The 68,876-nt window shown below is 38.0% G+C and overlaps 9 protein-coding genes and 1 long non-coding RNA gene across 13 annotated transcripts; 5 read left to right on the top strand and 5 right to left on the bottom strand.

The window, feature by feature from the left end:
- The first annotated feature begins 4,074 nt into the window (after positions 1 to 4,074).
- LOC103947441 (protein MEI2-like 2) lies at positions 4,075 to 11,085 on the top strand. 2 transcript variants are annotated; one of them, XM_048578412.1, is made up of 13 exons: positions 4,075 to 4,551; positions 5,796 to 5,849; positions 5,986 to 6,078; positions 6,168 to 6,637; positions 7,157 to 7,315; positions 7,411 to 7,527; positions 7,650 to 7,801; positions 8,401 to 8,492; positions 8,619 to 9,561; positions 9,678 to 9,762; positions 9,852 to 9,920; positions 10,090 to 10,269; positions 10,403 to 11,085. In XM_048578412.1, the coding sequence occupies exons 2-13, from the start codon at positions 5,807 to 5,809 to the stop codon at positions 10,517 to 10,519; spliced, it is 2,520 nt and encodes an 839-aa protein (XP_048434369.1). In that variant the 5' UTR covers positions 4,075 to 4,551; positions 5,796 to 5,806; the 3' UTR covers positions 10,520 to 11,085. The 2 variants fall into 2 exon arrangements, with proteins under 2 accessions (XP_048434369.1, XP_048434370.1); XM_048578413.1 differs by lacking the exon at positions 4,075 to 4,551 and having other exon boundaries at positions 5,796 to 5,900.
- Positions 11,086 to 11,782: 697 nt separating this feature from the next.
- On the bottom strand, positions 11,783 to 14,521 carry LOC103947442 (ribose-phosphate pyrophosphokinase 4). The gene is made up of 7 exons (XM_009358349.3): positions 14,320 to 14,521; positions 13,472 to 13,787; positions 13,096 to 13,191; positions 12,888 to 12,956; positions 12,669 to 12,797; positions 12,232 to 12,328; positions 11,783 to 12,144 (listed from the first exon to the last, which is right to left on the bottom strand). The coding sequence occupies exons 1-7, from the start codon at positions 14,433 to 14,435 to the stop codon at positions 12,011 to 12,013; spliced, it is 957 nt and encodes a 318-aa protein (XP_009356624.1). The 5' UTR covers positions 14,436 to 14,521; the 3' UTR covers positions 11,783 to 12,010.
- Positions 14,522 to 23,968: 9,447 nt separating this feature from the next.
- Positions 23,969 to 26,382, top strand: LOC103947443 (glycerol-3-phosphate acyltransferase 1). The gene is made up of 2 exons (XM_009358350.3): positions 23,969 to 24,793; positions 25,299 to 26,382. Exons 1-2 carry the CDS (start codon positions 24,059 to 24,061, stop codon positions 26,187 to 26,189), a joined length of 1,626 nt encoding a protein of 541 aa, XP_009356625.2. The 5' UTR covers positions 23,969 to 24,058; the 3' UTR covers positions 26,190 to 26,382.
- Positions 26,383 to 29,881: 3,499 nt separating this feature from the next.
- Positions 29,882 to 31,163, bottom strand: LOC125474526. The gene is made up of 2 exons (XR_007256025.1): positions 31,057 to 31,163; positions 29,882 to 30,163 (listed from the first exon to the last, which is right to left on the bottom strand). It is a non-coding gene; the product is annotated as an uncharacterized LOC125474526 (long non-coding RNA).
- A 1,808-nt stretch (positions 31,164 to 32,971) lies between these two features.
- Positions 32,972 to 36,284, bottom strand: LOC103947440 (PLASMODESMATA CALLOSE-BINDING PROTEIN 1). The gene is made up of 5 exons (XM_048578411.1): positions 35,885 to 36,284; positions 35,706 to 35,830; positions 33,679 to 34,200; positions 33,470 to 33,500; positions 32,972 to 33,383 (listed from the first exon to the last, which is right to left on the bottom strand). The coding sequence occupies exons 2-5, from the start codon at positions 35,779 to 35,781 to the stop codon at positions 33,203 to 33,205; spliced, it is 810 nt and encodes a 269-aa protein (XP_048434368.1). The 5' UTR covers positions 35,782 to 35,830; positions 35,885 to 36,284; the 3' UTR covers positions 32,972 to 33,202.
- Positions 36,285 to 37,931: 1,647 nt separating this feature from the next.
- Positions 37,932 to 40,123, top strand: LOC103947439 (pentatricopeptide repeat-containing protein At2g42920, chloroplastic-like). The gene is made up of 2 exons (XM_009358346.3): positions 37,932 to 39,643; positions 39,982 to 40,123. Exons 1-2 carry the CDS (start codon positions 38,007 to 38,009, stop codon positions 40,010 to 40,012), a joined length of 1,668 nt encoding a protein of 555 aa, XP_009356621.2. The 5' UTR covers positions 37,932 to 38,006; the 3' UTR covers positions 40,013 to 40,123.
- On the bottom strand, positions 39,745 to 41,087 carry LOC103947438 (AT-hook motif nuclear-localized protein 16-like). 2 transcript variants are annotated; one of them, XM_048578410.1, is made up of 2 exons: positions 40,954 to 41,087; positions 39,745 to 40,732 (listed from the first exon to the last, which is right to left on the bottom strand). In XM_048578410.1, exon 2 carries the CDS (start codon positions 40,626 to 40,628, stop codon positions 39,948 to 39,950), a length of 681 nt encoding a protein of 226 aa, XP_048434367.1. In that variant the 5' UTR covers positions 40,629 to 40,732; positions 40,954 to 41,087; the 3' UTR covers positions 39,745 to 39,947. The 2 variants fall into 2 exon arrangements, with proteins under 2 accessions (XP_048434367.1, XP_009356620.2); XM_009358345.3 differs by lacking the exon at positions 40,954 to 41,087 and having other exon boundaries at positions 39,745 to 40,944.
- Positions 41,088 to 41,090: 3 nt separating this feature from the next.
- Positions 41,091 to 47,480, bottom strand: LOC103947437. 2 transcript variants are annotated; one of them, XM_048578409.1, is made up of 11 exons: positions 47,111 to 47,480; positions 46,251 to 46,294; positions 46,027 to 46,144; positions 45,808 to 45,913; positions 44,731 to 45,350; positions 43,544 to 43,859; positions 43,197 to 43,464; positions 42,389 to 42,517; positions 42,216 to 42,248; positions 41,808 to 42,110; positions 41,091 to 41,608 (listed from the first exon to the last, which is right to left on the bottom strand). In XM_048578409.1, the coding sequence occupies exons 1-11, from the start codon at positions 47,286 to 47,288 to the stop codon at positions 41,345 to 41,347; spliced, it is 2,379 nt and encodes a 792-aa protein (XP_048434366.1). In that variant the 5' UTR covers positions 47,289 to 47,480; the 3' UTR covers positions 41,091 to 41,344. The 2 variants fall into 2 exon arrangements, with proteins under 2 accessions (XP_048434366.1, XP_009356617.2); XM_009358342.3 differs by having other exon boundaries at positions 41,808 to 42,248; positions 47,111 to 47,478.
- A 10,288-nt stretch (positions 47,481 to 57,768) lies between these two features.
- On the top strand, positions 57,769 to 59,686 carry LOC103947436 (two-pore potassium channel 3). Its single transcript, XM_009358341.3, has 2 exons — positions 57,769 to 59,004; positions 59,317 to 59,686. Exons 1-2 carry the CDS (start codon positions 57,950 to 57,952, stop codon positions 59,462 to 59,464), a joined length of 1,203 nt encoding a protein of 400 aa, XP_009356616.2. The 5' UTR covers positions 57,769 to 57,949; the 3' UTR covers positions 59,465 to 59,686.
- A 2,551-nt stretch (positions 59,687 to 62,237) lies between these two features.
- LOC125474563 lies at positions 62,238 to 63,841 on the top strand. The gene is made up of 4 exons (XM_048578487.1): positions 62,238 to 62,674; positions 63,147 to 63,265; positions 63,349 to 63,467; positions 63,563 to 63,841. The coding sequence occupies exons 1-4, from the start codon at positions 62,238 to 62,240 to the stop codon at positions 63,839 to 63,841; spliced, it is 954 nt and encodes a 317-aa protein (XP_048434444.1).
- Positions 63,842 to 68,876: the final 5,035 nt, after the last annotated feature.

The following is a 68,876-nucleotide window of genomic DNA, read 5'->3' as shown; positions in this document are numbered from 1 at the left end:
GTTAGAGCTCATTTGGGTGGATGGTTTCGAATGATTGGTAAGGAACTAGTCCTGTGAGATGGTTCATTAATTCTAGGGAAATACTTACTACTTCGGGGATTTCTACTGACTGTAGGTATAACAACTTGTGCACATGTGCCTATGCTCATGGAAATGACGAGTTCAGCACCAACATAATTTCTAGAAATTGGTATTGGTTAGAATGTCCTAAAGTCGGAAAAAGGAATTTGCTAATAATTTACTTTAGAAGGGACTTAAACGGAAGTCGATCTTCCTCTTAAAGATCCGAAATGATTACTAGTGCGCTTGAAAAGATTAGTGCTATCGAGGACTAAAAGTGATTGTCCTTAGATGTTCTTCCGTTGAGTGCTACCACTTTAGCACCACATTGTCACTCGAGACATTTCTAGAAATCTCAACGAAAGTAAACTTCGTAGGAATTTTGATACATGGTATACTAATGGATACTACCAAGGAATCAAGGCTATTCTGGTTTTCTAACTTGAAAGGATTGGTAAAGATGACGAGATAATAGTAGTGGGATTGAAGAGTAAACTCTTCGATGGTACATAATTTTCGACACAATATCCCTGATTTAGGGTCACAAACTTGTCTCCAAATTGGGATTTTCCTTGGCAGTAAGGTTCTTTGTATAACGTCTAGAGGTAGTCGTTGAAATGTTCTTCGAGAACGTTGATAAGTCATTTAAAATGCCAAAAACTTTGGAAAAGTTAACACATTTTTTCGTATTCAACGAGGTGGCAAGATTCGACAATTAGGTTCAAGAACCAAGAATGCTTACATCATGCGTGTAATGAACGCAATACTGCCCAAACTTATGCTCTGATACCAAACTAACACACCCCGATCCGGAATGTCCACTAGGACTCCGAATCGAGCCGTGCTGGCCAACACCTGAAAGGTGACGAAGCCACAAAATGTAGTGTAGTGGAATATGTGAATAAATTTAAACATAAAAGTGCCAGAGTATAAGAGTGCGCTAGTGAGCGGAAATGAACCCATATCACACGTAATGTCAGAGCATAAGTAAACTACAGTAGAGTGTATTGAGAATTATATCATCGGAGGTAGTCTCCAATACCATATTTGCCAAGAATCCTCATCGATACGAAAGCTTAGCTACTAAACCTGGAGGGGCACAAAAACAAAGCTGAGTGGTCCTAAAAATAAAGCTTTGTAAAAACCTTTTCGAAAACATAATAACCCCTCGCCGTAAAACAAGTATAGTTTTCAAAATATACATACTAAGTATGGTAAGAAAATACTTACCGTAGCCTGCAGTATCTCGAAGATTCAATACGTCACAATATTTCGTAAATAAGCACATGACGTCCGTAATCAACATAATCTCGCATAAGCAAACATCTCATATCGAGTGCTAATTGACACATGCTGACACACGAGTTTATGCAGAGGTATTCTGACATGAACATGACTAAGTGTAACAATGATATGCGCTCTAGTACAACAATCATGTGAAGACTGGCGCTGTATGCAGCATATACGAGTCCTAAAATAGGGTGAATTGAATCTTAATTGTTAGTTGTTGTCGTGTATGATGATATTCCCTAGTGATGACTCAAGTTCCAAGCTAGTCCGAACTAGTCTTATTTTCATTAGTTCGTACTTGCACTAAGCTTGAGACTATTGTCTCCCTTAAGACAATCCCACCTAGTAACATGTAATGAACAGAGGCCTAAGAATTGTAAAAGATGACCGACCTACTCGGTGCGATCGAGTTGGTTTGGGAGGAAGGATTGTCAAACCTTGATCATAAATTGATTGACCTTGCTATTGAACCAATTTAGACACCCGTGTAACGGATTGTTGTTGAAGTCAACACAAATAGGAACAGAAAGCTGATAAGTAATAAATAGGGGTGTGCTATCCACATCATTTTTTACTTCTCACACACCTTTTTAATTTTCGGCCGTCGGATCGGATGAATTGAATAAGATCAAAGGACTTAAATTAATAAGAGGTGTGTAAGAAGTAAAAAATGGTGTGTGGATAGCACATCCCAATAAATATTTGCATAACTCGTTTTGCACGTGTGAATGAATTACATATTAAGAAATATTAAGAAGACTATTTGAAAAATGAGATTCTCTATAGACTTTCTGCTATATCATGTTTTTTGCACAGTGTTTTATAAAGTTAGCACGAGAATTGACATTAAACTGTGAGGTAACAGAAAGTCCATAAAGAGTTACACATTGCGAGAGTCTTCTTAGCATTTCTCTTACATATTTTCAGAAGATTCCAAGTAAAACATGGATTAGTTGTCAACACGTTTCCTTATTTGATGTTTCATGCAAAGATAATCTTAGGGAGACTAAATTTATAAACAAAATTTAGTAAATTAAATGATATGGAAGTTGATGATCAAAATATTATCTAGACATTGATAAACATGCTCATTCTTATTAGTGATACATTATTTAGTTTGTAAATTTTATATACAAACTTAATCTTTCTAGCCTGATCCATCATGCAAAGCCCCTTTTATCCTTATAGCTATTGTGGGCTAATTTTTGAACTGATTCTTATTTGAACTCTTTGCCCAATACCCACACCTATTAGACAAAGAAGATGGATAGGATTGAATCACCCTCCCTGCTATGCTATGTATCCATTCATGTTTCCAACACCCTTTTTTTTATCTTCCCTACTAAAGTTTTAAAGAGTATTTATCTTTGCACTTAAGGTTTAGAGTCAGATTGTTCCTTCTGGCTATTAAGTGGGTAAAAAAAGAAAGTTTTTAAATTTTGATCCTCTAATTTGTTTAATAGTAAGAAACCAATAACTACATAACCATCCTAGCCCACACGAACTTTGTTGTATATCGTTTGTTTTGCTGACACCACTTTGGCTCTCTTGACCCTTTCATTTCTCAATCATTACGAATAATAAGGTCATAGTTTATCAAAAAATTTATACAAGCGATATCATCAAGGAGAATTGAACTCAAGGTTTCAAGTACATCTGTCTATCTCGTATTTATATTCTTCCAATTAGAAAAATGTCTAATGAGTGTATATATGCAGTGTAACTCAAATGAACTAAAGCTACTTAAAGCCCAACCCCAATTTGTACACCGAAAAAAGGTCCAGCCCCTAACTGCAACTTGTTGGGCCCAAACCTAAAAGGCTCGGTCAAAGTCGGCCCACTACAAAAACACATGGCCCTTGTTTATTGGGTCGGTAAATTCCTCAAGTCATATCGTAGAAAAGTAGTGGAACCCAACCCTGTCGTCGACGTAGCAACGCGTTAGCTGCCCCACCACCATAAAGTAATACAATAATCTCCAGCACCCACTCCCAATGGAACCTCCCTCCAGTCCCCACCCAATCCCTTGCTTCATCGAATCAGAAGGTCCCACGTAGCAGGGAAAGTGAGGGAAGCATGGCAGTTGCGTAAATTTAGCAAGCACTGGGGTCAAAGACCCCCGTGAAATTATCTAAAATTTGTGTAGAGTTTGGACTGTGGTGTGTCACACGTATGCTTTGTGTCAACGAACGCCAAATGAGATTCAAATGCAGCCAAATTTCTAGCTCAAGAGAGAGAAAGAGGAGGATAACTTACTTGTAGTTATTAAAATATCGATATTAATGGAAGTATCGATATGTAAATTTGACGAATATATTCAGATATATCGAATATAGATATCAATTTAGGTTGCTTTGGATGAAAATAATGAAAATTTAAAACGAAATTTTAAGGATTGTCAAACATTAGTTTTGACGAAATTTAAGAGTTTATTCGATATCTAACTGATATGTCAGAAATATTGACGATACGTATCGATTTCAGCCTAAATATAAGAGTTTTTACGATATGAGGTGAAGTTTCACCTCCCATTTCTATAATTTTTTTTATTTTTTTAATATTTTTATTTATTATCGACTGTATTAAAGAAATTTTAAAGACTACATACATGTCACATGTAGACTGCTATACGGATGATAATAAAACAACGAAATATTAACAAAAATGTACAATATCGTTGCTATATAGATACGAAATGTTACTATAACAGTATATTCGTGCTGTATCAACGATTTCTTGAAAGAGGAGAGAGAGTTGAGAGAGCTTTCCCTGTTTTGTGAAGGGTTGTGAGTGAGTGTCTGAAAAAATAAAAAATAATATTTTTCGTAATACTGCTGATGCCACTGGTGCTTGCCTCCAATCATTTGACTCTATTTTTTAATTTTTTTTCCCCCAATTTTTAATGTTTTTATAGTTTCGGAGTTCCTGTTATTACAATTTTGGATTGTGCTGAGGAGCAATTTTCTTACATTTTCTCTCTGGTTTCTCGGCGAACGAGAAGGAAGTGGAGGAGTAGAAGAAACATATATCTCTGCTTGTACGAAACTCCCACGCGCACTTACACACATACTCGCTTTCTCCTCTCTAGAATTCCATGATGATCATGACAAAGAGCTCTGAAATCAGTATTGCCAGATAACCCAACTCCAATGGACTCTCTCTAACTGCTGTTTTTGTCTCTACTCTCTCTCTCTCTATAAGGTACTCTCTCTCTCTAGACTCCTTGTATTTCTCTACTCTTTCCCTCTCCTGAATTGGTTGAGGTAATTCAAATTTGGGGTTTTTTGTTTTTGGGGTTTTTTTTTTCCTTGCGATTTTTTTGAAGTTTTGGGATTTTTGATGTGATTGGTTGATGATATTGCATGTGGGTTTTTCTATTTTTGTCAAATTAATTTTGCTATTGAGGGATAGTTGGTTAATTTGAAGCTAATTTTGGGGTTCTGAAGTGGGTAGGTGTAGAAAAAATTTCAACATTTAAGTCCATCTGTTGAATTTGCATGCTAGATTTGAGTTTGGAACTTCGTTTACTTGTTACCCAGTTGAATTTTTGAGCTACTTTAGCAGTTTCTTCGTCTTAATTTGAAAACAATCTGATCATGTTTGACTTATCATTTTGTTTTTGGGGTAATCTGTCAAGCTGGTAATATTTTTACCCCATCAATTCGAAAACTTGCATGGTTTTTGATACACCCTTTTGATATTGGTGGAGAAATCTGTAGTTATATCAATCGATCCGATCGTCGGTAATTCTGGTGGATGTTTGATTTTAGTGCTGCTGGATACTTGGTCCTTTGATTATATTCTTCTCTGCATGCATCTTAAATTTGTCGGTATATTTTTTCGTAGATTGTTTATTCATCAATTTGTAAGTGTACTAAAGAGAGCAAATGTATTATTTACCTCTTCAAGTTTGATAGTTCTGACATATATGTGTTTATATTCTGATGCTCTTCTGGTTTTTCTTGGTTAAAATGAAGATTAATTATTGATGCTTTCCAATTTCTGTTGTGCTGAGTCACATTATGTTGCTTGCTTTGTTGATTCAACAAATAGAGAAACACTGTGGAACTTAGCTGAAGTCTTTGCTTTTGGAGTTGTGAAGTCAGCTATAAATTATGTTAAAATCCTAATGAACATACGGAGCACGTCAATGAAATATACGGAGCAACATGATTGGGATTCAGGACTACCTTTACCTTGTTTTAGTCACCAAAACGACTTTTTTAACCACGCACTTGAACTCAGGATAAACTTCACTGATTTCTTTGTTTTTTTTTTTTTTTTTTGCACCATATGGACTTCTGTATGTATTATTTGTTTGTTAATATTTTTGGATGCATGTGATGCATCTGCATGTACGCACACATGTTTTCTGAACTAGCAAAATACATTTTGAGAGTTTGTTGATAACTGAACGTTATATATTTACTCTCCTTGTTTTGCAGAAAGTGATTCAATGGAGAAACATTTAGGGGATATAATATTTGGTCGTTCTGAAGGTTCCCTCTCTTTTCTTTACTGATGGAAGCATTGCGCAGGCGCATAGCCACGTACATATGCTATATACATATTACATATATTTCCTTATGTATGCTTGATGTTTCTCTTGATAGTCATTTATGACCAATTGTGTAGGGGCCTTCAAGATTCCATCTGCTAATAATCATCATGCATCAAGTGATACTAGCTTGTTTTTGGGCTCATTACCTGTCCTTCCACATGGAAAGTGTACGTGCAAGTTATTTTTTTGATGAAAATGTTATCCCTATCTGTAGAATGGCTGTTGAGGGTTGAGTCTTGATTTTCTGAATATGCAGTGAAATTTCCTGTTTCGGAGCATTTTGGTCAATCTGTTGATGATAGTTTACCCAAATTAAACAATGTTGAACAAGAAAATGAGACTAAGGATCCACTTGAAAACGATGAATCAAAGGCATTCAGGGTCATGCTTCCTGATGATGAAGATGATCTCTTAGCAGGCATAACAGATGATTTTGATCTAATTCGATTGCCTAATCAGCTGGAGGAGATGGAAGAGTATGATCTGTTTGGAAGTGGAGGTGGAATGGAATTGGATTTTGAATCCCAGGATAGCCTCGGTATTGGCATGTCAAAACTAGGCATATCTGATGGGGTTGTTCCAAATGGGATTGGTCATTATGCTCTTCCAAATGGTGTTGGAGCTGTGGCTGGGGAGCACCCGTATGGAGAGCATCCATCTAGAACCTTGTTTGTTAGAAATATCAACAGTAACGTCGAGGACTCTGAATTGAGAGCTCTATTTGAGGTATGCTACTGTGGTAGTCAGTTTTCTATGGGATCTTTGCCTGGTATATTTTGTTTTATATCCTGGTTTTCTATGCGTTGGTTCAACATTGACTTGTTTTCTTTTGGGTGGTTGAGTTACGGGTTGCATTGGAGTTTCGTTTTGGCTCTCTTTGTCTAGTCTATATTGTTGTAACTTGCACTGAAAAAATCACTGACTAATATAGGTTTCGGGTTTAGTGATTAACAGCAATCTTGTTAATGTTAGTAACCTCATTCTCCTACAAATCGGAGTAATGTACTCCCATTCTTCGCTGCAGTCTTTTGTTAGATTATGAATTTGGTACACTGGTCATCCTGCCCTTGCAATCATTTATCTTTTTTCTTTCGGAGAGTTTGCTCTTGGTGTGTGGGAAACAGAAGGTCTCTAATTTGGTATTGGTAGTGTTTTTCTAATTTTTTTTGCCCTTTAAAATAAAAGTTCTTGTAAATGTATTTACAACTTTTCACTCATTCAAAGAACTCTCATTTTTTTCCCTAGCAATTTGGGGATATCAGAACTTTATACACTGCATGCAAGCACAGGGGCTTCGTGATGATATCTTACTACGACATCCGAGCCGCTCGCACTGCAATGCGTGCGTTACAGAACAAGCCCTTGAGACGGAGGAAACTCGACATTCATTTTTCTATTCCCAAGGTTTGAATAAATATCTTCTCTTATATTTGTTCAGGCACTAGTGATTCAATCATGATATTCATAATACATCAGTCCTTTTCCGTGCTGAAATTCAGGACAACCCTTCAGAAAAGGATATCAACCAAGGAACTCTTGTGGTGTTCAACTTGGATGCATCAGTGTCAAATGATGACCTTCGACAGATATTTGGGGCTTATGGGGAAGTCAAAGAGGTAAACTTTTGTGCGAAAATGTTGTCTTTTTCTTATCGTCCTTGAATTGCATGTGCAGTTGTGCACCTTTTCACTGTCTTCATTGGTTGTATAAATTCTGAATTTCCATGAGTAAAATGCAGATCCGGGAAACCCCACACAAGAGACACCATAAATTCATAGAGTTTTATGATGTTCGAGCTGCAGAAGCAGCTTTAAGGGCATTAAATAGGAGTGACATAGCTGGGAAACGCATAAAGCTTGAACCCAGCCGCCCTGGTGGAGCACGTAGAAAGTGAGTATGAATTTACTTGCTGTGGGTTCTGCAACAATTTGACAATTTGAGCTCAGGCATTTTGCATTGCCCTGAATTTATCATCTTAGTAATTACCTAAGAGTCGCAAATAGTGAGGTATAAGGGTTTTCTTGGATCAATTGTGATTAACTATTTGTATTTCCAAAGACAACATTATATCCAAGGGAATATATGTTTTCTTTGGTAGATGGCTGTTTACGTGTCTTCAAGTACTGTCAATCACTGTATGGAATCAGGTTCACTTTGAATACAAGTTTTGTGGTGAAATTTAATCCGAAGTGTTTATGAGAACTTCCTTACATCTAAGGGAATCATATCCAGGGATATACTGTCAAAGGTCTTTTCGATTACTTATTCGATACATAGGTCCTTTGCTATATGTAGCTTATTTATTGCATAGGTCTTGTGCTATATGTAGACTCTCTAGATGCGGCTTCTGTCTTTGGATATGTTTTGACTCCCATCGTGTTATACATTTAACCTTTCTGAATCCGTGCTACACATTTAATGTTGATGTTGTCGTTGAATTGTTAAGCTAGGTAAATAATTAATTCATTGCACTTTCTTTTTTTGTGAAGCTTGATGCAACAACTTACTCAAGAGCTTGAACAAGATGAAACTTGGAGTTTCCGACATCAAGTGGGTTCACCTGTGACCAACTCTCCTCCAGGTAGGTCTCTCAGATCTGAAGCTCAATTATGCTTGTGCTTGTGCTCATCGATTCCTGTATTGGTGGTTTGGTACTTATTGGGAATCAACATCCTGCTCTGAGCTAAAACATTGGCTACCATGACAGGTACCTGGGCGCATATTGGAAGCCCCATTGAGCATAACCAGTATGCTTTTAGTAAATCCCCGGGTCTGGGAAGCCTCAGTCCAGACAGCAACCATTTGCCTGGGTTAGCTTCAATTCTCCCAGCTCATTTGTCTAACTCTCCTAAGATTGCGCCTATTGGTAAGGACCAAGGAAGGGCAAACCATATAAATCCGATGTATAGCAACTCTCCATCAACACAAGGAGCAGCGTATCAGCATTCTCATTCCTATCCAGAGCAGAAATTAAGTGCAAGTCCAGGTCCCATCTCATTGGGCGAGTCAAATTCAACTTCATCAGGGATTGGAACATTGTCAGGTCCTCAGTTTCTCTGGGGCAGTCCATCTCCATCTCCTTATGCTGACCCTAGTTCTTCTGCCTGGCCAACCTTGTCTGCGGGGCATCCATTTTCATCTAGTGGACAGGGGCAAGGCTTTTCATCGACCAGCCGGCATGGCTCTTTTCTCAGTTCACACAACCATCATGTGGGATCTGCTCCATCCGGTGGTGTTCCTCTAGAGAGGCATTTTGGCTTTTTCCCAGAGTCACCAGAAACATCCTTCATGAATCCAGTGTTTGGGGGCATGGGTTTAAGTCGCAACAGTGGGAATTACATGATGAACATGGGTGGTCGTGCAACTTTGAGTGTTGGTGTTGGTCTTCCAGGAAACGTTACTGAAAATGGCTCACCTAGTTTCAGAATGATGTCAATGCCAAAGCATGGTCCTGTGTACCTTGGGAGTGGTTCATATACTGGACCGGCAGCAACCATCAGTGAGATGTTGGCTGATCATGGTAGAAGTCGGCGAATAGAGAATCCTGGGAATCAGATGGATAGTAAAAAGCAGTATCAACTTGATATAGATAAAATTATCAGTGGGGAGGATACTAGGACTACTTTAATGATAAAAAACATCCCGAATAAGTAAGAAAAAAGTTGTAATCAGCCTAGGAAGTAGATATGTGCAACTTTTATTTTTTGTTGGGTTGTGGTTTTGAATACCTTTATCATTCTGTTCTATGTTGTCTTTCTCATATTAGGTACACTTCCAAAATGCTGCTGGCTGCTATTGATGAAAACCACTGTGGTACATACGACTTTCTCTACCTGCCAATTGACTTTAAGGTAATTCTTTGCCCTAATACTGATGCGAGTGCTCTATAATTTTCGCAAGTTGATATGATGCTAATGGAACACGCTTCTCCTTTTTGCAGAATAAGTGCAATGTGGGTTATGCCTTCATCAATATGGTGTCTCCTACCCACATTATAGCCTTCTATGAGGTAGTTTGGTCATTTTAATCCGTTTGTTTGTTACTGGTCAATCCCAAGAACTTTATCCTAATATTTGACTGGCAATACGAGAATGCTTTATAAATTCATCAGTTAGAGTTAAAACGGTTTGGAACACATTTAATATTTATGAGTACTTATACCATTAAAATTGGTGCAGGCATTAAATGGGAAGAAGTGGGAGAAATTTAACAGTGAAAAAGTTGCTTCATTGGCATATGCACGAATCCAGGGCAAAGCTGCGCTTGTGACTCATTTTCAGAATTCAAGCCTAATGAATGAGGACAAGCGTTGCCGGCCAATTCTCTTCCACTCAGAGGGCCAAGAAACTACTGACCAGGTTATATGTTTGATTTATCTGTCTCTGTCGTGCGTTTATGATGCTACTGGCCTTTTCCTCCCCTAATTTTCATAATTCAATCTCAACGTTGACCTGTGCTAAGTCGATTTCTGTATGTTTGTCAATCCTACAGGAAAATTACCTTTCCAGAAATTTGAACATATGTATCCGGCAGCCAGATGGCTCTTACTCAGGCGACTCATTGGACAGCCCAAAGGGGGATCTGGATGAGAAGCCAGAGAACAGTTAACAGTTATTGTTATTTCTTACTCGCCTGAGCGGGGGGTAGGGCTGCTAACTTGTGCATAGTTAAGTGTACAGTGTAGAGAAGGAAGTCAAGCTGTGGGGCGTATAATAACTAAATTATGGCTAGTGTCCGCTTTCGAGTGCTGGATACCTCTGATATTTACTGAGGAACTTATTGAAGCGAAAGCGGCAGAGAGCATTTTGTTAATTTGTAGTTGTGGAAATTGTTATTCAACCAAGGAGTCTAATAAGGTGAAGCATGTCGCTGAATTGTGAAGTCGCTCTGCAGCCACATGCGTTACTCAACCGGTTTGTGCAGAATCTCTCCTTTCGGTTTTTGCCTCTGTTTTTTTGGGGTAATCTCCTGACTCTGTTAAATCCCATTTGCAAATATGATTTACGTGTTTATATGGTGAAATGCCTTGTTGGGTTTAGGGCTTCAGGAGCTGTGTAATTTGTATAGAGGGAGGTCAAACAGAATCATCTTGTTCATATGTGCTGGTCTTGTTACGTACCCGAAAATATTTGTATCGGATTAAATAAATTCATGGCTGTACAGATGTTTATATTATCTCTCATTTGCTTGTACAAATTTATGTGCCTGCACGAAAATTCTGGTGTACTTGGTTAATTTTATGCACCGAGATCTTGATCATTGGATTCTTGACTAAATATTTGACCGGAAACCCGTGCCGGGTGTGATTCTCATAGAGTGCTGGTGTAAGTAGGTGTAACTAAAGTCTGGTTTGGTACTGATGTGATTCTGAAAAAAGCTAGTATAAAAAAAAATTGGGAACTGTTTTTGTGTTTGGTAAACATTCAACTTCAACTTTTTTTTTCACAGTTTTGGATGAAAAAAAGTCAAAAACAAAAAGTTGCAAAACCCAGCTCTGAAAAACCGGCTTTTTTTTCACATCTGTTTTACATAAAAGTTTACCAAATACTATAATACTATTTTTTTTTTTCAAAAGCACTTTTACAAAAAAATTTACCAAACATTCTACTGCTTTATTTCACAGCTGCTTATTCTCATAGCACAGCAGAAGTAGTTTTTTTTCAAAACACAACAAAACCAAACCAGCCCTGACTCTGAGCACGATTCATTTGGAGCAGAAAATGCATGTTTTGTGGCCCGAGCACAATAATACATTTAAATCGAACAATGCATCATATTCGTGTGACATGACATGCTTAATGTGTCGTGCCAACACGAGGGAGACAAACTTAACTAGCTTCAATCCGAAGGCCAAAAATAAACACGGGCGTGTAGAGGGAGATAATTGGTGTGTTTGTGAACATATTTTAAAGCTGAATTACAACAGGAGAAGTTGTAATGTCATATCAGAAATCTCAGATACCAAACACTGAATGTAAGTCATGTGTCATGACTCATTAGCAGAATAAAAGGTTAAACTCGCCTTCTTATATCGCAGAGCTTGGCCGGTAGAACAATGCTGTCATAAATTATTCAAGTTGTCTAACTATTTTACTCTCTTCAAGTCTGTAGAGCATCAGCAATGGAACCTGCAAGACTTAACACCTCGAAGGGAGCTTTATTAGCAACGGCTTTGACGGTAAGCGGGCAGGAATCCGTGATCCAAAAGTACGCAAATGCCGTCTCCAAGCCATCTGAAAATCCAATCAAAATCGCAAATAAGGAATTGAGGACTGCGGAAATTACAAAGACGACATATACAACAGCATGGAGGTACTTACCATCCTTGTGAGTGAACCTCTCCCATGAGCATTTAGGAAATACACCATGGGTTACATAAGCGCTAACCTTGGCTGCACCATGAGCTGCCAAAACTTTCTGCCAGAATGCAGAAGGCGCAAAAGGAATGATTAAGGCAAATTTGAAGCTCCGAAAGCATTACATAAACGCTTGAAATGTTTCTGACGTACACATGACAATAACAGATACAAGGGTACGAGATGTGATCACAAATAATTTAGAAATAACAAAGCAATGTGCAAGATACACAATCTAGTTCAAGCTCGACAAAGTAAAGCTAGCCATATTCTGGTAACTGAGAATTGCAATGTGAAAGAACTTAAACTTGTCAAAATTCGGAAGCAACAGATTCAAAAGTACATAAAATGCAGGGAAGAAAAATGTTTATGAGTAGGGGTCACCCCTTGAAAAAAATTACCTGGCACTCAATTAGGGTGCTGCCAGATTGCACTAAGTCATCGACAATGACTACATGACAACCAGCAGGATTTCCCTCTTTTATCCGAACTATCCTCTTGTCACCTTCACGAACCTTATTGCACACCACCTGCAATTAAACATCATCTGATTCACAAAGGTGACATTTGAAATAAAATTATAGAAAATAATCTCACTTCAGAGAACAGCTCAGACTAACCATGGGAAAATGATCCAACTGCTTGTGGAATCGCTTCCATGCTCCATCATCGGGAAATGCAACAACTATCTGGAAGGGGACCATAATTAGAATGGAAAAAAATATATACAGCCAGGTAGCCAGAATTCCTAGACAACGCATGGAAACCAAAAAAAGTTACTGCAAGACACCATTGTGAGACACATGGAAGATTATGCAGCACACTCACCTTATCGGAGTCAGAAAGCTGGTGGAGACGCTGCTTTAACAGTGGAATTCCAGTCTCAAACAAAGGCAAAACATGATCACCAAAATAAAACCTTTCCTGCATAAAAGTTGAACTGAAGTAATTAACACAAATATTCAGCCGAAAAATTGATGACAAGCGATAATTTACAGTTCCACCTCACTACATTACACTTTAATGAAAAGGAGATTAGACTGACCATATGTACAAGTTATTAAATATATGTGTACAAAGTAACTTGATAGAAGAATTTATGCCAGAAATTTTTAAAAGAGTGACCAGTTTAATTATATTAAAAATTAAAAAGCTCGTGCATGAGGACAAGGGAAAAAGAAACAACCAGCATAACTAAACAAACCTGTAAAGCATGGATGTCATAGATGACTAAACTGGTTGGGCCACCCCTGGATATGGGAATATTTGACAACATTCTCGCCATAGTAAACGCAGTTGCTACGTCCCCTTCTTCTTCCATTCTTTCAAAGGAACCAGTAGGAAAGAAAGGCAATACTAATGTGAAGGACGCAACAAACAGCCGGGGCAGTGCATATATTACAGAAAGCTGCTCAAATATAACTCCTTGGGAGCTGAAGGATGCCAGAAAGGCAACATGTTGGCCTCGAAGATCTTGTGCATTGTTTATAAAAATGTTTGGAAATCCATCATCAAAATTCCTGGATCAATACGATCACAATCAGTATTCCCACTCATCTTACACAATTTATTTGTGTATTACACATGCCATCTGTACAAGCATAACTCAATCGGGTAGTTGAATTTCTGATAAATACTAAACGACATCCCAGATACAAATCTTTTTCTCCATCCCCCTAATTCTGGTTTCAAAGATTCTATATTTTCAATACCCTTCACCAACCAATTTACCCAGCATTCAAGTTATCCACTTTCCCAAACTCTTATATGCAGAAGCATTACAGAAGAACAAAAGCTTGGTTCTTTTGGTTTTATTCTGTTAACATTAATTGTACCACTACCTTCAGAAAACTAAACAGATGCAGAAGAAAATTATCCAACTTTTATTTTCATTAAATTAGCTGAAATAACGAGTACCCATCTCAAATTCATCATTAATAAACAAAATGAATCAGATTTAATAACATGGGTAGTCAAGCAAGCTATCAAGCAGAATAAATAAAGGGAAAAAATAGCATGAGAAAACATGTTAGAGAGAAAGAGAGAGAGGACCTCCATTTGATGGTCTGGAGGATGATGTGGTCGGACTGAGAAGCGACCTGGCGAGCAAGGTCTTCGCACTCGGCGCAGTAGAAGAGATAGAGCTGCTTCTGCTGTGACTTGTCCATGGCCGCCTATCTTCCAAAAGAAAAGAAGTTACAGAACCCAGACATAGACAGAGGGTTTTAGGGAGATTGTGAGAGTTGCAATGACTTGTTTGGCTACTCAAGGGTAATTTCCACCTTACTTCCTCCAGATTTTGCCAAAATTACATTTTTACTACACTCTTTTTTTCGTCTCACTTTATTTTTCTTTTTAACAAACAATATTGTCTAAACTAAAGGGGAAAGACGTGCACTTAGCCTCATAACAGACTAACAATAATATGGTTCAAATTCTTCTATGACGAGAATCGAATATAAGATCTCCTCACTTATAAGTGAAGAGGAATATCACTAGATATTTCATACTTAAAACTAGATATTTCATACTTAAAATTTGATTTTTCTTCCACTTTTATACTTCCGTTAGCCTAGCTGTTAACTTTTCTGTTAACTGATGATGTGACAAGATCTTTAGTCCATTAATTTGTTACTACTCTAAGTATCGTCAATTCATACTTGCTATCCTTAGATTTTTCGTCTCACCTTTATACTTAAAGTTACGTTTTGCTCCCAGATTTATATTTTCGTTAGCATGGGCGTCAGAGGAAAGCGTGACGTGGTGATTGCATGGACGATGACTGTGCAAAAATGTGGCATTGTAGGCCAATCGCAATGTCTCGCTTTGACCGGACGATGACTGCACTGAAGCGTAGTACTGTGAGCTCTGCAAGGTGTACAAGATGTTTCAAGGGAAGATTTTAAAATAAGTTTCTGCCAAATTAAACTTTCTCAAAAACTTGAGAGTTGCATATGCTGCCACATGGACAAAACCCAATTCTTGCAAAAATTTTTAATTGTTTCATATGTCCATGTGGGGCCACAGTGCCACGTTTTTGTACAATCATCGTTCAGTCAAGCATCACGTCACACTTTAATAGAGCCCCACATGCCCATACTAACAGAAATATGAATATGAGAGCAAAACGTAACTTGAGGTATGAAAGTGAGATAAAAAAAAAATAACTAAGGGTAACAAAGTGCGAATTTTATGATACTTAAGAGTAGTAAAGTGAGGATTAGTGGGCCTAGGTCCTGCCACATCATCTTCATCAGTTAACAGAAAAGTTAACGACTAGGGAAACAGAAGTATCAAATTGGCAGAAAAATCAAACTTTAAGTGTGAAAGTGAGAAGAAAGCAATTAAGTGTAGTAAAGTGCAATTTTGATAAAATTTGAGCGTAGAAAAGTAGAACTTGCCCTTTTTTTTTAATTTTATTTAATTTTTGGTCCAACTTTAAAAGCCAATTTTGCCAGTTTTTAATGCCCTATCTCCATCAATGATCAACCGCTATATCCCCACATTCCTTCCACCAAAGAAAAAGTTAATTACAAATTTTCAATATAAAGAAAAAGTTAATTACAATAATTAAAAACATATTTAATAGTTTTTTAAAAAAGAAATTTAATAATTTTTTATTAACACTTTAAAAAAATAATTTTGCACTCTAAATATTTTAATTAAAAAATACACTTATTAGGAGTACATAATAACTTTCTTGAAGTGCTAATAAGATCACATTTTTTTTTATAGCAAAATGTTCCACATTTTGTCTTACAATTCCACATATAGTTTTTTTTTTTTTTTTTTCCCCACAAGGTATCGTGATGTTTTTCTATGGGATCACGGGTCTTTTTATTAGCTCCTATTTGTGGTGCACAATTTCGTGGAATGTAGGTTACATATTTGCTAATTATGAGTTGGGCGCTTTAACTATTCAGCCATGGATGCTTAGTGAAGATCCTCGTACATGGTGAATAACCAAATTCCAATTGAAATGAAATCTTTATGATCTTTTTAGGTAAATTACATTTTACCTCCTCATGTTTCGATACAATTACAACCTCATACAATATTTTTTTAAACATTTCAATTTCATACATTTAGTATTATTTTATTTCAATTTCATACAACTGTTACAAAGTTTGTTAAATTAATCATTAAGTGATGACATAACAAATATGAGATCCTCATTTGTGATGATTGGCTGCCATATTTGTGTCACTTGACTAAACACTTAATAAAAAATTTAGAATATTAAAATAATTAATTAAAGAAAAGTAATAAAAAAAAAACCAAAAATCCCCTTCGTCTTCCCCACCCAAGCCCACCCCCTTCTCCCACCCCCACCCCCCCCCCAACCCCCGCCCCATCACCCACCCCTTCCCCCATTAATTCTACACCTCCATCCCAAAATTCCAAATTCCCCTTCATCTTCCCCACCCGAGCCCAACCCCTTCTCCCATCCCCCATTAATTTTGAACTCCTCAAACCCAAAATTTGCAACAAATTACTCACACAATGAAGACTTTCTTCAACTCACGCATGGGTTAGCAGCGGGTTCGGATCTAGGTGGAACCAGATTTGAGTTATTCGGCTTGTGAGTCGAGCTGGCAGGTCCAAATCAGGCAATGGTGACATCAAGGTTCTACTGTGATGTCGGTGCGAGACTTCAGCGCTCCAGCTCCATCAAATTCTTAAAGGTAGCCGAGAGTTTTGTGCACAGCGACGCTTTCGTCAGGGTTCTGGTTCGTTTGACCAGTGCACATTCATTCGTCTGGGTCTCGTCGGGGTCTTGGTTATTGTCGACAAGGGCGTCTATGAGAACCCTAGTGAGGAATTTGGAATTTTGGGTTAGATGGAAGTGCAGGATTAATGGGGGAAAGGGTGAGTGATGGGGGATGAGAGAAGGGGGTGGGCTCCGGTGGGGAAGACGAAATGGATTTTTGGTTTTTTTTTTTTCTTTAATTAATTATTGTAATATTCTAAATTTTTTATTAAGTGTTTAACCACGTGACACAAATGTGGCAGCCACGTCAACACAAATGAGGACCTCATATTTGCCATATCATCGCTTAACGGTTAATTTAACAAATTTTGTAATGGTTGTATGAAATTGAAATAAAATAATAGTAAATGTATGAAATTGAAATGTTTTAAAGATGTTGGATGAGGTTGCAATTGCACCAAAACCTGAGGGGGTAGAATGTAATTTACTTTTTTTTTTTATTATTAAAACAAACCTATATAATGTGTACATCAAAAACTTACCTAGCCTCAAGAGAAAAAACCAAAGCCTCAATCCTTATCCCTCTCATCGTTTCTAGTTTTTATTAAGGATACAACTTGGGTGGGGCCAACTTGAATCTCTCCATTCTCAACCAATTTTAAACTCAATAGGTTGAGTTAGAATGAACGGGACAACTTGAATCCGCCCATTCCGAACCGACTTTAAACCTAACCAGCTGAGTTAGAATGAACTAAGAACCCACCCCAACCCAATTCGATATTTTATTGGGTTGTGTTCAGGCAATACCTTGTCTGCCCATGTCAACCCAAACACAACGTGATTCTGGTCCGTATTCGCTAATGCATACAATACCAATCTCACTTCATTTTATTTTTGTGATGACTATACTTGACTTTGTTAATGGTTTTCATGTGGATAATGAATGATATTGTTTAGTATTTTAATTTCAACTTCGCATGGTTTAAAGTCTCCTCTCTATTTGGTTTAACTTTTGTGTGGAGGCCATGTGTAAAATGAAATTTTAACTAGTATTGACGTTATTTGTTACAAACTTTAAAAATCTTGCAAAATAAGATGTTACAAGATTGCATTCGACAGAGTTCGTCAAACCTGAATCCAATCCGAACAAGCTTGAACCCAATTAAAACTCGAACCCAACCCAAATCCGATTTGTAAAAGTTAAGTTAGGGTTGTGTTGATCATCCAACCCACCCGAGTTACACCCTTAGTTTTCATAGTAGCAAATAATAAGTCCATTGGGGTGGCATAAAACTGAGCTATGTTCAGCTTTCAGTACCCAATCACCTCTATTTTGCTCATCCTTCATTCCAATCCTTCCCCAATGCATTTTCTAAATTTTATGTTTTCTCTAAATTTATTTCTACTGCTGATTTGGATTTTTGTGTGATTTACCCATTTATTTTGGCCAATTTTGTTTTATGATGACTCCTAGTCACTATTTGTCACTCGTTTCCGGTATTATGTGCATTTGGATCATTGAAGATTGACTCTTCCTCAGATATTTTCTTTGTTCTACTAGTTCTTCATGGCTGGATAAGGTGGGTTCTATGGCAGTGCGACTTCGATTATTCTATTCGTGGTGATAGTTATATGATTTAGGGTTATTAATTCATTTACGGTTTTAGTTATTTTAGGTTATGTGAGCTCGGATGTGGGTTATGCTTGATTTTGGTGTTATAGATTTTTTTAGTTGTTAGTTTATCTTTTAAAATTGTTTTTATAATTATGTTAAAATTTGTATTTTATACGGTTTTGAAATTTATTAAATTTTTTTATATAAATGCCATTATTTCTTCCAAAAAAAACTATAAAAAATATGTATAGAAAATTTTCACCATCAGAACTTATGCAGAGGACAAACCAAACATAGTAATATGATATTGGCATCCATCCTATTCGATCTTGTATTCTTGTGGAACACTACTTCGCTCTTGCATACCAAGAGGTATTTCTTCTTTAACTGCAAATAACAATTTGACACACATAAACATATATATTAAAAACAATTTAAGGTTCATTTGAAAAGTGTTTTTAAATGATTAAAAGTATTTTTAGAGAAAATGTTTTTGGAACCAATCTTTAATAAAATGCAAGTTAATCCTGTGAAAGCACTTGAAGTGCTTCTTATAAGAAGCACACAACTGGTACTTGTTGCAGGAATCAATTTAATTCGGAAACCTAAAAATATTTTCTCTAAAAACGCTTTCGATTTTTCAAAAGCACTTTCCAAACATGTCCTTAGTGAGTGATTTTATGCCTCTCGACCATTATTAGAATTTCACGTGTAATTGATATTGGCATCATCCTTTTTGATCCTGTATGTATTTTTAACGGACAAAGCGTTTGTGGTGGATTTCAATCTACCATGAACATCCATCGTGGTAGATAAACTTTTGTCTTCTAATGAATGCTACTTGCTCTTCCATTTAAATACAATTTGACACATATGGACATATATCATTAAAACAAAATTTATTTATTTATTTAAACATGTGAAATTCTGATTTATCTGCAGTAGTTTATTGCATGTAAATGAGTCAGTACTTATTCAACGTTCTTGTGATGGATGGGTGTGTCAAAAACTCTCAAATTCCCAACATCAACAGAGAGTAAATGGTGTTGACTATCTAATTCCAGTGTGCATCAGTGCATGCCGCGTATAAGATCATCTCTGTACGTTGACATAAATCCATTTACAGACGTTGCTCAGATGCAGATGATCAGAATGTATGTGGTGTGCATGCACAGAGAATTTATTCCTACCCATCCCTAGTCCCTCAATTTATGTAAAAAGGTGCCTGGAATAATAGCATATATACATACATATAGTCAAACTTTGGTTCACATCCCCACCTTCTTGATGGCTTTAGTATAAAGTGCACCTCATTGATGTATGTAAAATTATTATAGGGAATTGTTTTTAGCATTTTAAAATTTTTATTTGGTATTTTAAATTTTTTATGATTAGAAAGAAAAATACATTTGTGAGGAGTGTAGAATGAGATTTTTGGAGTGCTAATAATAGTTTCTTTATTATCGGGCTAATTTCACATCGAACTTCAACGATTTGAATCGTTTATTTTTTAACTTGCATTTTATAGATCATTCGTGCAAAATATTAGCCAAATCGGAAATGTTTGAGACATCTAATTAAGTTCAAAGAAATCGATGAACACTATGTTCTAAAAAACATTGAAATTTCATCATGACAATCAAATGAGTAAATGGTTTCGAATTAAATTGATTTTTTGTAAGGATAATCTATGAATGAAGACTTGAAAAATAAACGGTTTGGATTGTTAAAGTTCGATGTATAGTGAGTTCCACAACTAGTCCCCATTTTTACTGAAAAATGGAGAGCCCCTCGTTGGATAAAGGTTCTATATATATCAATATTTGGGTGACAACCAAGTATGTGGAAAAGGTTAGGGTTAAGACCCACCATACCATTGTTGTGCGGCAATGACAGCGTTCAATCAAGCTTACCAAAATTCTTGATCCATACAGCTGACATAGTGCCGCGATCACTCACAGCATTCCCCACACGCATCTGTGAGTGGTGACCGCATTGTGTAGGAGAGAAATCTTTAGAGTGTTGAAGAAAGCACTTATTCGTAATCAGCTTAGAATGTCACCTTCACTCACATAAAGTGAGATGGGGGATGCAATCATGAACGGATCTCTGCCTCACTTTAATTATATGAGACGTATCGTATTGTGATTACCTTATTTCAAGAATTATTCAAACGTAGTGTGCAATCTAACAGATCAAAGTAGGGTTAGAGTTTGAGGGTATTTTATTAAATCGGGAGTGTTGCATGTCGTATGATTTCATATTTTATCGTGTTATGGATGAAGTGAATAAAAAAATGGATAGAAGCTCTTTTGACCTTTTATATATATATGATGCGAAGTCTTGTACCGTGGGCTTGTAACTAATTAAGTAGAGAATTGTATAGATAATTAAGTCAAGGAAGTGGAAGATTCATTATCACCTCAATGCTGAGGTCACATTAAAGCACTACCCGAACCCTCGGGTTAGTAGGGCACAATCTTCCCTCTAATAGGTGGATAGCAAACCGTAATTATTGCTCAAATATAATTAGATACGATGATGGTCAAGAAAGAAAAACACAATCACAAAGCTAAGTTTAGGCTGCATCTTTCTTACCTCTAATAAGAAATGAAAATCTGCATGCATCTCACCATTATCCATATACGGACATAATTAGATAAGACATATACTGCACTCTTAATCCATCTTCAAAATTTGGTAGTGCTTCGTTTTTAAGTGAGTGATTTTATGTAACATCTCATTAATTGGCAGGTATTGAAGATAGGATAAACTAACACGCCATTCCCAATTTGTTCCAACGAGAAAGAAAAGTTTATTAGAACAATGGATAGTACTTGTACAAAAGAGTAATGCTCGATCGTGATACCAAATAATTGTTTAAACTTAATTAATCGATATAAAATTACTTAAAGATTGTGAAGAAGAGAGTACAAATAATATTGCTGCTCTAGACTAAGGGGAAATGAAGCAGGGTTTAAACCTATCAAGAAAAGAATTGCAATAGCTAAATGATAATGTGCAAAATCAGTCAACCATAGACGTCTGACTTACGAAATATAATCCTCCACGAAATATAAGAGATTTTGTATATTTTGAAAATTCAAGGTGAAAAATGGGCTTGGTATCTTCACCAAAATTAGGATAAAATTGAGCCAAAAGACTCCGACTAAAGATGAATGCATGAGGAAGCGAAATTTCTTAAGAAAATACGCAACATTTAGGAATTGGTTAATTGGTAAAGATATATGTGCTTGATGCCTCACCCAAGAGAGAAGAACCAAGCCTTGTAGCACTACTAAATGGTGATTCAACTTCAACATGGATTATATTTATCAAGGCAATCCATTACGTGTACTCAAAGACTGTTTTGATCAAAGGAGATTTATGACTAGAAAAATTAATTAGAATTTATATCAAACGTTGAACTACAATACTAAAACATTTCATAATTCATGATATTTTTGTTAGATTGCCTTATTTTTTTGAATTTGAACTTCATTTACTTTTAAAAATTAAAAATTGTTAGATTCAAGATTAGGAAATTTCGTCACTTTTATAGGATTTCTTTTTTCTTTGGCAAAAGAACTAGGTGTCGAAATCACCTTGTTCCACAAAAGCTAATTTTTGTAGGTCAATAGTCATCATATTTAAGGTGGGTCACCTGTCATTGCTTTGAGCCAATTCACATCTCCATCTTGTTAGGTGTAGCTTAATAGGAATAGAAAACAGAAATCTAACTACTTGAAAAGCTTGTCGTCATTGTCGTGTGCTAGCTAGCTTCCAACACCCATACTGAATGATTCATATTTCATTAGTCAGCAAAAACATAGAAAAATAAATAAAGAGGAAAAAACAGTAAACTCACGTTTAGATGCTTCTGAATCTTCTATTGTTCCATCTTCCACGCAAACGATATGCATGGTTATCAAACATCCATATCAAATGATTAAGTGTTCACCAACCTTGCTAATCAGAACTGCATGATCTTAACTGCCATGCAAAAACAAACCAAAATAAAAGTAAAATCCGTGGAGAGTTTCATAGATTTTGTGCCCGAATCATGCATATTGAATCTCTGACTAGTATTTCATATAAATCTGTTTTTCTTTTTCGTTTTGGAAATTATTTTGTATGGCTAGCTAGCTTCAATATGCATGGCGGCCAGCTTCCCATGCCGATTTATTTAAATGAAAATTATTTTGTACATTGACATTGCATGTCGATTTTTAATCTTTTATTATTTTGTAAAGCTCACATTCAAGTTATAAATGGAAGGTTGACGAAAATTTTAATTTTAAGCTTAATTTGCAACAAACTTCATCATAAATACTATCTTTCAACTACTTTATCACAAAGTTGATCAAATGATACGATGCTTTGGGATTCCAAAGTTCCAATGCATGGTACTGTTGGTGTTTTGGGAAAACCAAATATTGGAAGCTGTTATTTACTATAGAAAGTCAAAGGACAATAGTAGTTGCAAATTACTGATTAATTACTTGACTATCTGCAAACACCTACATGATAAAATAAAAAAAAATAAAAAAAAGGTCAATAAATCGGATGGTATATGGGTGATCTAACTCATGGATTGGTCCATCTGGACTAAAATAGGTTTGAATGTAATTTCATAGCTGAAGCCATCTCCCTAGTTTTCTCTCCATGTCGTGGAGATAAAAAACTTTACGATACGTTTGAAATACGATGCAGTATATCATATCATTATACAATTGAAAATAATTTTTTTTTTAAATATCTCTTCAATTATATAATAACATAGAACATATCGTCCTTTGTTCTAGATAGACTGAAAAATTTCTCTTGATTACCAAAGAGTTCACCAATTTAGATGCGTAATATTGTACACGCATTCCAATGCCCTTGCAATAGTATATAGTCTAGAGTGAGAGATTGCAAATTAAGGCGGTCACCAACAATCCAACCTACTGTTTGTTGCCATCCAGAAAGCTAAAAAGGGGCGGCCTGGCACAGCATGTTGACGAGCTCAATTTGCATAAACGTTTAAGGAAGTTTTAATTAGAATATCGCTAGAGTGTAATTTAAGGGATTACAGTCATCTAAATTAAAATGCAAACAGTTTCATCTTTTATTATTAAGAAATATATTATAGATGACGAGTTTATGACACTCCACCTAAAATGTTCCCTTTTTAATGCCCTTGTAAAGATGACAAGAGGGAAAAAAAAAAATGAAAATAATAGGAGAAACACAAAATTTTGAGGTTTGAATTAATGCCAACGGTAGTGGCTATCCAAATGCTTTTGGTCAACCATCCTTCTCACTCTTTAATCGTGTTCCTATAAATACACAGCAAACCCTTCCTCTTCTCCACAACCTCCTCTGTTTCTGTATCTCTCTTCTCTCGTTCTATCTTTCTTTGTCATATCTATCAAAACTTGTCTTACCATCTCTGAAATAGGTCTAGGGTATATCAAGAAACCATGGTCCTCCCAATGGTTCTTCTCAAACTCACAGACTGGGTTTTGTACCAGCTGCTAGCAAACTCATGCCAAAGAGCTGCAAGAAAAGTGAGAAACTATGGTTCCCTCGTAGGCAATTCTCCTCCTCTCACATCACCGCAAAAACAACCCTTTTCATTTCCCAGTGTCACAAAGTGTAATTTAGAGGGCAGAGAGTATGACACAATTGCATGTGACATTTTTGGATCCCTTTTGAAATCCCCATCTGTCTTCCCTTACTTCATGCTTGTTGCCTTTGAAGGTGGCAGCATTTTAAGAGCCCTTCTCTTGCTTCTATCGTACCCGATTTTGCTGGTTTTCAACTACGAGCACAGCTTAAGGGTCATGATTTTCATAACTTTTTGTGGTCTCAGAAAAAAAGATATGGAGACTGTTGGAAGGGCTGTTTTGCCCAAGTTTTATCTGGAAAATCTCAACCTTCAGGTCTATGAGGTTTTGGGCTCAGCGGGATCTAGGGTTGTCCTCACAAGTGTCCCTAGAGTCATGGTTGAACATTTTCTCAAGGATTATTTGGAAGTTGGTGATGTTTTGGGGACTGAGTTGCACACCATCGGTCACTACTTCACTGGTTTGTTATCCAAGTCTGGTTTTCTTGTGAAGCACAAAGCTCTCAAGAAACATTTTGGAGACAAAAAACTAGATATTGGAATTGGTTCTTCAAGCCTCCAAGATCAACACTTTATATCCCTTTGCAAGGTATTCAATGCTACTTTCAAATTGTTTCCTATTTATCCATGCACTCTCAAGTTTGATTTCTCCTTGCACCTGAAGTGTCAGTTTGATCCTAATATTGCTTGTATAAAAGAAATTATTTCTAATAAAAATTGTCATGTATTTTGCCTTTTTAGGCATAATCTTACACCTAACCCATAATGCATTAGAAAATCATTTTCACAAATTACATCCTTTTCCCACTTTCCAATTTCCATCATGTAATTTTTATCTAAAATAACCCAAGAAGAATCCCCCTTTCATTCCTCTAATTAATGGGAGATGTTGCACAAATTAATTGAATTTCCTTGTTTGCAAGAATAATATTATTTTGGCCTAGATACCGTACATGTATGTATTACCATGCATTGGTATTTGAGTCTACTATGTACATTTATGAAAAGTTAATTAGAACATTATGAGAAGTTTTAAAATGTGATGGCATGATCACACCGCCATTTGGTGTTATTAACCCACATAATTGCAACAGGAAGCCTATGTAGTGAACAAGGAAGACAGCAAGAGTGGTGCAAAATCAGCAATGCCTAGGCACAAGCACCCAAAGCCAGTAATATTTCATGATGGAAGGCTAGCATTCTTGCCTACTCCATCTGCAACCCTAGCCATGTTTTTGTGGCTCCCTATTGGAATAATCCTATCCATATTCAGGATCTCAGTTGGCATCATCCTCCCCTACGAAATTGCCCTATTTTTGGCCTCCTGGACAGGTGTCAATCTCTCAGTCAAAGGCTGCATAAACTCCACTTCTTCAAACCCACAAAAAACGGGAGTCCTCTATGTTTGCACACACAGAACCCTACTGGACCCAGTTTTCCTCAGTACAGCTTTACGCAAGCCTTTAACTGCAGTCACATACAGCCTGAGCAAAATGTCCGAAATCTTAGCGCCCATCAAGACCGTCCGGTTAACAAGAGACCGAAAACAAGACGGTGAAACCATGGAGAGGCTACTTAGTGAAGGAGATTTGGTCGTTTGCCCTGAAGGAACAACGTGTCGAGAGCCATATTTGCTGAGATTCAGCTCATTGTTTGCAGAACTGGCTGATGAGATTGTGCCAGTGGCTATCAACACAAATGTGAGCATGTTTTATGGGACAACAGCCAGTGGATTAAAATGCTTGGACCCAATTTTCTTCCTGATGAACCCTAGGCCTGCATATTACGTTGAGGTTCTTGGGAAGCTCCCAAAAGAGCTTACTTGTGCTGGGGGGAAGTCTAGCAATGAAGTTGCTAATTACATCCAGAGGAAATTGGCTGATGCTTTGGGTTTTGAGTGCACCTCTCTTACAAGGAGGGATAAGTATTTGATGCTGGCTGGGAATGAAGGAATTGTCCCCGATAATAAGAGAAAGAAGCCTTAATTTTCATATAATTAAACTTTTTTTTCTTAAAATTCATGGACGGATTTGATTATATTTATTTAGTTTCTTCTTTGTTAAGGTGGTTAGGAAACCATTTGCTTTGATTTTGTATATGGTAATTTTTTGTTAGATACCACTATTACTGGCAGATTGTTATTTCTTTATTTGAATTCAATTTCTTCTTTTCTTATTACTGTTGTTTTAACCTAATGATATACATATTCCTATCTTTCACGTCCTTTTCTCGAGTAAAGATTATGTGAAATTAACTAATCAAGTATCGAAGTAATGGTAAAGAGAAATGTCATAAGATCTATCTATATTGACGGACTCTATCTCTATTATGACATAGAGATACATTTCAAAAAAAAGACACAAATTAATACAATTCATTTTGTTTTACATGGCCATGTACTTGATTAATGTACAAACAAAATACATTGGTATTGAGGAATGTTCTGTGCTTGCAATGAATGAGATGTAAACGTAACAGTCATAAAATTTCAGAGGGCTTATCATAGGAATCATTAATCTTGGGGACGAAGATCTAAAGAAAACAGATGGTACGCATGCACATTGGTCGACACAAGGTTCTCACACGTTTTCTTTTTGTAGTTGAATTAGGTTAGACTGGAAACGTTTGACAATTTGAGATGGTGACTTCGAGCTGCTATTTATGTTTTCGTAGTTGACGAACAATTGAACAACTTGAGCTACTCTTATCTGCACCATATTATCCTTCTTTTCTTTTATTGCATTACAACTTAGACAAGAAATGAAGGAGATGAGATAACAAAACAAAAAGTTTTTTTTTTCTTTTTTGAAAACAAAAAGTATCGAATTGAAATTGTTATTGGCACACAAAAAAAAATCATTTGCATTTTGAACTTTCTATAATTAGAAAAAAAATGCACTTGTGAGGAATGTATAATTAGATTTTTAAAATGCTAATAACAATTCTCTTGATTATATTACACTTTGAAGAAAACTATTTTAGTAACCGATGCAATAAATCTATTCTATGGAGTTCCCCCAAAAATATACTTATCTTATTATTAATCAAGAATTTCGTATTAAATTCGATACTTTAGAAAAACATCATGTTAAACTCTAGAATATGGGAAGGGCACCAAATGAATTTGATAAATAATAGTCAATTAGAAAATGACGAGCGAAATAATAAATAGTGATATGAAAGTCGTAGTTGGACTGGTCAAAGAACGTCAAAGCAATAACTCGGGCCAATGCCCAGGAAAGAAACAAAAGATGAACCCTGGTCGCCCCTCAAGGAAAAAATAAGGAGGTATACAGGGAAAAAAAATAGTATGGGAAGTCATTTCAATAAGAAAACTCCCCTAAATATATAACTAGCCATTCTAATTATAAAACATTAATCCTTATATACAAAGAGAGAAAAATTGTTTATCCAATTAGGTCCCAACTGGCCAAACCAAATTATGGACAAGCAATTGCCCACACAATGGGAGAGATGGAAACAAAGCAATTGCCCACACAATGGGAGAGATGGAAACAAAGGCGTCCACGTGATTCAATCTACTAATGTTTTGTCTGTTTGCATCGGCTTTAGGTCTGGTGTCTCTAAATTTTATGTCTCCTCAATATCTCTTCTCTGATTGCTTGACACGTGTCTTTCAACTTAATATGGTTAACTTTATTATTTATTTCATTAAAAGGAGAATTTCCAAAAATCCTCCGGGCACACCCACCGCAACCCCGCCGAGAAAACATCCCCTTCCTCTAGTCTCACAGCCGAAAAAACATCCTACCCCTCCAGTTTCACGGCCAAGAAAACATCATCCCCCTCCAATCTCTCTAGGCACACGAATCGACTCAATTTCAACCATCGTTTGCAGATCCGTCGAGGAAACATCCACTCGAATCCTCCGACCGTGAGCATCTGGCCTGATTAGAAACCAAACTATCCATCCCACAACAAGGCCACCACCAAGTCCCTCATTAGAATCCAACATCCTCCTTCTCCAGTTTCTTTCACTATCATTATAATGCAAAATCCCAGCCAAAACATCCTCCTCCTTTGATGGTTGAATCCATATGAAATCTTGGGGGAGAGAGAAAGAGAAAGGAGACTTGGTTGGCGTCTATGAATATACGGAGTTGTCGTCGGCGATGTGGGCTGGTCGTGGATTTGGGTGATTCAATGGCTATCGGTAAAACTAAAGAATTTGGCGTTTACTCTACCTTGGTATTTCTGGGTTTTTGGTTTTAATTTCCGATACAAAATAATCAAAATAATGAAGTTAACAACGTTAACCTTTTAGTAAGTTGGAAGACATGTCAAGTAATTAGAGAAGATACACTAAAGAGACACAAAATTTAGAGACACCAGACCTGTGGGCGTTTGCATCATGCATGGATCAATAATAATGTGACAGCTCAACTATAAATCATGCTACACTATATATTCAACAGGATCTTCTTCGCATCATTTTGGTGAGGATTCTAGGATTCGTAAATCGTATCCATTTATCGTACATCGTGCGATTAGTTTTTATCAGATACTGTTTCTATTTAATTTTAAATAAAAATATTTAAAATAATTTCTAATCGTACAATGTACGATAAACGGATATGATTTACGGATCTCTAGGATCCTCACAAAGAAGATCTGCCGAGGATCCGGATTCCACTATATATAACACCAAGAAGAATAGAAAACAAAACACCCACTGAAATTTAAATCCACCGACTCTCAAAAGCTGTAATTAGAAAATCTATATGATCCACAAAAATATTGCTAATGCATCAGCCACCATCTGATCGTGCCACTTGTCCTTCACAGCCCCGTTTAATCGTTGGATGACATTGCGCCACCGCTTCAGGGTCTTTGCCCTTCCACCAGAATTTGTCACACTCCGGTTGTTTGGTGCCAGTGACTGTGCCGTAACTTTGCATGTGACCAAATGAACGTCCAGCCACCATCCTTGTGTACTCCACCATGCCGTCTATAAGGTAGCGTTTGGTACGCAGACGGGACGGAACGGGACGGGACGGGACGGGACGGAACGGGACGGGACGGGACGGAACAGATGTTCTGTGTTATGTTTGGTACGCGCAGGACGGAATAAGACGGTTGTTCCGTCCTGCGTTTGGTAGCACATGGACGGAACGGAACCAAAAGATTAAAATGACTAAAATACCCATGTTCCGCTGTTGTTTGGTACAATTTTATGGGCGGAACGGGACATGACTCTTTTTTTTTTTTTTTTTTTAATTTTAATAAGTTGTTCAAATTTGAACACTATTATCCATTATTTGTTTTTCTTGGTCCAAATTTTAATAGGTATATGTTGTGTTTCACATGCAAACCCCTTTAAAATTTGTAATTTTTCCCGTTTTCTACACCTCCATTCGAATTTGTATTTGGGTTGCCTCCATGATAATTGGGAGGAACATGGTGAGCAGATTAAGGCCTTGATAGAGTGTATTAACAAATTGAAAGAAAGAGAAAAGAAGTTTTAACTAGGTCTCGAATCAAATGGATGCAGGTTGGGATTCTAACTCAAAGTTCTTTCACTAGACCACCATATAGAATAGATGATTTAATACAGTTGAAAAATTGCAAAACATAAAATATCACAACATTTTCTTCAATACACTTAAGTGGATGGAGAAATTCGCAATAAAAGAATGTGTAAAATTAATATAAGCATGCCTCAGCAAAAGCCGTGGGGCTGGATTCAATAACATCATCATCAATAGCCTCAACATCAATCGTATTAGGTGGTATGGGCTGAACTTGCAAAGTCGCTTGATTATTCTGAGGCACTGACTGAGTTGAAGTTCCCTCCTGTTCCCGACTGTCACCAGGTGGGGCACTATTGAGGTCCAAGTTCAACTCATTCTTTCTTCGCCGCCCTCTTGCATGTGGCGCCCTGGCCCCCCGAGTGCTCATGTTATATTAAATCTTGTATCCAAGTTGAAGATTTTAAAACCTACAGTTTTTTTAAGAAATGAAGTAATCTTATTCAAATACATGATTCACTTTGTCGGAAATCAAATGAAGAATTATAAAACAGAAGAAACAATAATAACATACTTCAGTATTTTCAAACCAAAGCAATAAAGGACATGACACTATGCTCTATCAGCCCATTTCCTTTCCTACAATTTTCATATCAAACAAGCCGACAATAAACTGTGCTGAACCATGCCAACGAATGATAAAACAAAAGTTTGATTATGATTCATTGTTTAACTTCGTTAACCTACCAAAAAGACTAGTGCTTCAGTTCCATGCCTCAAACCAGCACGACTAACCAAACTCTCACTACAATGTATTCAGTTCTAAAAGACCTCGGCCAAAGAATCTAGAATCGAAAACCCTAGTGGCAAAACACAGTATGGAAATTGACCGTAACCTGAATGAATTGGAAATCCTAATTGCAATCACACATTTCATCCAACTCTGTGACCAAAAAGTGATCACATTTTCACAACAAACAAAGGGCCTTCTACTAAAGCAGAAATCAAATCATAATCCATCAAGAAAATTGATCATTTGCAACTGAAATTTTCAATTTCCACTTAAAAGTCCCAATTTTTGGGCACCTAACGGCTCAAAAATTGCCGACCCAGGGCTAAAATTTCCGACTTCCATCAAAATCAATTTTTTTTCTAATCCCCAAACAACACGAGATAAGAACGATACAAGCATAAAAAACCATAAAATCGCAGTACAAATAAATAATAAATTCGCAGAAAGAAACCCTAGGAAATTAAGAGGCACACCAGAATCGAGATTCAACAACGAGAAATTGAGAATCTAACCTCCGACTTCTGGAAAGCAAACGGGTTCAATAATTCGAAATTAAAATGAAAATCGTACCTTCGATCAGAGATTTTTGAGAGGGGAGGGAGTTACCACCGTCTGCCCCGAGGCACCGGGTCTGCAACCCAAAATGCAAATCCTCCGTACAGAGGAAAGAGAGAGAGAGAGAGAGAGAGAGAGAGAGATACCTGAGGACCACCAAGTTCGCAGAGCTGCTACACGGAAGAGGACGAGGAGGAAGGTTGCGAAGGGGACGAGGAGGAAGGTTGTGAGGCTGTACAGAAGAAGATGAGCAGGAAGGTGTTGCGAAGGGGAAAGGGCTGTAGAGGCGAAGAGAAACGGCTGAGAAGAAGAGATTTTGTTTTTAGGGTTTGTAAACTGATTTTGAAGTTGTAAATTTTGAAAAAGACCAAGGGCATTTTTGTCTAAAAATATTGGAAATTTCTGTCCCACAGACGTGGAACAACCCGTTCCAGGGTGGGGGTGTGGAACAAAAAATCATCCAAAATCTGTTCCGTGGAACAGCGCGTTCCACTCATTTTAGGCGCACCAAACGCGGGACGGAACGCCTCGTCCCACTCTGTTCCGTCCCGTCCCGCGTACCAAACGCGACCTAAGCTCCAATGGAGCGCGGGCCTCGCCGTTCCATATCCAGACGCGTGTCATGCCACGTAGGATGACCAAGTCCAATGCATGTTTGGCATGTTCCATGATTGAAGGCCTTATTTGAAGGAAAAAATGGCCAACTTCTTTGTTGGGCTAGAAGTGGACAATGACTCCAATATCGGTGTACTTGTGCCATACAAAGTTGTTCACCAATGTTAGATGAAGCCGAGCTCATGCTAGAAAGCTTCAAAACGACTTGGTTTACGTGCTTCTTGGGATGATGATAATGATCGTCGTCAGAGTAAAAAATGTGTTCGACAAACTTGCTAGCGTCGAGGATAATGCGGGTGGCTTTGTCATTGAAGATGTAGAGGAGGTCGAAGCGTCGGCAGGCGATAGAGTCTTTGGCATCGTTTACAATGCTTATGTCAAACCCTTCGGATGCTTCGTGGTTTGCATAGATTGCGAGTAGTCCGATAAGAGAAAACGAATGAGGATACCACTATTCGACGCATAAATAGTATGGTCGTTTTCTAAAATAGGGTTTACTGGTTTTCCATGGATGAGGGGTTGGAAGAGGGATTGTTGGTCCTCCATTGTAGAGAGAAAATGTAAGAAAGGAAAGGAAAAAGGAAACAAAGTGATTGATGTATAAGAAACGAAGAACCAAGACAGAATAATGAGATGAAGCAAATATGAGTGGACATTGGTTTGTATATGTTTAGGGGTCCCCCCAATCCCATGTGCTCCACATACAATTATATTAAAAGTGGGCAAAGAAAAGAATTACGTATGTACCTAACCTATTTTTGTATCTGATGGAAAAGCAATGAAGGATATGTAGATTATTTGGTATTACGGATTTTTGTTTTTGACTCGAGCGAAATTGGGCGAGGAAGAATGAGAATACAGGACCTCAGGTGCATGGATGAATAGTTTTTAGAAAATAGTAATAATAAATGCATTTGTTGATCTTTTGTTAATTTTGTGTTTTAATTTTTTGATCAATATTGTGTTTTTTTTAATTTGTCAATATAATGATAGCACCATAGGAAGTACAAGATTCATGAGTCTATGACCACGCCCCAAAATTTATGTTGCAAAATGAAAAATGGTTTTGAGGAGTTTATTGAAGGTGGTTACTGGTGTAGACTCTAGATCAAAGCCCAAACCAGCGAAGGCCGTTAACCATACCATCATCCAAGGTCCAATCAAAATTTCTATTCCCCTTAATTACAAGTGAGTTTTAACGAAAAGTTTGCGGTACTATTTACTTTAACGAAAAACCATATTTTTTACACTAAAAATTTAATCCTGGTATTATTTATTTTACCCTTTATTTTGTCCTTATAGTTAAAACTCAAAGTTTTCAAATTCTTTTCATTAGCTTTCCTTAATTACAAATGGTACAAGATTGTTTCATTATGTATATATGTTGCTGCTCTCAAACTAAACAAAAACCCTTATGGCTGCAGCCCTACAAGAATTCATGAGACGCTCTGGACCCGAGGTCCGAGGCGTGACAATCCATCACATATGCTCTCTCTCTCTACCTAGGTCTCTCTCCTCAGTAAGAATGGCATATCTATTACAAGATTCATCTCAACTTAAAATTAGGCCGCAAAAACAGCATCAAACATGCCATGATGAACAAAATATTTTGCAGGCTGTGTGTGTTTGCATCTACTGTTGCTGCTGAGGTGGTAGGGCCTGAAGGGACCGCACCAAACACAGTTGAGCCACTAGTATTTGTTGTGTTCAAGACTGATGAACTTGTGCTGCAGACGCAATGTGAATATACAAATATTAATTTTTATCTTTCTAAATGAAAAAGGTGGTACCAAAACATGAGAGAGTAAATTACCTAGTAGACGGATATTGACAAGACCCTGTACCTGAGAACATTGTAGCAAAACCAGAGATCATTTAGAAGGAAAGAAGAAAAGCGTGACAATCTTTTTAATTGAAAACAGGATCTCGGGTGCAAAGATAGACGGTTTTAAAAACTTGAGCTACAAGTCCCTTGCAGTATGACATAGAGTTTACAAACGGTAGTATAAAATGGTGACTTACTTGGGTCAGTGCTAGTGATCATAGCAGTTCCACCAAAGTTGCAACTATTTGGAACTGGGTTCTTTTGATAATAGTTATTGAATGCGTAAGAAGCAAGATCCCGGATACTATTTGGGTTGTAACAGCTTCGTCCCGGCTGAATTTCTGAGCAATCAATGCCACCATGGCCACAAGCATAGTCCAAAGCAACTTGCAATGCCATTTGTGATGCACTTTGGCTAGCAACACACCAACTTGAACCAGTGGATGCTGGTGATGATGGTGGTGTTGTTGTAGTAAATGGGGTCATGCTAGGGGAGGATGTGACAGGGACAGTTGAATCAGCTGGATTGGAATTAGGGTTCAGAATTGGTGTTGATGAAGCGGGATTTGTGGGAGTTATAGTAGGAACTGTTGTTATTGGAGTAGTGATGTCTCTCTGGGTGGTGGAAATTAGGGTTTCAGGGAATTTCAGCCCTTTATTTTCTTGGTCTTTTTCTTTGACGTGTCCAATGTTCTTTTGCTTTTTTGTCACATTCAAACCTGTACTAGAAAAATCAAAACTACAGTAAGCTTTACTTTTTTTGTATTCTGCACTTTATGAGCATTGAAAGAACGGTGCCAAATCTGAATTGGGTTGTGGTTCCAGGTTCCAAAATAAAATCACAGCCCTATAAACCAATAGTTTCACAAGCCATCACAACTAGTTGAACAATTGATCCTTAAATTTGGAAATAGGGGTAAATAATAAAGTTTTCTGTTTGGACTTTAAAGAAGATGGTAAAAACTGAAAAGTTCAGTGACTTTACTGCAGTATAGGGTGTTACCGTCTTACCAAGATGAAAGACTGCTGTTTTCAAAATGTAATCATGTAAGGGATGTGATATCCATACACCTTATTTTACTTCTCACACACCTTTTTAATTTTCGACCGTCGGATCAGATGAATTGAAAAAAATCAACAGACATAAATTATCAAGAGATGTGTGAAAAGTAAAATGGTGTGTATGGATAGCACATCCCATCATGTAAATGCTCGAAGGAACTAAAGAAGTAAAAAGGTAGCAAAATGTTTATCTGAGTGAGATGACATCTCTTTCCACTGGGACAGGTTTGGAGACTATGATTGGATTAGATAATTCATCATATTCAAGGTATGTTGGAAAAAAAAAAAAAAAAAAAAGAATAAATTTTGTCCAATTTAAAGATAGAAGGTGGATGATTCGCAAAAAAAAAAAAAAAAAAAAAAAAACCTTTTTTCTTACTATCCTCACAAATTAGTAGGATCAATAGAAATAAGTTTCCTTTATATTTAATCTCTTATAATCCTTCCAAAATACAAAATTAATCACAATAACCTTCGTGCATACCTTAAATTACATGTGTTATCCTATCCAAGCACCCCAAGAAATTTAAAATAAATACAAAGTAAAAGCTATAAGAGGGAAAATTTAAATTGATCTTAGCCATCATGAAAATTTGAAAATTAGATAGTACTCTGACCCCTACTTTGACTGAGGAAACAAGCAAAAGAAAAAGGAGATAGCATCTTGAAAAAAAACTATATCTAGAAGGGTGAAAAATTAATGGACTTTTTCATCCACAAAAAGAATATGTCTAACTTAAAGAAAGAAAAATGATAAACAGAGTACAATTGATAAGCAGCATTATTTGTAAAGCAACAAATTATGAACAAAGAACAAGAGCCACATTTGAAATGATACAATTCTGAGCTAGGACATTACATATGTTCATAAAAATTTCATATCTCTCAATCCAAACTCCCAGAAAAAGATATTCGAATGCAGACATGGATGATTAGCGAGCCGAAAGTGGATGGGGAAGAGGGAAAGAATAAAAATTCACTTGTCAAAAGCAGAAAGAAACAAAGAAAAAAAAGAAAAAGAAGCAAATGGTATTATGACCAAATATATTAATTGACAAAACAGAATGATAGATGCTGCCATAGCAAATCATAAACAAGAAAAACCAAATATAAAATTGTAAAGGATGCAACTCAAAGTTCACATCAAGACAAAGGAAGTCACCTGAACAGAAGAAAATACCCAATAGGAGTAACAAGCAGGAGATTAGAGTTATAGGATAAATAAACCTTCCACCCATTTGGTGCCTTTGCTTACTTCTACTTTCTTCTACTTCTTCTTCTTCTTCTTGTTCTTCTTCTGCTTACTTCTCCTCTTCTTCTTCTTCTTCTTCTTCTTCTTCTCTTTGATGACTTGTTCTTCTTCTGCTTCTTCTGATCTAATCTAGTTCTACTTTGTTTGGTTGGTTGAAAGAAAGAAAGAACGAAAGAGGAGCAAATAATACTTAAACTAGAGAAGCATCAACGATGTTGTTGAAAAGAAGGTCTTTGTACCCTTTGTCTCAATTGTTATACACTTGAAAAATATTTTTACACACTCACACACATATATATGTATAAGAGAGAGGTGTAGGTGTAGGGAGGCGGAAGCGGGGGAGGGAGGGAGGGGTGGAAAAAGGAGGCAAATGGTAGGGCAGAGAAGAAGGTTGAGGAAAAAGGACAAGAGGTGAGAGGAATTGTTTGGAATTTAGTTTTGGGTTTGTGGCTGTTAAGTGATGATTGTAATGATGGTGGTTATGTGTGCATTTTGCCTTTCTCCTTTTTCTCTGCCTCTTCTTTTTGAAGTTTGACAACATTTTATCTGAGTAACCATCAACCAACCAACCAACATTGCAGCTTTGCAAGTGTGGTGTTGTAGAACATGTCTTCTAAGTTAATATAACTTGTTTACGGTAGGAGAGAGAGGGTAGTATTACAAATTCAGCTTTGAAAATAAACTCTTCAAATTAAAAAAAATAATAATAAGATTAACAAAAAACTTATACCTTAAGTGGATAAGCACCCGATTCATCCCTTAGTATCGATCAAATTAAAAGAAATAACCATCTAGTATGGATGTACCCAAATTACCAAAAGTGTCAATCAGGTTTTTTTTTTTTTGGTGGTTGGGATGATTTTTTTTTTTTTTTTTTTTAAAGCATTTTGGTTTGGGTTGCTACCAGAAAAACATCTTGAAGATAGCATAAAATTTCACATGTATAATTTTACGATTGATCGGATACAATATATGCTATTTATTTATATACTAAAACACACGATTAAAATTCGTTGGACTCATGTAAATACATCATCAAACTCACAAAAATAAAAACCTTTGTTCTTCTAAATAGTGTAGAGAAAATGTTAGCTTAAATAATGATCTAATTAGCCCTTATTTGCCGTTTCAGTTACAAAATATATGTGTGTGTGTATTATGGATCTTTATGTGGGGCACCATGTATGAACAAAGTGAGCTGGATTGGTGAAATAAGTCCTTAAAGTGGACGGTCTAAAATCCTCTCCTATGGCTTGCACTTTTGACCAATTGGATTCGAAATATACCTATGTGGATTAATTTATTAATCCAAAGTTTTTGCTTTATGCTTTGGTTCCAAATAAAGATTGTTACTACCATAATCCCCATTTGTAGATGAGTGGTGAGAATGTCTTTGATTGAGACTATTAAGTATAAAATTACAGGAGGCTAAGATCTTATTAGTCTTTAATCATGCTATAAGCAGCCTATGATAAGTATGTTTACCGACAAATCTTGTATTTGTGTGCCTAAATCTTTGACAATGATCCTAATACCTTGCACAAAGGTCAAGCTTTACCGTAGTGCTGGGTCATGTTAAGCAAAAGCCACACTTGCAAGGGACGTTTTCTGTTTACTTTGCCATAAACAAACTAGAAAGAAACCATCGGGGGTGGCAGATGAGTTTAGTAAGAGAGTAATAATCTTTTTTAGCTAGACTTAAAAATCCAGATAAATGTTTATGTTGTCATACTGTAATTTTAGATTAAATATTTTGTCAAAAATCAACTTAAGTCGATGCTTCAATATTACTAATCAACATCAATATCGCTCTTAATTTAACCACTTGTCGTCCAATAATTGTGGGTTTTCTTTGTACAAAAAGCTTTGGTAAAGTTAGTACTAAAATCATTCAATACAAATAAATTTAACTTCATAAGGTTTCTGATGTGAGAAATGCTTGAACAAATCAATGACTTGAACCCACGATATGACAATATATAAGCATTATGATATGAGTAGTTTCGAAATGTACATCATACGCTGCTGTGAATGGCCGATCGACCAACCCTAGCAAACAAAAAAGAAAGAAGATTGGCCCATAACTATAGTGTACCATCAAGTCCATGGAAGAAATTTGGGCTACGACCACAAGTACCAAGCCCTCAATGTTCAACTAGCATTTCTTACAAATTTTACTCTTTGCACATTATACTACCACAAGAGGATTAGATGCAGCTCAAAAAACAGAAGACAAGAGCCACAAGAAATATGACCCCATGCTGTTGCTCCTTCACTTCTTCTACCTCCATATCCAAATTCATCTCAGAAAATCCACACCTCTCCATGCTAGAAAATCAATGCACCTCCATGAAAGACCTCCAAAAGATCCACGCCCACCTCCTCAAAACTGGCCTAACCAAGGACACGGTCGTCGCCAGCCGGGTCCTGGCCTTCTCTGCCTGCCGAGCCGGAGACATCAACTATGCCTACATGGTTTTCCGACACATAAAAAAGCCAAACCCCTTCATTTGGAATACCATCATCAGAGGCTTCTCCGCAAGCCAAAACCCGAAAACTGCAATCTCTCTTTTCATTGAAATGCTGGTAGCTTCAGAAATTGAGCCACAGAGATTGACTTACCCTTCAGTTTTCAAGGCTTATTCTCAAGTTGGCCTTGCCGAAGACGGAGCTCAGCTTCATGGAAGAGTTATAAAATTGGGTCTCGAAGGCGATGAATTTACGCGAAACACGATTATACACATGTATGCAAATTGTGGGTTTCTGAGTGAAGCAAGAAAACTGTTTGATGAGGACTTGGAATGTGACAGTGTTGCATGGAATTCTATGATCATGGGCCTTTCCAAATGTGGTGAAGTGAGTGAATCCAAGAGGCTGTTTGATAAGATGCCTTCGAGGAATTCGATTTCTTGGAATTCAATGACTAGCGGATTTGTTAGGAATGGGAAGTATGCAGAGGCATTGGAACTTTTTGGTGAAATGCAGAAGGAGAGGATTAGGCCTAGTGAGTTTACAATGGTGAGCTTGTTGAATGCTTCTGCTCAGTTGGGAGCAATTGGACAAGGGGAGTGGATTCATGAATACATAAAGAAAAATGGGATTGAAATGAATGGAATTGTTGTCACGGCGATTATAAACATGTACTGCAAATGTGGAAGCATCGAAAAGGCTCTTCGTGTTTTTGAGGCTGCCCCAAATAAAGTGTTGTCCTGTTGGAACACCATGATCATGGGCTTGGCCGTTAATGGTTGCGAGGAGGAAGCAATTGAGCTGTTCTCAAGGCTTGAAACTTCAAATTTTATACCGGATGGTGTCAGTTTTCTTGGGGTCCTAACAGCGTGTAATCATTCGGGGAAGGTGGAGAAAGCAAGGGATTATCTCTCGAAAATGACACGAAGTTATAAGATTGAACCTTCGATAAAGCACTATAGTTGCATGGTTGATGTGTTAGGCAGGGCAGGACTTCTTGAAGAAGCAGAAGAGCTTATAGATAACATGCCGGTAAAAGCAGATGCCATTATTTGGGGGTCCTTGCTCTCGTGTTGTAGGAAGCACAGTAACATTGAGATGGCAAAACGAGCAGCAAAGCTTGTGATCGAATTGGACCCAAACGACAGCTGCAGTTACGTTCTTATGTCAAATGTCTATGCTGCCTCTACTCAGTTTCAGGAAGCGATGAAGGAGAGGCTATCGATGAAGGAACAGAAGATAGAGAAAGAACCGGGGTGTAGTTTGATCGAAGTGGACGGAGAGGTTCATGAGTTTATAGCCGGTGGAAGGCTACATCACAAAGCCCCAGAGATCTATTCTCTGTTGGATGAGTTGGGGTTTATTATTCCGGAAATTGGGTAGGTTACGATACTTTAACTTCAAACTATCATTGGCGGAATCAGCGTGCGCGATTTTCAGATACCGAATTTGTGCACAAAGTAAAGGCATAGAACAGAAGTGAAGTAGATCAACTGTATTTTATAGCTGCTCTTGCAATGGTTACATGATTTATATACTTAAAAGTAGGTTACATGAAAAGAAAAACAAGCAGTAATAAAGGAATCGAAACTATTTCGATAAAGCTGAATGCTACTGGAGAGATGGCACATCTCCAGAATATTAATCACCACTTACTAATACAGATTTTGATTTCTTGCAACTCTAAGTTTTTGACATGGTTCGGCCGGATGCCCAGGAGTACACCTCAGGAGGGACATTACCATTAGGGATCAGGTTCTGAGGAAGTCCATATAAATCCGAGATGTCCAGGTGGTGGTGGCGGCCGTTTTGGTGCTGCTGATTTTGCAAAGCCGCTGCAACTTCCTCTTCATCCAGTGGCAGGCGATCAAAAGTGACGTTCATGAACGAGGCAGCCATGATCACCACAGGGCCCGAAGCAATGAGCGCACCGACCACACCCCCTCCCATAACCTGCCCCTGAGCCCCTGCAAGATATATGGTTAGCCCTGTGATCCCTGGAGGGGCTGGCGGGGGCAGGATTGACCCGAGCAATGAGAGGATTTCAAACCGGCCATGGAGGGTCACAATAGCGCCAGATGAAGCTGGTTGTCGCAGCGTGACATTGGTCACACAGCCACTTCCACTCAGTATGCAAATGCCTCTCTGCTTCCTCCTTGCAAAGTTGGTTAAACTCTCACTCACATCACAGCCAGAACTTACCTCCATTGCATGAGCACGAAGCGCATTAGCGCTGTCACGGGTGACTATGATGGGCGGCTTCGGCTTGTTCTTCGAACCTGCTGGCCTCCCACGTGGCCGGCGAAGAGTCTCCCCCTCAGGAACCGGTGCCACTTCCTTGGGCAACTTGGGTGCCATAAGCATTGCATCAATCCCAGGCCTGTGGTGACTCTTGCTTTTATCGGCATCTTGTCTCCGATCAATTACAGTTTTCAACACAACGGAAGGAGCCGCCAGATCTGCACCTCCTGCCATTAGCGAACCCGTTCAAGCACGCAGTCTTTGCAGTCACAAGAGATTCACCAGAAGATATGTTCAGAACGTGTGATTAAATAGCAACATTTCTACCAATAGTTTTGTGAGGCAAACCAGAAAGAATGATCCAGAATTAGGAGAAGATTAAGTGACACCAACCACAAAATTAATCACTAAACTATATCACAACGGTAATATCACTCTCACTGCCTACCTCCCAACTGACTTTTCCAACACTTACATGTATTATATTTAAGCACAAATCTACCAACTCGATCTTTTCATAAGATATCCACCGGAGAAAACAGGTAAAGCGAGAATTCCGTCGAGCTTTTAAGCTTTCTGCAGTCGTAGAAACAAAAATTGCAGGTCATCGCATTGAATGTAGAATTCATGCCACAACAGTTTCGTAAGATACATCGTCGAGGCACAAGGCAAAAAACGATAACTTCTCCGTTTAGAGTATGTACAATTGGACAGCCAGACAGAACCGCCGTAGATTCTGAACTAAAGTGACACCCTAATTTGGCAACTCCAAACTCACTACAAGCCCCATTGCAGAAAACAAAAATAGAAAGAAAAAAAAGAGAGGGAAAAACTTTCTATTAGTAGGTCCCCTGCCAAATCTGGTGCAACTGCTGAGGTGACAGGTCTTGGAAACCTCCTAAGCCTAAATCATTGAGGCGTTGCCGCTGAAGTTCTTGTGTTACGTCCCCTTGGGAATGATAGAAATCTGGGTGTCCTCGATAACTCTGCAACTGGGAGGGCAGCTGTCCAGCCTGCCCTTGTCGATATCCTGCATGCTGTTGATTCTGCCCAAGTAAGTTGTTAAATGCACCGTCTGGAACGGAAGGCAATGTTCTTGAACTCTGGAATCCACAGAAAACAGAAACTTTAAAGTGGAGAAATGAAAATCATAGAAATGACGGCCAATCATCAGAAATCAGTATCCGAAACAGTGAATATCAAATCAGAAGTCATGCTGAACTACTGCTCTGAAGCACATTACAAGTAATAAGATGCACAAACACAAATTGCGCCTTACTACTTCTACGTTTCAATCTCTACCTGATAAAGAGCGGTTAAATGGTTTCCATCCTTATACTGAGGGCGGAAAACATCATCATAGTCAGCTATGCTGCCAGGAGTAGCAGATGCATTATGCAAGAAACTCCCGTGATTGTTATTAGAGGCCCCAAAACTTCCATGACCAGCAGCAGCAGCAGCAGCAGACGTAGGCAATCTGCTTACTGAGGCTCCACTTCTATACTGAGGGAAGTTGTATTCCATGCTAGCCCCTGACTGATGGAATGCACTACCACCTAGATATTCTTGCTGCAAATTTGATGGCATAGGCGAGTAGTTCTGAGCCTGAGGCATGGAAGGGTACCCAATAATGTTTGCTAACTGTTCGTAAGAATGGGTAGGTTGAGCATATGAACGGGCTGCATGGCGTTGAGGAAGAACAGAAGATACCTCAGATAACGGTACGGTGCCTGGTCTCAGAGCCTGTATGGTTTAATGTCACAGATATCAGCAAACACCGCCGTATTTCATTTATTCCATAAAAATAATAATAAGTTGCATGTGGGCATCAAATTCAAGAGGGGTTTAATGCACTGAACAATGTGGGGTCACCCATCACTTACCTCGGACATGGAACTAGTTGGGTTCTTTACGGATGAAACTACACTGTTGTACATTGAAGGCACAGATGGCTTCACCAAAAACTGTTGGAATGACTCCAATAGATCACTTCGTATAGAATCTGAATATGCCTGCAGAATTTTTTTTCAAGAGGGGGAGAGAGTGAGAGTGAGAGAGAACAACAAGAATACAAGGAAATCAGGCCACATGCATAATCACAATGTTCAAAACCCTGAAAGAAAATAAAAATTAGACAAGACTGGCAAACACCAATGAAGAAGCCAAAAGAGATATCGGATAATAGATAATGATGATGGATAGAGAACAAATCTGTCAGGGATTAGCTATAACACCAGAAATGCTCTTTCTTGAAAACATACTCAGATTCAACTAGAAATTCCATCTAAGGAGTAGGCAAATTAGCAGAGCAGTTACAAGTAGGGATTGCTACACCAACAGACAGTAGATGTGCATATTTTCCAACATGATTTTTCTTAATGTGTAAAGTGTAACGCATCAAAATGCTCAGAAAACCATGGTACCATGAAAAGTGTAATAAATTCTTTAAGCCAACTCCATGGACAGAAAATCATTAATGTTGTATACAGATCAACATTCCATAGCATAGAAACAAGTCTTGGTTAAAAACTAAACCAATTAGAATCATCAACATTTGGCAATAATGTATAAAAGTAACTACTCATAAAATTCAGTCAAAAAATGAACACTTTCCATAATTCAGCAGCAAACAAATCCTCCTTATAAGTTGGGCATAAAAGAATGCAGAAAGTTAAGAAATATAACTCTTACCATATTGTTTTGAAGAGGAATATTTCTGAATTCAGGATCTGCCTTTGCAAAAGGCAATCCAGAAGTTGCTCTTTCAATGTTCTCAGAATTAAAATTACGTAGTGATGAGGTAGAGCTGTCTCTATGTCCACGCGTTGCTTCAAGGATATCCTGTTTTATCAGATCTGGCTGTGAAGGTACTGGAAAATCATAATTTTTAGCACCTATGGTTGCTCTCCCAGTATTATACATGTATCCAAGAAGTTCGTCGTGATTGTACCCTGAATTTCTGAACAGGAAAAAAAATCCAAAAATTTAAGAGACATTACAACCATATGATAGATTTGAACTAAGTGAAAAACTCATGCCTTGTATCCAAGCGCCCGGCTGAGAAAACATCAACTCCTGCTTCTCCTGCAGAAGATCCTCCCAAGTCATTTTTCAAGGAATTAGATGGCTTGCTGGATAATGCAGAACTTTGAGACGGTCTAAAGGTGCCAAAACTCAAATGCGAACAATCGGCAGCCAATTCTTGCAAATTATTTGGAAGGACTACTGCACAATTATCTTGATCTTCCTCCTTTCTTAAATTCAGTTGTTGCATTCTCATAGTAGCTGATGCCACAGCAACATCATTAGAGGCAGAATGATTTGGATATGGCGCATTTGAACCAATAACAGTTCCTGGAAATACACAAAAGTAATGAACAAGAACGACAATAAGAAAGGGTAGCATAAACTTCTTCCCGGATGGCAACAATAATAAGATTTCAGAGTCAAAACTACTTTCTTTCAAACATTTAGCCATATGACATGGAGGTAAATTTGCAACCTTTCACCACCAGAAAAATCACAAACCCTTCATCAAAGACATTTCAGTTTCATAAACAAAATCCAAACCTAAGCACCACTGTTTTCAGTTTCAAATACCACATTTTAGGTTGAGGACTAGGGGGGAAGATAACATCAACAACTCCACAAATCTAGTCCGAAACAGAGTTTAGATACATAAAAAGTATCAGGACTTCAAAATGAAACAAAGTATTTTGCCAAAAAAAAGTCAATTGGCTACTCAAGCACATTTAGACTCTTCTCAAGCAACTTCCTCTATTATTACCAATTTTAGTGAAGGTTAAAGGACAAAGTGCTAGGAGCAATTTTTACCATGCAAAAAAAAACAAGTAGTAGTATGTCAACAAATAAAAGTAACAGATAAACTTAAGCTTATACCAGTCATAAAACTTTCAGAACATAGAAAAGAACAAAACATGAAATTATAAAAGCAGCCAAAGAAGGTTATAATGACAAAAATGAGACACAGAAATGTAGAGACGTGTTTCATTCAGCCAAAGACGATAGATCTAACAATTCAAACAACCATGGATGTAACCAACACAATAACAACCATGATGTTTTTATATGTTATCCATTACAATACAATGATTTGGATTGATATAGATTCTAGCATGAATGTCATTAGCAATGATCTCTTATATCGTATGTGTAATTGAGTAAACAATCATCCCAAATACCTATATAACACAAAAATAATTACCTTTTCCATTCTCATATGCAGACCTATGAGATTCGTCGGAACTAGAATTGGAAGACAAATCATCAACATAATACGATTTTCCACCAGAACCATCCACCATCTTCTGTCTACTGGAAGCAAAAGCAATGCAGTCGGAACTAAGACTTTCGCTACAAATATTCCCCTCTGATAGTTGGACCTTATGTGACTGGTAATCCCTTGGCACATTGGATTCATTGATATAAAACTTAGATTGATTTGCATTTAAAGCTGATGACCTATTTGCAGCTGTTGGCTGCTCAATCACAGGCCATTCATCATGGAAATCGTTCTGTCCAGCACTATCACCAGTTTTATGCATCATCTCTGACACATGAGGATTATGAAAGTGCATATATTGGTGCATCTCTGTTTGGGAAGATTCAATGTGGCTATTACATGAATTTGTAGAAAATGCATCCTGATGCAAAGATGTATCAGATGAAATACGTGAGCCCATGCTAGGTGGTCTACCCATCTTAACAATGTCGGCCATTGAAAGATTCCCTGAGCTGGTTCCGGAAGTAGATTGATTTCCCGTAGAAGGTTGTAGAGATACACAGACTGCATCACCTGGCCTTATTGAAGTACTAAAAGATTCGCTGCAGCAGATATTGAACGATGACTTGCATGAGTATTGAGTAATAAAATGTACATAAGAAGATCTGACTAATCTTAAAACTGTTTCTGATTCTAGTTCTTTCATCAGTTACTTTAATAATAGAAGGGTATTATGATATTAATAAAACAATAAAAGAAAACAAGGAAACCTGCCCTGTTCAAACCACTGAACTAAACAACTCGAGGGAAAAAAACAGCCCCACTCTGTCCCTTCCCCCTCCCCTCCCCCTCTCCTATCCTTTCGCATTTCTCCACCTTTGCTTTACTTACTAATATTCTAATACCCATCCCTCGTACATGCATAGTTATGGAAGTAAACTATCCTGAATCAACAAATGCAAAATTGCTCGAGAAAATGTACGGCTCATGCATGATGTCACCCCCACAGCTAATTTCATATAAGAAACAGAGGACACTAGAACTTCAGTTTAAACTTACCGCTGAGATGAAGGTTGCTGGCTTGTGGCTCCTCCTGTAAAGTGAGAAGCTGAAGTATGAGGTGAAACAAACCCATTCTGTCCCTTATAAGCAGCTTTACCGGGCTCTAACAAAGGGAAAACAAGCAGTTCACAATTAAAAACATGCGATACTAAAATGCACAGCAATGCTACTCATACAAGTACTAGATAGTGATTTTACACAATGAGATCAGCATACCATTGGAACCAGTTTGAGTTGATCCACACCATCCACCAGTATGCTCATTACTACCTTTAGCACAACGATTTGAACCTGCACTGTGAACTCGTGGCTTGGAGTCTTGTGTCTCCTTTATCTGGGATTTTTTAAAATACCACGACATAACAAGATAAAATATAAAGTACAAAAATAAATAAATGATGTAACCACCGAAAAAAGGGAGCGCGTTTTAGCAAGGGAACCTCTTTCCTTCTTTCACGTTTGCTCTTGACTTCGTGAAAAGTATCTACACATTTGGAGAATACTAAATCAAAGATGACTCAAAGAGATTATTAGATAGCGGAAGAAAATTCCATCGATTAAACAAAACTTAAATGCAAAACACTAAAGAGAAACAGAAAATAAGACATCTTATATAACAATCATATTAGCATATATATATATATGTGTGTGTGTGTGTGTGTGTGTGTGTATGTGTGTGTATAATGCGGATAGCTATGGCCACCTTACTAAATCAATATTGAATAAGCAACTGCCTATAATTTCTTTAAATCGCCATCGAAAATGCAATGCATAATAAATTTCAGTATTTGAAATAAAAATTGTTATCTTCTATCATCTCTAAACTAAAAAAATCGAAACAACCGTTAGGGTCTACATATCAGCACTCTTAGCCATCAGCCAGTGAGTAGTACAATACAAATTAGATCATCCTAATGCATTGCTTGGATGAAGAAAAATGTAAACCGAAACGTCTAACAATGCCATTATAAATTTGTTTAAAATTTTGGTTAAAAATCAAAACAAGCAAGGTTAGTCAACCCTATGCAACCAATTTGCTCCGGAAAAATCAAATCTTCTAAATTTTCCCGGAAACAAAAAATCAAACTTCTAATTTTCCCGGCAATAAACCCAAAATTTCACAACATTCATAACTTTAAATTTGGTTTATCTCCTCCTACGGTTTCTTGGCATCCAAACAAAAAATTACTAAATAAAGCCTACATTTTTCATTCTTTCCTCAAACCTAAAACATCCAAATTTGATTTATAATAAGTAAATAGGACTGAGAAATAAAAAGGTGATGGCGCAGCATAAAAACCTAAAGAGAGCAGGCGCTGAACGGCGTCGTTCGGGTCCATATTGCACTCTTTAAGTACCGAGTAGATCTCAGGCTCCGGACAGTTAACAATCTCCTTCAGGCTCTGTATAATCTTCTTCGTCATCGGCGGAAACTGCGCCGCCGCTGCCGCCACTCCATTCTTCGTCTCGCTCCCCATCCCTCTCTCTCCTAAAAAATATAATCGGAGAAAAAAAATTCCCAGGAAAAACTTTCTTTGCGGCTAGAGATTTTCCGATCAGCCAAACAGAAAACCAAAACCCTCACAGTCTCTCACTCCCCTCGTTTTCTCTCTCTCTCTCTCTCTCTCTCTCTCTAAATCTCCCAAAACGACATTACAAAATCTTCTCTCTCTATCGTTTGGCTTTTATTTGCGACACCCCGTTTTTTTCTTGGTGGACTGATTAAGGAGGAGAACTGGTAACGTCAGCGAGGATGCTAAATGTACGGGCTGTTAGGTTTTTGTTGTGACGGTCGCTTGGTTTTTAATCCAGGCCGTCCGTGTGGGCTAATTGCCGAAGGAATCGACCGGCTGTGGAGAGGGTGAGATTTGAGGGTTTACGATTGACGGTGAGATTAGATGGGCTTGTTGGTCGAGGACTAGAATGCTTTTTAGGGTCGTTTTTAGGTTGCTTGTCAGCAGAAAAGCGCCGTAGCGGCGTATTGTAATTAGCACACTATTGGTTAATTTAATTTTTATTTAGTAGAAAGATAATAATTTCTTTTCAATTAAAAAAAAAGGAAATATTAGAATTCTTTTCAAAGTTTTTAAGCCATTTTCATTAGTTTTCTTCTTATTTTTTTTTATTTTTGTTAAATTTTCGTCTTGCCCATACCACAACACAAAACTATCATCTTGATGTTCTACAAAATGTATTTTTGGTGAAAATTTTCTTCTAATCCATGTCAAAAAAAATTTGAAAATAAGGATACAAATATAAAAGGTATTTGAATCTAAATAAAATAACGCACTAAGAAAAAGAAATTCAATGGAAAAAGAAAAAGAAAAAGAAAAAGGCGGGGAGAAAAATGTTATGATCGATACTTTGATCCCGATCCTTCCTGAAGAGAGTTGCTATAGTACTAGCGATTGTATCAAATTACAATCGCTATAACACTAGCAATTGTACTCAATTAAAGTCGCTAGCTTCGTACCGATCCCCCTCTTTTCAATTTTTTTCTTTTATTTATTTTATTTTATTTTATTTATCTTACTATAACTACAAATTATCATATTCATGTTCTTCAAAATATATTATCCCATGCTAAATCTATTATAATTAATATTTAAACACTTGAAATTAATGATTTAAAACCTAAATTTAAAGATACTCTCATATTTTCAACTTGAAAAAATCAATAAAAAAATAGTTTCAGGACCTAATAAACAGTATCACATCCAAAGGTCTTCCAATATTTTCTTTAACTCCGACGCAAATATTTTCTAAAGCTAAAAATTTCAAATTTTCACAAAAACTGTGATTTACAACCCATAGTTCTCTAATCGATGTTGAGAACTTTTACAATATTCGTTATAAACTTATAAGCCAAAGTTATAGTCATTTTACTCGCACCACATGTTTCCTAAAATTAATTTAGCACATTCCCAAGATTTTGGACACCTACAAATCTCTTTGGGAGACCCCACTATTAGTTTTTTTTTTTTTCCTTTCTATTTTTCAACTTCAAAAAATTAACGAGAAATAGTTTCGGGGCTTAATAAAGGATAAAATCACATCAAGGGACATTTTGTTAATTCCCACATAAAATATTTGCTAGAGCTAAAGGTTATGGTTTAATAATTAGTAATTATGATTTACTAATTAATTTTATGTAGTTAATAAGTGTTAGGTTTAGTGATTTTTCAATATTTATCAGAATATAAATATTTTTAGATTAAAACATCTATAAAATTAACACGCCCCTAAACACTTGAACTTAGGGTGTTATTATTCACATGCCCCTAAACACTAAACCTCATGGGCCTTGATTGCTACTGCAGCTTGAACTTTTTAGTGGGCATGTGTTTGGACTTAGGCGTGAGTTTGGACTACATCTAAACCATTAATTTTATTTATTTAAATTTTTATTTTTTGGGAGTTTTAACGAAAAGTTCGCGGTACTGTTCACTTTAACGAAAAATCACATTTTTACACTAAAAAATCAATCATGGTACTATTCACTTTACCCTTTATTTTGTCTTTATCATTAAAACTCAAAGTTTTTAAGCCATTTTCATTAGTTTTCCTCTTATTTTTTTTATTTTTGTTAAATTTTCGTCTTGCCCATATCACAACACAAAACTATCATCTTGATGTTCTACAAAATGTATTTTTGGTGAAAATTTTCTTCTAATCCATGTAAAAAAAAATCTGAAAATAAGGATACAAATATAAAAGGTATTTGAATCTAAATAAAGTAACGCACTAAGAAAAATAAATTCAATGGGAAAAGAAAAAGAAATTCAATGGAAAAAGAAAAAGAAAAAGGTGGGGGGAAAAATGTTACGATCGATACTTTGTTCCCGATCCTCCATGAAGGGAGTTGCTATAGTTCTAGCGATTTTATTGGCTTACAATCGCTACCATTCTAGCAATTTTAATCAATTAAAGTCGCTATTTTCATACCGATCCCCCTATTTTCAATTTTTTTCTTTTTATTTATTTTATTTCATTTTATTTATCTTACCATAACTAGAAATTATCATATTCATGTTATTCAAAATATATTATCCCATGCTAAATCTATTATAATTAATATTTAAACACTTGAAATTAATGATTTAAAACCTAAATTTAAAGATACTCTCATATTTTCAACTTGAAAAAATCAATAAAAAAAATAGTTTCGGGACCTAATAAACGTTATCACGTCCAAAGGTCTTCCAATATTTTCTTTAACTCCGACGCAAATATTTCATAAAGCTAAAAATTTCAAATTTTCACAAAAACTGTGATTTACAACCCATAGTTCTCTAATCGATGTTGAGAACTTTTACAATATCCGTTATAAACTTATAAGCCAAAGTTATAGTTATTTTACTCGCACCACATGTTTCCTAAAATTAATTTAGCACATTCCCAAGATTTTGGACACCTACAAATCTCTTTGGGAGACCCCACTGTTAGTTTTTTTTTTTTTTCCTTTCTATTTTTCAACTTCAAAAAATTAATGAGAAATAGTTTCTGGGCTTAATAAAGGATAAAATCACATCAAGTGAACATTTTCGTTAATTCCCGCGTAAAATATTTGCTAGAGCTAAAGTTTATGGTTTAATAATTTACTAATTAATTTTATGTAGTTAATAAGTGTCAGGTTTAGTGATTTTTCAATATTTATCGGAATCTAAATATTTTTAGATTAAAACATCTATAAAATTAACACGCCCCTAAACACTTGAACTCAGGGTGTTACTATTCATGTGCCCCTAAACACTAAACCTCATGGCCCTTCACTGCTTCTAATGTGGCTTGAACTTTCTAGCGGGCATACGTTTGGACTACGTCTAAACTTTTAATTTTATTTATTTAAAGTTTTATTTTTGGGAGTTTTAACGAAAAGTCCGCGGTACTGTTCACTTTAACGAAAAACCACATTTTTACACTAAAAAATCAATCATGGTACTATTCACTTTACCCTTTATTTTGTCTTTATCATTAAAACTCAAAGTTTTCAAGCCATTTTCATTAGTTTTCCTTTTTTTTTTTTTTTTTTTTGTTAAATTTTCGTCTTGCCCATACCACAACACGAAACTATCATATTGATATTCTACAAAATGTATTTTTGGTGAAAATTTTCTTATAATCCATGTCAAAAAATTTGAAAATAAGGATACAAATATAAAAGGTATTTGAATCTAAATGAAGTTGTCACATCCCGACCCAGGCCCCCACCACAACCCGGGCTCGACTCCATCACCGTAGCACGATATTGTCCACTTTGGGCCCCAACCACGCCCTCACGGTTTTGTTTTTGGGAACTCACACGAGAACTTCCTTATGGGTCACCCATCTAGCCCCCTTCTCGCTTAACTTCGGAGTTCCGATGGAACCCAAAGCCAGTGAGCTCCCAAAAGGCCTCATGCTAGGTAGGGATGGGAATATACATTTAAGAATCACTCCCCTAACCGATATGGGATGTCACAAAAGTAACGCACTAAGAAGAAGAAATTCAATGGAAAAAGAAAAAGAAAAAGGCGGGGGGAAAAATGTTACGATCGATACTTTGATCCCGATCCTCCTTGAAGGGAGTTGCTATCGTGCTAGCGATTGCACTCAGTTACAATCGCTAGCACTTGAAATTTCATATTCTTCAAAATATATTATCCCATGCTAAATCTATTATAATTAATATTTAAACACTTGAAATTAATGATTTAAAACCTAAATTTAAAGATACTCTCATATTTTCAACTTGAAAAAATCAATAAAAAAATAGTTTCAGGACCTAATAAACGGTATCACGTCCAAAGGTCTTCCAATATTTTCTTTAACTCCGACGCAAATATTTCCTAAAGCTAAAAATTTCAAATTTTCACAAAAAGTGTGATTTACAACCCATAGTTCTCTAATCGATGTTGAGAACTTTTACAATATTCGTTATAAACTTATAAGCCAAAGTTATAGTTATTTTACTCGCACCGTATGTTTCTTAAAATTAATTTAGCACATTCCCAAGATTTTGGACACCTACATATCTCTTTGCGAGACCCCACAGTTAGTTTTTTTTTTCTTTTTCCTTTCTATTTTTCAACTTCAAAAAATTAACGAGAAATAGTTTCGGGGCTTAATAAAGGATAAAATCACATCAAGTGAACATTTTCGTTAATTCCCGCATAAAATATTTGCTAGAGCTAAAGGTTATGGTTTAGTAATTAGTAATTATGATTTACTAATTAATTTTATGTAGTTAATAAGTGTCAGGTTTGATGATTTTTCAATATTTATCGGATTCTAAATATTTTTAGATTAAAACGTCTATAAAATTAAGTTTAGATAGTGTACATAATTTTTTTTTAAAATTATTTAAAAAAAAGTCTAAATTAAATTTTTAATAATTTTGAACTAAAATTTAACCTATTTGGAGCAGGAAAATTATTTCTGAATCAAAACTTAAATTGAAGTTTTAATCCAAGAATTAGAGTGTCGCCGATAAATGAGCAAAAAGCGAACAAAAAATTTGAAGAAAAAAGAAGCACAAATTAATAAAAAACCTCACGGTGTAAGTCACACACTATTAGGGGTGGAAAAATTCCCGAAAATCCCAAACCGAACCGAAAAAATCCCGATCCCAAACCAAAAATTTCCCAAACCGAAATTCCCGAAATTTTCGGGATGCTATCGCAAATCGATCCCAAAATTTCGGTATGGGATTCGGGATTGGCTTCTCGATATTTCGGGAATCCCATACCGAACCAAAAATATATAATATTAATTATTATATATATATTTATACATATATATATTATTCTTTTATAATTGATGCTAGTAGTTTCTAATTTATGCTCTGCAACCTGGAATGCCCTACACCTTACATATTTTTCTTGTTCTGTTGGATATTCATGTGGATTTTATTATTGCTGCTGCTATGGCTGATGATTTCAAAAGGCTTGATTCTTTTGTCTCTCAACAGATTGCAAAAAGGGTTTAATTAATTTGAATTTTGACTATGATAAAAACAGTCAGGCATGCCAGTGTTCAATTAAATGGTAGTGTGAATGAAATGAAATTCCTAGTTCATGAATGTGTTCTTGAATTATATATTTGAAGAACAATTCATAATTTCATATTTCAATTTGGGATTCCTGATTTGTCCCAAAATCCCGAAAATATTTCGGGATTCCCGAAAATTTGGTTTGGGATTGGTCTTCAAATTCCCGTCCCGAAAAATTTTGGTTTGGGATTCGGGATATTAGTTTCGGTATGGTATCCCATACCGAACCACCCCTATAAATGACAAGTGATTTCACGTTCTTTTTTTGCTTTCACACACTCGTTTCTTTTTCTTAGCCTCAGAATTTAGTTAATCAAAACGACATCAGTTGGCAGAAACAATTTGTGGAATGCAGAGGCCCAAAGTATATGGAATGTGAAAATTACTTTTCTTTTAGATTTTAAGTTTTGTAATTTAAAATTTTACTTTTGAAATGTAATTTGAATTTCACTCGTTATAGTGGGCAAATATTTTTCTCCTTAATGTTTTTTTAACAATGTGCGAATGTGAGCCTCGAAACCCCAAAAATCCTTTAACCGTTAACAATTTTCTTGAATCAGATATTACAGGAAAAAATTAAATTGGGAAGTGAAAAGAATGGCTCAAATTGAAGATTGGTCTCTTGAGAGTAGAAGAATGTTTGGAAATAATTATTTTTTATTCTCCCAAAAAACTTATTAGAAAAACGTTTTTACATGAAAAAAACATTGTGATATATAAATTTACATAATTATATAAAATACTTATCAAAATTAGTTTATCTGTATTAAATCCAAAATATATAGTTCTTGTCAAATAATTCTTAAACAGATAAAATCGTTCATAGTTACTTTCTATAGAAGGACACTTTGGATTTTATGGTATTCAGATGGGAATGAGGATTCTTTCCGGATCGTCTTTGTGATGATCCAAATGATTCTTTAATCGTGTCCATTCATCGTAAATCGTACGGTCAATTTTCGTCAAATACTATTTATATTCAATTTTAAATAAAAATTTTAAAATAATTTATAACCGTTCGATGTACGATAAATTGACTTGATTAAAGGATTACATGATCCTCACAAAGAAGATCCCGAAAGGATCCTGATTCTTCAGATGGGGACGGTTGCAACCTCAAATGCAGAGCACTGTACGCCCATGGTGGCAGGTTTTCATACAAACTCAAATGCTTAAATTGTCATTGATCCCTTGCAACCTCACAAATAAGTTTCGTTAGCTCAAATATTTTATCCCAACGTGAAATTCATTTCACTATGCATACAGTGGAAACGTAATTTGAGCTAGGAGAATTAATTTGTAGCATAAATTTGTGAACAATCAACGAATATTGCAACACTAATGTTTTGCTTTGTATAATAAATGTTCCTCACAATATATGTCATATTGTTGGTGAGAATTTTCTGACATAGTTATGGGTAAGTTTGGACACATAATGCTGGGATAAATATTTATGAGTCGTATCAAGTTCGCGTCCTCTATTATGAGTTGCACTGAAACGGTCACATGAGATGAACACTTTCTATTGTTCTGTTCTCTCTGTGGTATGAGAGGTGTGTTTGATTTCATTTACAGGATCTGTGATACAATTCGGCTTTATAATTATTCGATTTGTCGAATTTTTACAAAGTGGAGATCTCACGCTTTGCTACTACTATAAATTTTAGGACAGAAGCCTCATAGTGACACGCAACTTGGGAGTTTTTGGTGGTTGTGGCCTTGTTCATTCTATCATCACCGGGCATTTTGGAATCAACATCGGTGGAATACTGGGGAACGATGGTGATAATGCCGGGGAAAGAAGGACCACCAAGTGCATTTGCTCTGTTTTCGGCCATTCATGTCTTGTTAGGGGTTGTGCTGAAGTTAGAAAACTAGAGCATCAAGAGCTGGTTAAGATGTTTCAGTAAGAATCTGAGTCTCGCGCAGGTACGAAAAACTATTCCGAGAACTAACCCAACTGCTGCGGGTAGACCGTCGGAAAGTGTTGCAGGTTATGTTCTCATCAGCTGAACAAAAAATACGCAAGTTATATGCTACGCTTTATTCACTGAGTAAGTGCATTTACTAGTACAAGAGGGTTCCTCGTGACATGTTTTTGTTGGTCTATGCGTAAACGACTGACAGACTGATGAAACACTTTGTTTGGGGCAGGCAGTGTTCTTGGCAGCTGAACCAATTTCCTTTTCCCTCAATTTTTCTTATTTCCTCCACAAACCCTAATTTTTTCCCTAGTTGTTTCCTCCATCCCTAGTTTTTTTTCCTGACACCCATACCCTCATCCCTTCGCTTTTCCCACCCCTCTTTCATTTACTTTCCCCATCCCTAAATTTAAAAATCCAAACAAATAAATAACGAAATTTTAGACTAGAGAAGCTTACCAGAGGAAGGAGGGAAGGCGACGGCGGTGTCTGTGGTGCTGAGACTGACGGAGAGAGAGGAAAAGGAGGAGGAGGAAGAGGTACAACGACATGCAACATAGGAAGAGGGCGTGCGAGGGGGCTTGCGAGAGAGAGTTTGAAAGTGTGAGAAAGGCAAGAGAAATGAGAAAGGAGAAAGGACGGCAATGTTGGCAAATTGAAAAATTCATTAACAAAATTACTGTAGCTCTGTGTTTTTCACTATAAGCTACTTTTTGCAGCTTCTAGTTTTTGGCTTTTTTTCATCTGAAACTTTGAAATAAAGCTAGTTTGTGGTGTTTACTAAACACCAAAAACTCTCCCAGTTTTTTTAAAAATCACTTCAACTCCAAACCATACCTTAATTTGAAGCTGTATGTGGACCTGTTTGTTGTTTGTTGGGTAACAAGAGTTCTTCTATACAAAAAAGTATATTTGTCCTTCTATTTTTTTTTTTTTTAGTTTTTTAGTCAAAATAGTTCCTGAGATTTGCATAACTCATTACTAGTGGTTATCGAGTTTGTCAACTATTAATCATTTTGGTTATTCAATGAAAATTTATATTAATTAAGGACCAAAATGACAAAAATACCTCAATTTAATAAACAATGGGCCAAATGATTTGACAAAAAATAAGGGTATTTTTGTTCTTTTAGCCTTATTTAATGGAGATTTTTCATCCGAGCTTATCGGGAACTACACAATTACACATTAATAAAATTGTTAAACTTTGTGTTACAAAAGGATCATGTGAGAACAAAATCTAAAATGATAAATTAGGATAAGGAGTACGATGTCTATAACTCGATCACAGCAGCTAATCTCCTCCATGATACTAAATGAAGTAAATCCAACAAATCAAGTAACTCTACTCTTCACATATAGATCCAAAAGGGGCAGTACCCAATACAAAAGTTAAAATCAAGCACTCTTCTTGTTGTTCGTAGGATATATCTTATATTACATGGGCCTGCAGCATCTATTTTTCTACAATAAATACATCCATATCCACCAAATGCAAGAGTTATTAAAATACAAAACCTTAATTAAATAAATGTGCAAATGCAACGAGCTTAAAACTCAGTTCATTAAAAGCACTTTTTCCTGCAACAGTGTCTCGAGTTTAAATTTTTCTCTTTTTAATATCACTTGTATAAGAATAATAATATGCAATTAAATTTCATGAGAAAAAAGAATTAACATAAATTAAGGACTCACACTCCATGCTGGTGACTGGATCATGAGTTTGACACTCCAACAGTCAATTTCCATCAAGTTCTGGGTTCTTCTAAAAGGATAATTGAAAAGGATTGAGTTGTAAATGTGGTGGAAATATATTAATCAAATGCATAAGTAATATAAAAAACCAATATATCAATACTTATGTTCGTCAACTCAATATGCGTTTGAAATTATTTCTATAAAAAGCACATTTGTAAGAAGTGCTTTTGTTATAAGCATGTTAAAAATTTTGTTAAACATCCAAGTGCTTTCTAAATAAAAAATACTTACCTAGCCCAAAGCACACTTAAATTTTTTACCAAATGTAGTTAAAAATGTTTTTGATTGTCAAAAAACGCTTATAACCCTACCAAAGAGGCCTATATACGTTCAGAAGTAGGCCAAATTTTGGGTTTGGTTTTTTAATTATTTTTGCCCGCAATTATTGAATTATTTGCCATCTATTTTGGCAAGAAGATGTAGACGTTAATTTATTAATTATATAAAGAGCATAGTATGCTAACTACTGCTTAATTTAATATAATAAACAAATATTTAATTTCAGGGCACCGTAGTACCTATTCTGCTATTCACAGGGTTCAAAAGTGATTGGGGGTTTGGGAAAGCTAAATTACAATTTGTATACCTCCATTAATACATTTAAAAGCTCTAAACCTCAAGAAAAATTTCAGCGCACCCGAAACATACCGGCACACGTGTCATGATACCATAGGAGAAATATTTGTAAACAAAAACTTTCTTCAATTGTATTATTACAACCCGTATTCCAAACCACTGAAACAATTTGACAACCTTGGCCAACTTTTATTGTCGGATGGAGGGTAACGACAAACAGAAATGTGGAGCATTTCTCATTGATCTAATTTTATTTTAAGGGGTAAAGTTGGAATTAAAAAACTTTAGCAGGGTTAGTTAAGTAACTTTCTAGATCAATGAGAGATTCTACTCCTATTACTAAAAATATATATCAATGTGAAAAATTAACTCAAATCATACAAATTAAATACTGTGACATTCAAGATTTTCTCTGCATCGAGAAACAATTACCTCATTATTGACCAAAGTACTATAATTGAACAGTAGTTGGTCAACTCAGTTAACTTAGTAAATTTCTTGGTCAACAAGAGATTTTGCACTTGTCACTGAGAACATTATCTTAATGTGAATGTCGCACTCTCGGATGAGTGCGATTAGACGATGAGTCACACTAACGTGTGTGGCCCTCAAATATACATAAGCTTCCCCAAGTTTGCGGAAAGTAGGAAAAGGATTCAACTTAGGTGAACAACCACTCAAACTCGAGCCAAAACCTTCACTTCATGCATGGATTGACTTGTAGTTGGAGTTCATTTTTTCTTTTATTTGTTTTTTATATTACTTTTCCCTAAAACAAACGAAACTTATCGATAACACCAACAATATGAACCCTTAATTTCCTACAATATATGCAGACTCCCCAATCACCACCATGGACGAACCTTTACTTTCCAGGATTCAGACAGCACTTGGTGTCGGAGGTGACGATCAACAAGTAGAGTCTTCGAGCAGATCAACGGCCAGGACACCCAGAACACCGCGAAGAAGAAGCTACCCCTCAGGTTACCTTGATGTACTCAACTCCGATGTTATTGTCCCCATCATCACAACACCAAACTCTTCCTCCTACGCCAATCTCCTCGCGAACCTGAACAAGAACAAGCGGAGGCAGCTCAAGCACCGCTCCCACTCAGCTCCCTCGGTGTTCACTGACATCAAGGAGCTGATTCAAGACTCCGTCGATGATCCAAGACCTGCCCCTAAATCAACCCCTCTCATCGTTCGCCAGGCTTTCATCGGTGTCATTATCTATGTCATCATCGGCATTGTCATAATCTTGACAACAGGGGGTTTCAAGGGAGAAGTCACTTACAAGCCGGTTGATGCCTTGTACTTCATTGTGGTCACGCTCTGTACGATTGGCTATGGTGACATTGTTCCTGACACGACCGGTACCAAGCTCTTCACCTGTTTCTTCATCTTGGTCGGTTTTGGATTCATCGATATCCTGCTCAACGGTTTGGTGGTGTACATCTGCGACAGGCAAGAATCGGTGTTGTTGAGCACCATCGATGAGACGAAGTTCAACCACATGATTCAGACGTACATGATCGACAAAGAGAAAGGACGAATGAGGATAAGGATCAAGGTAGGGTTGGCACTGGGAGTGGTGATTGGTTGTATAGCTATAGGGACAATTGCAGTACATTTTCTCGAGAAAATAAGTTGGGTTGATAGTTTCTACCTCTCTGTTACTTCAGTCACAACTGTAGGTTATGGCGATTTCGGTTTCCAGACAATTGCAGGTAGGTGTTTTGCAATAATCTGGTTACTGGTTAGCACATTAGCTGTCGCTAGGGCTTTTCTGTACCTGACCGAGCTTAGAATCGACAAGCGGAATCGTCAAATCGCGAAATGGGTTCTTCAGAAGGAGATCACCCTCAGGGATTTGTTGGCAGCAGACCTGGATAATGATGGATGCATCAGGTACCCCCTAATTTTGTTTTACCCTAATTTTTCTGTAATTTGGAATTAAGCCAATTTTGATGAGTTTGCTTCTAGTAAAGTTTCCCCTAAATAGAGAAAGTGGAAACCAACTTTGTTTGGCATCTTAAGGGTTTTTGCCAAGTTCCTAAAAGCTCAAAACTTTTCCCAATATGCATTTATGTTAGCAGACGTGGGTTGCACCAGTTGGTTACGGCAGTGTGCCTGCCCCCTTCCCGTAGTTTAGAGTATCGTCCTGTAAAAAAAATATGTATATACATGTTAAGTTTATACTCTCTATCTTCAATGCTGCAGCAAAGCGGAGTTCGTCATTTACAAGCTTAAGGAGATGGGGAGAGTGGCAGAGAATGATATTCTGCAGATATGCAAGCAATTTGATTCTTTGGAACATAGCAACAATGACAAAATTACTCTTGTTGATCTAATGGGAAGCGACATGTGAGTGATTCCAATAAGGTTTCCCTCAATCGAAAGTCCGAGGCATCACACAGATCTTGCTACAGAAATTAACAGAAGCAAACTGTGAGAATTCCGAATTTTTACGCTACATGTATATAGAACTAGGCATATGAATTTGATGTTTCACTACAGAGCAGAAAACTCAATTCAATTCTTTTGTAAATACTTTTGGTTTCGAATAAAAATGGAAACTTTGACGATCTCATTTCATTGATTCTTTGGTTTCTGGAGTCATTTGACGAATTATATCAGTCCCTATAGTTTTAGTGAAAGGTCATTTGCGTTCTCTGATCTATAAAGCTTATGAGTTCATCAGAGAGCATGCACTGCTCTACACACATTCAGGTACGGACCATATACAGCCTGCTCATCTACAGGGTATGGAACGTGGTGGGAATGCAACTGTGTTTCGGGTTTTTCTTTTCTAATGCAAACCAAACATTTTAAAGCCGAAGCAGGGGCATCAAGGGCAGCTAAAATTCATTTAATCCTCAAATCTTACAGGATGCTGGCTGAAGCAATGAAGTACGCTCTCTACAATCCTATGGCAAAATGCACTGCAGCATGCAAACATAAGTTCATAGCAGAAGGTGGAGCCAACAGATTTATGTAACACTTGGCCTACCCGGCAGTATGGACAAAGAGATTATCATGAGCCAATATCAGTCAAATGTTGTTTAGTTTCTTTCTCCATTACACAATGTAAAATATTGTTTTACAATCTTTTTTTTTAATCCCGCAGTACAACTGTTTGATTAAAAAATGGGTGAAATATAGCCTACATAGGTAAACGTATGACAAAAAGCACGAAGAAAAAAGGAGGGATAATATGACATCTATTGATGACAACACGATAATCATATTATAAAGAACATAATGGACATAACTAGTTACCGTGAATAAGTGGTGTATCTTTTCCAATGTTTTAAAAAACTAGCCTCGGGGCGCGCCTAGGGTGCCTTTGAGGCTGGGCTGTGAGGCTAACTCCTCTGTTTTACTGGAGTGGGCGAAAGGCTTCGCCGGAGACGCCTAGGCGGCGGAGGGACGCCTCAAGGCGTCTCAAGCGCCTTGTCTGCCCTTTTTTTTATTTTTTATTTTTTAAAACCACCCAAACCCAAAATGATGTTGTTTGGGTAAGGGTTTTCAGTTTCAAAATACAGATTTCACAACCTTCGATCATCCTCCCAAGTCCCTGCAGCCTTCTTAACCCCCTTCTCCCGCGCCAGAAATACATAAATGCATCATCCCAGTCGATCGTCCTCTCCCAGTCGCCACGCCGTCATCGCCCTGCCGCCGTCACCCCAGCACCATCAACAAGCCCACAATCAAATCCCCTATTTTAATGGTTAAGGTTTCTGAAATTCTGAAAAAGTTAGGGATTTGATTTTTTGAATTTTTTTTTTTTTTTTTTTTAAACTGGTGTGAAAGCCGGAGTTGGAAAGTAGAAAAACAGAGAGGAGTGGAGGTATAAGGGGAGGAGGCTAAAGGCTTTAGGGGATGGGAGAAGGATACGTAGGGTTGCTGGGCTGTGTTTTATAATGTTAGGTAGAATTGTAGGGCTGGGTAGGCAAAATTGTAGGGCTGGGTTTTACTGACCTGCTTTGTTGCTTGATCCCTTGTTGGATGATCCAACTAATTGGGCTGTATGTGTTGTGTACATAAAAATAATTGAAAAATTAGTCCCATGTTGGTATTGTACTATTGTTGGAAAACTTCAACTGTATCTGTATGTGATAGATACCCCGTTTTTTCACTAATCAGGTTGTTTCTTCATGATTATGTGGTGCATCTCTGGTATACCGTATGTGGCATGCCTCATGTGAATTTTTCAAACAATTTTTGTTGGTTGTCCATCTTCTCAAAGTGTTCTATTAAGCTTTTTATTGGATTGTTTTATCCCATTCAAAAAATTACTTTTGTAATTGTTCTTGATATATTTCATTAATTGTATGCATAAATTGAGTATGGTTAATTGGTCATCATAGTAATTGTTGCATAAATTAATAGATTGTTGGTTCATTAACTGTATGCATCGAATGTTTATTATTTAGGCATTGAAGAATATGACATCTTCTTCTAAGAAAGATTCTTCTTGGTAATGGACAAAAGATTTGGATCTTGTCACCAAGTATTTCTATTGTGTTTTTTGTAACCACAAATGCACGGGTTCAATTTCTAGATTCAAACATCACTTGGGTGGTGTAAGTTCGGGAGGAATGATAAGTTGTAAAAAAGTCCCACCCAATGTGAAGGAAGAATGTTTTGCTAATGTTATGGGAACTAAAAAAAAGAGGAAAGCTAGCCATGAGTTATGTCGTGGTGGTGGAGAAGAAAGTGAAAGTGTCGATATGGGCACAACAAGGACACCATATGTAAGTAGTGGGAGTGGGAGTGTGAGTGCCACGCATTCACAACAAACCGGTTCTTTTCTACCACCTAGGTAAAGGGGACCACTTGATAGATATGTTACATCGGAAGCTCATCAAGCTACATTGAATACACCTTTCAAAAAAGAGGAAAGAAGACAAGCATCCCGAGCACTTGTGTGATGGTTCTACACTAGTGTCATTCCATTCAATGCGGCAAACAATGAACATTATGTTAATGCAATGAAATTGGTATCCAATTTTGGTCCCGACTTTAATGCTCCTATAAGCCATGAATATAGAACTTGGATGCTCAAATAAGAAGTTGAGGATGTATAAACTATGATGAAAGAACATCAAAAGGCTTGGAAGAGATATGGACGCACTATTATGTTGGATGGATGGTCGGATGGTAAAAGTAGGTGTTTAATCAACTTTCTTGTCAATAGCCCGCAAGGTACTTGGTTCTTGAAATTGGTTGATGCATCGGCCTCTATTAAGACTAGAGATTTGTTGTATGGGTATTTGGATGATGTTATTCAAGAAATTGGGGAGGAGAATGTGGTTCAAGTTATATCCGACAATGCTTCGAACTACAAGAATGTTGGGGCAAAACTTATGGAGAGGAAAGAGAAGGTGTGGTGGACTCCATGTGTGGCTCATTGCATTGATTTGATGCTAGAAGATATTTCTAAGATGGGATGGTTTGATGACACACTCAAACGTGGTAGGTGTATTTCAAAGTATCTATGTGGGCATCAATGGATACTAGCTTTGATGAGAAAGTACACCAATAATTTGGAAATTCTTCGTCCGGCGATCACTAGGTTTGCCACTTCTTTCCTTACACTACAAAGCTTACAAAAGCAAAAGGAAAATCTTGTTGCTTTGTTTGCCTCTCAAGAATGGTCGGAAAGTACCTATGCAAAAATCCCGTGAAGCAAAGTTGGCTAAGCATCATGTGTTACATGATCTTGAGTTTTGGGGTTGAGTTTCCTTTTGCATTAAGGGTGTTCTTCCTCTTGTTTGTGTTTTGAGAGAGGTTGATTCGGAGGAGAGACCTCCCATGGGTTTTATATATGAGTTGATGGATGCCGCAAAAGAGAAAATTGCAAGCAATCTTAACAAAGTGGAGAAAAAATATATGCGTATTTGGAGAAAGATAGATCGTAAATGGGACGATCAACTTCATCAACCACTACATGTGGCGGGCTATTACTTAAACTCACAATTTCGATATGAGGAAAATTTCTCAGATACTGATGAAGTGCGAAATGGGTTGTTTGCTTGCATGGATAGGATGCTTGGGAAAGGGAAAGAATGTGAAGAGGCCGATTGTCAATTGGATTTATATAATGATAAACGTGGTCCATTTGTGGATTCTATGGCTATGCAAATTAGGAAAAAGCGAACACCAAGTAAGATTTAATTAATCAATTGTTAATATCTTTTTATCATTAACCCTTAAATTACTTACCTTACTAATATTGTTTTTTTTTAGCGGCTTGGTGGGAGCGCTTTGGGCATAAAATACCCGAGTTAAGGAAGTTTGCTGTCCGAGTTCTAAGCCTTACTTGTAGTGCGTCGGGATGTGAGAGGAATTGGAGCACATTTTCAATGGTAAGTAAATATATTATTAATTTATTAGTATCTTAAGTGTCATTTTTGCTTAAGACGATTAGACTTGAGTAATAATATAATTGATTTATGTGTAGATTCATGCAAAAAGAAGGAATAGGCTTGAACACAAAAGGATTAATGCTTTAGCCTATGTCAAGTATAATTTGGCTTTACAACAGAGAAGTAAGAAAAGAAGGGAGAAGTATGATCCTATTGTTGTGGAAGAAATTGCCTCTGATGATGAATGGATAACGGAGATAGAAGATCCCATTCTTCCCGAATATCCTACATGGCTTGAGGATGAGTTATTGTATAATGTTGAGGCCGTAAGGAATGTGCCACCCCCGGTTTATGAAGGTGGCCCGTACATTTGAGAGCCTAGAGAGTCTTCTCCTCCTCATCTTCGTGAGCCCACTCCTCCTCCTCCTCATGAGCCCACTCCTCCCCCTCGAGAGCCTACTCAACCTCGGGGTCCTATTACATACAAAAGAAAACGGGGTAATGAAGAATCCTCAAGTCGAAGAAATGTGGAGTATGATTATGTTGACTACAAAAATTACAGAACCTACGTGGCGCGCAGGCCGAATAACTAATGAGCTAACTAATGTCCTTCGGTTGAATGCAGGGCGTGCCAACTCGTCGGCCGAGCTAGGCCGAGGAGTAGAATTTGATGTGGTCGCGTTGAGCGCGCTGTTGACTTCTGTATCTTGCGATTGCGACCGAGGAAGGAACGCTCTCGGTCTCTGGATTCTATAGCCTGAAGACAAGGCTACTAATTCTACGGAGTTCACAACTCGTCGAAGCCTGATTCGGCCACTGTGATTATATTCGTAAGGGTATAAGCACGCCGAATTGAGACCAAACTATACGGGCACAGGTATTCGAATGTGATGTATGTCTTGATGGTAAACGTAGTTCGGCCGTCGGAATGCCGAACCCTGAAACTTATTTGTGAGTATCCAATCATAAACTCGCTCGGCCTCCAATGCGCCGAGCAGAGCAATTCGTAACACCCAACTATGCCGAAATGGCTTAGTAAGATGACCTCTACCAACAAAGGTTCGAAAACCTTCCTCGGCCGAGACTTAGATAGATAATCGGTCGACCTCGACGCAGTGCTGTTTATCCAAACTGAAGGTGTGTCTCGGTCGGCTGATTCTGCGGCAGCAGTGCTGTTTATCCAAACTGAAGGTGCTCACCGGTTGCTTCCACAGTGCTGTTTGTCCAAACTGAAGGTGTGTCGGCGGGAAAAGAAAAGGAAAAAATCTCAAAGTGTTTGAGAGAATTTGCGCAGGGCAATTGTATGCTGATGTTGAAGGGGCTTTTCCATTGCGTAATTTCTTGTATTTATAGCACCTCGCTCCTTGAATCCCATTCTGATCTGGATTGGGAGTCCTTATCCCATTTCACCTTTAACTCGAACAACCCTAGTCCTACTGGGATTCTGAATTCTCCTCCTTTTGAGGCTTTATCCCTTGCTGGTCGAGAATCCTGATTGCACCAGGATTTCCTCGACCTTTCCTCACTTATCTGGACTACTTTTAAGATAGGATCTCGACGACCCTGCCAGCTGGTCCGGGTTTCATTATTTGGCCCATTGCATGTCATTACCTTGGGCCGAGCCCGTCTTGCTGCTCGGCCCAATCCCAATATTTTGGGCCCAAACATTGCCCCCTCGCTTCTGAGGTCGCCGACTGTCACTCTTAGTCGGCTCTCGGCCCTGAAGAAGCGAAAACATTTATTGCTTTTCTGGACCTTACTTCATTAATGACCATTATTCCTGCATATTTATGAGACATGATTGCATCTTCCTCGTTGCCCCCAACGCATGGCCACGCGTCAATTCTCCGTCTTTCAAAAGCTTCAATCATGGGCCTCGAAACCGTGCACTAATTGAACCGTCTTATCCTCATTAAATACATTGAACTTGTCGCCGCACGCAATCGTGCGTCCTGGATTTTCGACTCCTCGATTCCATTTTCGCAGGTTCCCGAAATATCCGAAATGATTGCAGACTTTCCCGGTTAACTTTCCCCCCAATTTGGAACCACGCTTTTCAAATTCCAGTGTCTTTCAAAATTCAGGCGTTTGATTTTCTATCTGAAAAGCCTATAAATACCCACATTTCAATCTATTCGCTTCTTACGCCTTCAGATATTCCAAACTCCCTTGCTTGTTCAAACCAAAACTTCTAGTCCTTCTGCAATATTTTCTCCAGTTCTTCTCCCTGCAATATTTCCTTCCAACACACCTCTCTTTTCCACAAATGGCCTCCTTCATTTCGAAGCTTTCCGAGGAGATCAACAAATGCAAGGACTTTATCGACCGGAACACAATCAAAACGGTACGCTTCGAGGATGACATGGCCGCTTCTCATCAAATTCTGGGCCCAATTTTCAAAGATGCAGTGCCGTCGTGCATCACCGACCTTCTCAAGGAGCAGTGCCTCACACCCCTGCTTCAAGGGTTAGACTGGTCAAAATGGTCCTTGGCTCGGCCTCAAGGAGCCTGGCCCTCGACCACCACAGCTTGGGCCGCCTGGGTGGACCGAATGAGATCATTCTTCGGCGAGGAGTGGAAAGCTCTTGGTATCTATGATGCCATCATGCTCTCGACCATGGAGATCACCATGGACAAAGAGCTGCTCATGGCGGCCTTGACCCTGTGGTGCTCGGCTACCAACACTATGATCCTTCCATTTGGCCCCCTAGGCCCCACAGTGCTCGACGTCTCGGCTATCCTTGGGACATCTCCATCCGGCCTCCCAATTGATGCCGCTCTTTCAGGATGCCCCTCCTCTCTCGACCTGAAGGCGCTTTTCGACGAGCGGGCCGTCGAAACGCTCAGCAGAGGCGATCGGGAGCCCTCGAGAGAAGAAGTTCACAAGCTTCACAAAAACTTCTTCAATTACAACACCCTCATCCTCCATTTCGCCGGCCGGGGGGAAGAGAATCTCAGGAAGGGGGAACATGAAGCCTTCCTCTTCTACTGGTACAACAAATTTATTTGTTGTACCAGGTCGAACAAGTGTTTGGTCGAGAATATGCCGGTAGCCCAGGCCCTGGCTAGTGGTCATTCTTTGGCGTTCAGCCCGGCTATTCTTGCCAACCTTTTCCGTTGCTTGGCCGAGACGACCATCAACAAAATCGACCCGCACCAGAACGGGCCCCTCTGGGTCTTCCAACTCTGGCTGCAGATCTATTTTTCCACTCTTCGGCCAGAGATCCCCGCTTTCCAGCGCTCGGCCGCTCTCGGCCCCCAACTGGCCTCCCGACCGGCACCTCCTCACCGGGCTGACGAGGTCCTTAAGCACTTTTTCAGTCTCGACGTCCTTTCGGACGACGAGTTCCTGGTGTGCCGGCGCCAGGAGTACCCTGCTTCGATTGGGCTCCCGACGGCAGCCTGGGCCGAGGCCGAGGATGCAGGCCTCCGTCAATCCTGGGGGTCAATCGTACTGGCTCGCGACCTTCCCCTTGGTTGCGACGCCCGCCGAGCCAGCTGGGAGGTCTACCACCCCCACTTTGTCGCCCGGCAACTTGGCTACCTCCAAGGTTGCCCCGTTCCCTTGCTCACCTCCCGTTCCCTCTTGAGCCGGGGGCGTCTTTCTGGTTCTTCCGAGAGGGAATGCCGGTCGATGGAGCAAGAATTCCAAGATCGGTGTAAGAAGTTCCGTCCTCGGCCGATCGTCCCGGAATCCTTGGGCACCGAGACCTTTGGGGATTGGTGGGACGAGTACACCTGCGACTTCTTCGGCGCCTCGGTCGAAGACGTGGTGAGCAAAGTCTTTGGCGATCGGCCCGAACTAGCGTCCTCGACCCAACCTAAGGAGTCGGCTCAAGGTATATTGTTGACTAATTACTTTGTCATTTCAAAACTTGCCCTTGTTAACAATTACTTTGCCTATTTCAGGGGGTCGTGGGGCGAAGAAGGTTGAAGTGGTTGCCGCGGCGGCGAGGGTGAAGAAGTTGGCGCCCAAGAGGAAAACCATCGCCACCGAGCGGCCAATCCCCTCCAAACGCCCCCACCGAGAGGCCGATCCGGAGATTGATGCCCTTCGCCCTTCTAAACGCGTCAAGAAATTGGCGAAGAAGGGCGACCGGGAGATTCATGTCGTCTCCAGTGACGTTACTGGGACGCCTGCTTCTGCCGGTTCTCCTACTGTGCCGGTTGCCCCGGCATCTCCATTCCCGATCTCTCCGGTCGTTCCCCTCCCTGGAGCCACAGCCGATCCAATCGTCGCACCAGCTCCAGCTTCGGAGCCGGCCGTGGCGCCTGCGATGGGTAACCCGGCTGCGCCTATTGGTGCGCCCTCGACTCCCACGGTCATTCTGGAGGTAAAATTCTACTTCCACTTGTTTCCTTAGGTCTCTGGTCGTAATGCTAAATGTTCTCTTTATGTTCAGGATATCGAGAGCGAAAGTGACGAAGTCCCGCTGGAACGCCGTCGCGGACGAGTTAATTCTTCTCTCGTTCATCCTCCTCCGGTTGTTGAGGCGACCGCTCGACCGACTCCTCCTGCGGCGGATCGCGGCAAGAGGCCCATGGCCGACCCTGAGGCCACGGCCGAGTCGCCGATCCATCCGCAGGATGCAGATCTCCCCATTCCTCCGCAGGAAGTCTCCTCGGCCTATGTAAGTCTTCTATTTTTTGTATTAATTTTCCAATGATACGTTCTTAAAAGATTATTAAAATGTCAGGTGCCCGATCATTCATTTCACCGGCAATTTTATGCGCCGAGGGGTGTTATTTATATTTCCTGGCCGCCGTCGTGGCCATCAAATATAGATAACCTCCATCGGCCGCGTGAATTGCGTAGCGGTCTAAGGCACTGGGCTCGGCCATTAAGTTCCCTGGGTTCGAGCAATGACCCAGAGGGCATGGCCGAAGTCTCCTCTCGGCAGGTCTAAAACAATCCCCTTTTCCTTTATGCATTATATCACGACGTCTGTCTTTCCTTCTCACCGATCTTCTTTTATGTGCAGCCGTCGTGGGAAGTAGAGCTTGACGCCCTTCTTCAGAGCACGACCGGTGAGGCTGGTTCTTCTGCTGCTCCAGCCGAATCGGCGGGAACTACGCCTGCCGAGGTCTTCGTGAAGCTGCACGAAGTCTTGTCTCTGACTGCCTCCCAAGCTCTCCGGTGCAAAGGCCTCGACTCCGTTGGAGAGTGTCTAAATGACCTCGCCAGCGGTGGTCATCTAAGCCCGGAGGGTATCTCTTTTCTGACCGACCTCCTGGAGCGGACTCGGCAACACTTCTATGTCCTCGAGCGAGCCCTTCAAGCCGAGGATGACTTGAAGGCTGCCAAGGTCGCGCAAGAGGCCGGCCGAGCTGAGATGGAGGCAATCAAAGCTAAGAAGGCGACGCTGACTGAGTTTGATCGCCAGATATTTGAACTCCAACGTCAAATCT

Source organism: the organism of the source record quoted next, unplaced genomic scaffold (assembly GCF_019419815.1).
Source record: "Pyrus x bretschneideri cultivar Hongxiangsu unplaced genomic scaffold, Pyrus_bretschneideri_v1 Contig12, whole genome shotgun sequence".
Lineage (NCBI taxonomy): Eukaryota > Viridiplantae > Streptophyta > Magnoliopsida > Rosales > Rosaceae > Pyrus > Pyrus x bretschneideri.
This window is presented reverse-complemented; position numbering and strand designations above follow the sequence as displayed.

Bases quoted from the DNA above. Each gene is read 5' to 3' on its own strand.
- LOC103947441 (XM_048578412.1), top strand. From the start codon at position 5,807: ATGGAGAAACATTTAGGGGATATAATATTTGGTCGTTCTGAAG. The intron at 6,079-6,167 runs GTACGTGCAAGT...CTGAATATGCAG, and splicing joins TGTCCTTCCACATGGAAAGT to TGAAATTTCCTGTTTCGGAG. The intron at 7,528-7,649 runs GTAAACTTTTGT...AGTAAAATGCAG, and splicing joins CTTATGGGGAAGTCAAAGAG to ATCCGGGAAACCCCACACAA.
- LOC103947442 (XM_009358349.3), bottom strand. From the start codon at position 14,435: ATGGACAAGTCACAGCAGAAGCAGCTCTATCTCTTCTACTGCGCCGAG. The intron at 12,798-12,887 runs GTTAGTCTGAGC...GTTTAATTGCAG, and splicing joins AGTTGGATCATTTTCCCATG to GTGGTGTGCAATAAGGTTCG. The intron at 12,329-12,668 runs GTAATTTTTTTC...GCATTCTGGCAG, and splicing joins GCACCCTAATTGAGTGCCAG to AAAGTTTTGGCAGCTCATGG.
- LOC103947443 (XM_009358350.3), top strand. From the start codon at position 24,059: ATGGTCCTCCCAATGGTTCTTCTCAAACTCACAGACTGGGTTTTGTAC. The intron at 24,794-25,298 runs GTATTCAATGCT...TAATTGCAACAG, and splicing joins ACTTTATATCCCTTTGCAAG to GAAGCCTATGTAGTGAACAA.
- LOC103947440 (XM_048578411.1), bottom strand. From the start codon at position 35,781: ATGGGTGGAAGGTTTATTTATCCTATAACTCTAATCTCCTGCTTGTTA. The intron at 34,201-35,705 runs GTGACTTCCTTT...TTTCTAGTACAG, and splicing joins GGGTATTTTCTTCTGTTCAG to GTTTGAATGTGACAAAAAAG. The intron at 33,384-33,469 runs GTAATTTACTCT...TTGCGTCTGCAG, and splicing joins TGTCAATATCCGTCTACTAG to CACAAGTTCATCAGTCTTGA.
- LOC103947439 (XM_009358346.3), top strand. From the start codon at position 38,007: ATGCAGCTCAAAAAACAGAAGACAAGAGCCACAAGAAATATGACCCCA. The intron at 39,644-39,981 runs GTAGGTTACGAT...CCGGATGCCCAG, and splicing joins TTTATTATTCCGGAAATTGG to GAGTACACCTCAGGAGGGAC.
- LOC103947438 (XM_009358345.3), bottom strand. From the start codon at position 40,739: ATGGCAGGAGGTGCAGATCTGGCGGCTCCTTCCGTTGTGTTGAAAACT.
- LOC103947437 (XM_009358342.3), bottom strand. From the start codon at position 47,288: ATGGGGAGCGAGACGAAGAATGGAGTGGCGGCAGCGGCGGCGCAGTTT. The intron at 45,914-46,026 runs GTATGCTGATCT...TCCCTTTGTTAG, and splicing joins AACTCAAACTGGTTCCAATG to AGCCCGGTAAAGCTGCTTAT. The intron at 43,465-43,543 runs GCATGAGTTTTT...TTTCCTGTTCAG, and splicing joins GCCGGGCGCTTGGATACAAG to AAATTCAGGGTACAATCACG.
- LOC103947436 (XM_009358341.3), top strand. From the start codon at position 57,950: ATGGACGAACCTTTACTTTCCAGGATTCAGACAGCACTTGGTGTCGGA. The intron at 59,005-59,316 runs GTACCCCCTAAT...TCAATGCTGCAG, and splicing joins GATAATGATGGATGCATCAG to CAAAGCGGAGTTCGTCATTT.
- LOC125474563 (XM_048578487.1), top strand. From the start codon at position 62,238: ATGTTGGATGGATGGTCGGATGGTAAAAGTAGGTGTTTAATCAACTTT. The intron at 63,266-63,348 runs GTAAGATTTAAT...GTTTTTTTTTAG, and splicing joins TAGGAAAAAGCGAACACCAA to CGGCTTGGTGGGAGCGCTTT. The intron at 63,468-63,562 runs GTAAGTAAATAT...ATTTATGTGTAG, and splicing joins ATTGGAGCACATTTTCAATG to ATTCATGCAAAAAGAAGGAA.